Below are 72089 nucleotides of genomic sequence, written 5' to 3'. Positions count from 1 at the left end.
CCTCTTTACATTTCGCAGACTCAGGGCCTGCCATGGCTTCCGCATAACTATTAGGTTCATCCAGACCTACTAGTGTCTCATCACTAATAAGTGTCTCACCTTCCGCAGTAATATGAAAACCATAGTAGTGCTCTGGTGCATTCCTAACTCTCGTGGAACGCCTCAGAGTTACAAATTCGTCAATTGGCTCGATAGGAGTTTCCTCCTCAAGTTGAGGGCTAGGGTTTGAAGTTCTTTCACCACTTGACTCTTGAAGTTCTTCAAGGTCAATTTGCCTCCCACTGTCTCCTTGGCTTATAAATTCTCTCTCACGAAACACTCCTCTTCTTGCTACAAAGACCACATTATCACTAGGTCTGTAGAAGATGTAACCAAAGGATCCTTGTGGGTAGTCGATGAAAATACACCTCTCGCTTCGGGGTTCAAGCTTATCATGAGTCTCGCGTCTCACGAAAGCTTCACAACCCCAAATCTTGATGTGGTCTAGATTGGGTACTTTACCAGTCCACATCTCGTGAGGAGTTTTGGCAACTTTCTTTGTAGAGACTAGATTAAGGATATGGGCGGCAGTCTCTAAGGCATACACCCAAAATGAGATTGGTAGCGAAGTTCGACTCAACATGGAACTAACCATATCCAACAAGGTTCGATTACGCCTCTCTGCTACACCATTTAGGTGTGGTGTCCTGGGAGGTGTCAATTGTGAGACAATCCCACATTCCCTAAGATAGTATAGGAACTCTAAACTAAGATACTCACCACCTCGATCGGATCGAAGCATCTTTATGTTCCTGCCTAATTGATTCTCGACTTCCTGTTTAAATTCCTTAAACCTTTCGAAAGACTCTGACTTATGCATGATTAAGTAGACATATCCATATCTACTGTAATCATCAGTAAAAAGTCAAATAATAACGATTAGTATCCCTTGTGGCATGTTTGAATGGTCCACACACATCCGTGTGTACAAGGTCTAACAAACCTTCACGCCTTTCACAAGAACCAGTGAATGGTGACTCTGTCATTTTTCCAAGTAAGCATGATTCACAATTATCATCTGACTTTAGGTAAAATGACTCCAAGACTCCATCCTTTTGGAGTTGGCATATGCATTTCTTGCTTATATGTCCAAGACAACAATGCCATATTGATGCTTTATCCAAGTTATTACTATTAATAGAATCAATACACATCACATTATTTCCTAAGTTATCTACAACAGACACAGCTTCATACACACCATCACAAGGTAATGCTGTAAAATAAAGAACATTATTAAAAAAAGCATTAATAGAACCAACTTCATTATTAAGTGAAAAAGTGAAACCTTATTTATACAATGCATGAAGGGAAATAATATTTCATGGCATTGGCGAGTAACAACATTTACTCAAATCTAAATTAAACCCAATACTTAGCGACAAAGTATAAACTCCAATCTTGGTGACAGGTGTAACTTTTGTATTCCCCATGATTAAGTTTATTCTTCCTTGTTAAGTTCAACAAATATGAATACCACAACCGGTATCAAGGAACCAAGAGTTAGAATTGGGTGAGTTATTAGAAATGATAGTGTAAATACCTGCATGGTTGGGTTTAACTTTCCCATCCTTCACATCTTGCTGGTACTTTGGGTAGTTTCACTTCCAATGTTCCTTTTCATGACAATAGAAGCATTCAGCCTCTTTTGGGTCAAAAGAAGGAGTGATGAAACCTTTCTTGGTTCCACTTGAGGAAGAGCCATCAAGGGTCCTAGCCTTGGTACCCTTCGAAAAACTCTTTCTCTTCTTCCCTTGTCCTTTCCCGATTGCCAAGACAGCGGCAGAGTTGGTAGCAGTAGGAGTAGTAACAACCGCCTTACCCTTAAGACCACTTTTCGCGGTCTTTAAGAGTCCTTGAAGTTTGCAGATAGTGTCCTCTTCCTTGTTCATGTGGTATGTCATGCGGAATTGATCATAACATGAAGGTAAGGAGTGCAAAATGATATCTATTGCAAGCTCCTCAGGGAAGTTCACATTAAGCTTCAGCAAACGGTCCACAAATCTTTGCATTTACTGCATGTGGCCTGTGATGGGTTCACCATCCTTCATGCGAGTTGTTATCACGGAGGAGATGATTTCATACCTTTCTTGTCTTGCACTTTGATGGTATCTTTCCATCAAATCTTGATGCATTTCAAAAGGGTAGAAATCTTCATAGGATTTTTGGAGATCCGTAGTCATGGTGGCGATTATGATGCATGCCACTTTGGTGGCATCCCTTTCATGAGCCCTAAAGTCAGCGATCTCTCGAGGAGTAGCAACTGTCTCATCAATCTCCTTAAGCTCCTTATCGAGGACATATTCCTTGTCCTCGTAGTGAGTAATCATCCTGATGTTTCTGATCCATTCATTAATGTTGGATCCATCAAAAGTGACTTTCCCACATAAGTTCATAAGGGTAAAGGAGCCATAAGGATTAGAGCTAGAAGCAGCATTGTTTGAAGAAATCTAAAGAAGGAAAAATTTAGTTTAGAAATCGAGATAGACCTTAATAAAACACCCAAATGTAGTATTAAGGCTAGGACCCAATCGCAATATATTATACTTAGAAGAGGTATGCTGTAATCTAAGTAATAACATATTTGAAAGGTAGGTGAATGAGGATTCACCAATTTCCACCAAAAACGAAATATTAAATATGATGTTTTAAGTTGGTACTTAGAAATTCCTAGAATCTTTTTGAGATTCAATGAACTTTTCAAAGGCATGTTTCAATCTCGAGTGTGCCCTCCAAGTTTTGTGACTGGGATACCGTGGATCACAAAACGAGGTGTGAAGTAACCATGCAAATCACTTGATACCCTTAATGTTTACCCCTCAATCGATGTGTCGGTAAGCCATACATGCTCCACTGATACTATGATAAACATTAAGTAACCCTTTACCTACCTTGTTAAGTTCATGTTAGTGTGCCGGTTAACCACACATGCTCCACTAACAACTTAGACAAAGTGTAAAGTGTAATTTCATGGATTAGCACCTTATTCACATTTTCGTAAAGTAACTAAGATTGGGAATTTAATAAAACATTTAGTTAGTTTGTAATTATCATTATACTTCTAATGAGAATTTATAAGTCCTTTTCCTACCCGTTCGGCTAACGACCCTCCACCAGTCAAGCAAGCGGTGGGTGAGAGTGGACACCCATTAACTTGCCATTTTATAGCCAACAACCTTATACACACCTTATAGATTGACTTCGTTAATGAGGTGTACTAGCGGTAAGACGACTTTGATCTTATACATATACATATACATATATATATATATATATATATATATATATATATATATATATATATATTATTAACTTATAATATTATAAGTATTAGGGTTGAATTTTAACTTTTAAAATTCTAAGGGTTGGAACTAAAGTTTTAATATGACTTTACTTGTTCCAAAACATGAGGGCAAGTTTTGTAACTTATGAGTTAATTAGAGTATTAAAAATGAAGACTCTTCATTTTTATAACCCATGTGTTCTTTTAATGGTTTTAAAGCAAAGTGACTTTTGGTTTTCCATAACTTTAGGACAAGTTATGGACTCCATTAAAACACATAATGATCAGGAATTTATCTACCACATAGGTTACAAACAATTCCTATGATCATCTAAACATCATATGATCAAGAACATGAACATGAACACTTTCATGAATCAAAAATTACACTTAAAACTTTGTAATTTTGATAACTTATTGTTGTAAATGGATTAACATGAACTTTACACCAACTAAAATAAGTTTTCAAGTAACAAAAATGTTTAGGGTAATGTTCCTAGTCCATTTCCAACAACTAAAGTCGAAAAACTGCATTCCGAGCCTCCTACTCGCCGAGTGCATGAACCTACTCGGTGAGTAGGTTGAAGATTCACATGAACTCGGCGAGTCCCCCATGGACTCGGCGAGTTCATCAGCCAGATTGCACAAAATCGACTTTTTTCAACTATTTAGCACAAATAACAAACAAACAAACCTGGCTCTGATACCACTGATGGGTTTTGAGCATTCTAACACTTCATAAGTGTACATGCAACCCTAATAACCTTGGATCTATGTTTGTCTAATAATCATGCAAAGTTGTTTTTCCAAGGTTATGAACCTATCTAGCATACATGGGGAACAATTTTTCTTTGTATAAAAGATAGAACAACATACCTTGTTGATAAAAGTGTTCCTTGATACCTTGTGAGCCTAGCACCTCAAGTGTGATGCCTCAAATGCTTCACACAACACCAAATGCAAAGTATAAACTTGATAGAATACTCCAACACACTAAAAATCAGCCAAGCCCTCTTGTTTCTCTATGTGTAGCCGATTTTGGGGAGAGACGTGGTCCTTATATAGTGTGTTGCATTAGGTAAAACCCTAATGTAACATGACTCTTCATTTCTCAATCCATGGGTTAACTCCATGGAGCATCCATGGAGCATCCTATGGGTGGAACCCAACTTGATAATCCTTGGAGCCTTTTAGCCCACTATATAAGATATGGAAGATTTACATAATTTACCCATATATTTAATTAGTTATCTTGTTGATCACTTAATTAATTCTAAATTAATTCTTGATCAAAACTAATTAAATAATATTATTAATATATTAGAACATATAATATATTAATAAACCATACGCGTTATTTCTCTCATTTAGTATATACAATTGCATGGTGCCATGCAACCCAAATGGACCATGCCGGGTCGGGTCATGTACATACCAGAAATAGTTATGGACTTAGACACCTTATCCAACATAAAGAACTTTTAAAATGGAGCTCGTATGAAGAAGATGCGATTTTCTAAAGTTTTCTGACAAGCGCCACAGCCAGGTGGGTTGCACGGCGCATACTTCTAAAGTGTGGGGTGTGGACCACCATATTTGTTACACATGGTAGAAAATAGGAGGTGAAACATCTCAAGTGTGTGTGGAATACACACCAGGTGCAACACACAACTGTGCAATAAATAGCCTTTGGCTGCCCATTTATTTCCTCACTCCCAATCTGTAACAACCCGAAATTGTCCATCGCTGAAAACCCATTCTACCTGTAAAAATTCGTCGTTTATCAATTCGTTCCGATTTCGTTTTGGGATAAATGATTTAAACTTATAAGTTTATTATAATCTAGTGAGTGTCCAAACCCCTTAGGAACTCATGAAATTAGCCCAAAATGTTTATTTCAGAAATTATAGAAACGTCCCCGCCGGGTTACAGAAACTTAATCGGATGCGACCAAAAGCCTCGTTTAATGCCGGTATCGGGTAGAATTCCACTATGTCCAAGTTTTGAGACCTATTTAAACGTGTTCAAACTTTCATTTGAAGCTTTTTCTTCCTCTCTCTACTCTCTGTCTAACCTCTCTCCTCAAACCAAGTTTAAGGGTCCAAAATCATCAAATTTAAGCTTCAAATCACCAAGGTAACTACCCTAACTCCTAGTATAACATCTTAGGCCTTCAAATTCGTGTTCAAATCATGAAATAGGACCATATTCATGACTTTACGGCCCTAGAATAGTCCTAGGCCGTGAACTCACATAATTTGGGTTTTAGAGCCCAAAAACCCTTCCAATCGACCTTTGGAGCTTAGATATGGCTTAATGACTTAATGGAATGGACTTAGAATGCCTTAAACATGGATTCTGAAGAGTAAAATTGAGTTAACTGCCCAAGAGCATGCTTAGGCCATAAACTCATATAAATGGGGTTTTTATGCCCTTAAACCGTTCCAAAACTCCATTGAAGCTTAGATATGAATTGTAGAATATTGGATTTGGCCTTGGAGCACCTTGAACATTAATTTAGAGGAGTAAAGATGAGTTTACTGCCCAAGAACATGATTGGGCCGTAAACTCATTATCATGGGGAGTAAACTCCTTTTAGTGTGTTAAAATGCCATTTACACACACCATAAGCCTTGGGATAAATTCTAGAAGTGACCAGAAACAAGATTTGGACCATAAAACATATTAAATCCCCCATCTAAGGAGTTCACGGCCATGAGGGGGTTCATGGGCCGTAAACTCCAAAATCCATGCTAAAAGTCCCCAAAAATCCATTCAAGGCTTGGGAAAAATCATTGGAATCACATGTGATTGTTTAAGGACCAATACATTAAGGATTCTATGTGTGGGGGAGTTTACAGTCGTAAACTCCAAGTTTACTGCCGTAAACTCCAATATATGGTCCCTAAGTGAGTTTTAATTCCCTCCAAAGCCTAAAACCCAAGCCTAGCATTAATCCCAAATGTTTTGAAGCCATTTTGCACCCAAAAACACCATCTATGAGTTCACGGCCGTGAAATCATATGGATGAGGTGCTAAGGGGGCGAAAAATCCTCTATGAGTTTACTCTTGAAGAGTAAACTCCATATCCAAGGCTTATGTGACTTCAAACGCCACCCGGGTCCTTCCAAACACTTGTAAGGGAGTGTTTCCGCAACTGGAAGTGTTGTTTCTATAAATTAATTAATTAAAGTCCTAATTAGATACAAATATGTATGTATTCATAATTCATAGGAACCTTTTGCGTTTGCAATCCCAGGACTGAAATTTAGGATCCAATCAGACACGTTTCTCGTCCGGTGAGTTCATACACCTACCCTTTTTCAATGGTTTTTCATATACTGGTATATATAAAGTTATTAGGTAAACTATTTCTTATTCAGCTTATCTCCGTTTCACTTAGTATATATTGCCAGATAATTTCATTGTATATAATTGTTTTCACTGTATTATGTTTCATATCGTCTAGTATGTTTGATATCGTTTAAGAATTTCGTGAATACTTAGTAGTTGTTTGTGAGATTTGTCATTACCCTTTTTGGGTTATTAGTAAATCCTCCCTGGAAGTGTAACCAGAGTCTCCAGGAGGGAGAGCGTGGAATTTGTGAATAGATCTATTCGGGACTAACAATCCCACACCTTAACTGCTAGCTACAGTTAGGCGGGCACGCCTGGGGTGACAAATTTTGGATATCGTCTGACGTCTGACAAGCGTCAAGGAGGTCTCATTGTCGTATCAGCATGGTTACCCGACTCACAATATGTATTAATATAAGTTTATTCATGGTATCACTTTGGGTTTAGTTTTGGATTTGATTCGATTTCATATCTACTTCCTGTTTATAGTTTTTATATCTAGTACGGGAGGTTAGTCCCATGGTTTTCAGTCTATTGATCTTATATCTAGTACGGGATGATAGTCCCATGATTTCAATATATATCTCGTACGGGATGGTAATCCCATGGTTTTCAACTTATATCTAGTACGGGATGATAGTCCCATGATTTCAATCTATATCTTGTACGAGATGATAATCCCATGGTTTTGAATTTGTATCTAGTCCGGGATGGTAGTCCCATGGTATGCAATCTATATTTTCATGTATATCAAATTATCTTGTATCTAGTACAGGATGTTAGTCCCATGGTTTTCAAACTACTTTCCATCTACATTTCACGTATATCAAAGTATCATATATCTAATTCAGGATAGTAATCCCATTTTTTCTCAATATATAGTTTTGTGTATTAAACTATACTCTGTGATAATCAATAGGTCTTGCATTTAGGAAAATATGGGATTTTCCTGGGGTTACATATAACTTGTAATTGAACTGGTAATGAAGGATAACTAAACTGTTTTTACATAAGAAAATATGGGATTTTCTTGGATAATAAACCTTTTCGGAAAACTAAAGGAAACTGGTACATTTTTTAGAAAACAAACATCTTATGAACTCACCAGCTTTATGCTGATTTACAAACTGCTTGTATTCTCAGGTCCGTATTAGACAGGTACCCGGAGATCTTTTTTGGTGAAGACGGAGTGCATAGAAGTCTCGTCTCGTTTTGTTCATATATATATATATATATATATATATATATATATATATATATATATATATATATATATATATATATATATATTATGTATTACACTTGTACAATTTACTTTTGAAACAAATGTAAACTTTCAAATATATGTAATGTAATGGTTGTTTACTTTGATTACTATGTGCATTGGATTTGATACTCAATGTGGAGTCAACCCCAGAAATGTTTACGCCTTTGGTTTTTGGGGTGTGACAGATTGGTATCAGAGCCCTTGTTTATAGTGAACGGAGTATACCAAACCCTACATGGTATAAAACTATAAGCACTAAAGGGCCTAAGTGCTCTGAACTAAAAGTATCCTTCAAAATACAAGTATTTTCAAAAGTATACAAGTATACCGAACCGTCGAGATCCGTAACTACAAGTAGAACAAAACATAAGTAAATGGGTGTTGTACGCTGCGGTTAAACCTGGGTAGTTATGTAGTCGTGTCTAGGGTCAATATAGCCTGGCCAACTATATTCATTCGAGACACGGCCAACATGTGCTTGGGAGTGACAGTGGTACACAACATACCTAAAACTTACCCAATACCCCCAACAACGAGTCGTCATTGCAGTGAATCATGAGATACTATGGGAGTATTTCTCGAGTCAATCCCTTGTAGAAAAATCCTCGTATATGTTTTGTTCCTTGATCATTCCTCTAGCGATAAAATAATATGTCTTGATAACTCTTTCCTGCTTTATCGCTTAATATGATGCTATATCTGTCTTGATGAGATATCCCCTGTTCCATATCTCTTGATTCAATTCAGAGGACTGATGATCCTCTCTTTCCTGATCTTTTTAGATCATGATGCCTCCAAGGAAGAGACCCAGCTCGAAGAACACCAACAACCCTCCACCGCCACCTCCTCCTGAAATCGACCCCGTAGTATTTCAGGCAGCTGTTACCGCCGCGGTGGCAGCTGCAATGTCCCAATTGAACACCGATGGTTCCGGTGGTTCGGGAGGTGATACCCAAACCCAAAACCAAGAGAACAGTCAAGGAAACCGAAAAGAAGGTTCCTATAAAGACTTCATGAACGCGAAACCCACATCCTTTGATGGCACTGGAGGTGTCATTTCCCTCACCCGATGGTTCGAGAAAATCGAATCAATCTTTGAGATAGGTGCCCATTCGGAGTCTGACAATGTAAAGTTTGCCGCCTGCACCTTCCTTGACAAAGCCCTGACTTGGTGGAACGGCCGAGTCAAATCCTTAACTCTACCTGTAACAAATGCTATGGGTTGGGAAGCTATGAAGGAGATTTTGCTCGCAGAGTATTGCCCTCGGGGTGAAATTCAGAAGCTAGAACACGAACTCTGGAACCTTAAGATGAAGGGTTCCGATATAGCTGCTTATACTTCAAGATTCGTTGACCTGGCATTACTCTGCCCGGGAATGGTTACCCTAGAGAGTAAAAAGATTGAGAGGTTCATCTGGGGGTTGACCCAGCCAACAAAAGGGAATGTCTTGGCTGCGAAGCCAGACACCTATGACAGCGCTAAATGTCTTGCGCAAACCCTGATCGATCACGAAGACAACTCTGATGAGGAGGCTACCACTCCCGAGCCAGTCACAAGTGGAGGTGGAAGTAAAAAGAAATTATGGAACAAGCGGAAGGCCCAAAGTACGCAAGGTTCCTCTAAGAAACAGCAAACAGTAGCAGTCCATGCTGCTACTACCCCTATTGTTGTTTTAGTTGTCGGATCCACGGTCCAAACTCCCACCAGTGGATACACTGGTACCCTTCCTTGGTCCAGCAAGTGCTGCTACCATCACCGTATTCCTTGTCCATGTCGCGAAAGAATATGTGACAATTGTGGCAAGAAGGGCCGCCTTGCTCGAACCTGCAGAAAACCAGCCAAATCAACAACCCAATCACTCGGAACGGGAATCAGTCTAACCTGCTACGGTTGTGGCGAAGTAGGGCACTTTAAAAGAAATTTCCCCAAAGCAGCAACAACTGGAAACACCAGAAGAATCCTAGCCATAGGACGAGAGGAGACAACCGCTGATCCTACTGTCGCCACAGGTATACTCCTCTTTGACAACTCTTATACATGCATCTCTTTTCGATTCTAGTACCAGAAGGGAAACTTGTTATCTATCTATTCGAATACCTTTCGAAACTTAATCTTTCGTTTGTAATCAAAATTGAGTACCGTCGAGACGGCTATCCTGTGAGATAGAGAACACTAACTTCGTACCTATAGATTGTATTCTCAGTCCGGAGGATTATTCTGTTCCACTCGATTTAATGGGAAACTTTTCACGAAATACTTTGATTCTATGTTTGACATCTAATGACCGAGTCTCATTCATGTCGTTATTCTTGGTTTCAAAAGGGTCGCCCGTCTAGATCTTTCCCCCGTTCCGACTCTCGTGATCTTCGGCATCAAACCTTCGCATAATTCCGTGCATCAAAACTCGAAAAGTTTTCCTGATATGAATTTCTATGCATCCCTCGTTCCTGTGATCATTGGGAAACGGGAAGTCTGCAGCTCTTTTCCCTAAATTTCTTTCCCGAAGGATTCCCGAGAATTCCTTCCGAACGCCTAGTCTAGTCTCGCACCGGCCTAATTCCTAGAAGTACCTCATCACCAAACCTCAGCGAGAGTAACATGTCCAACACGGTGACCAAGAATTGATATGATCAATATGGGTTAGTAGTGGTACCTTTCGGTCAAATCATTTTCCTTGATCATGTAGCTAGGCAAAGCAGTCATACCTGTGAACCTTTCCAACAACTAAGGCGATAGGGAATTAGTCGACACCAGAGATACCCATAGAAACCCGTCGATTCTTGGGTCCCATTGATTATTATCGCATACATATCCAGAAATTTCTTCTAGAACCATCAGACCCTTAGCTATTCGACTCCACGAAGATGTGCCATCCTGTTGGAGCGTGTGTCCTATTGAAGGCTTACTACCAGAAAAGCATGATATGCTTTGGGAAGTGTAAAAATACTTCCCTCATGATACATCAGACCCTTCGTGATCCTTGTAGAATCGATTTCGTAACCTTCAAATTTCGGCTACCCTCAGCACTTAGTAGCATCCATCTGGTACTTCACGTCTCTGTTCTTAAGAAGTATCTACCCAACAAAACCCTATTGATTCCTTTGAGGAGACCGAAATCATCAAGGGTCGGAACCCCCATGGGAGAATCAATTGAGATCATGGATTGAGAGAGTCAATGTACAAAACAAAGACGCATCCCGATAGTGAGGGTTGGATGCAACGCCAAGTGGAGACCCGATTCCACTTGGGAGCGTGAAGATCCGAGGAAACAAATCCATTCGTATCTCATTCCAATTCATGATATATATCTGAATCTTTAAATTTCGGGACGAAATTCCCTCTAACGTGACGATAATGTAAACAACCCGAAATTGTCCATTGCTGAAAACCCATTCTACCCGTAAAAATTCGTCGTTTATCAATTCGTTCCGATTTCGTTTTGGGCGAAATTATTTAAACTCATATGTTTATTATAATCTAATGAGTGTCCAAACCCCTTAGCAACTCATGAAATTAGCCCAAAATGTTTATTTCAGAAATTATAGAAACGTCTCCGCCGGGTTACGGAAAGTTAATCGGGTGCGACCAAAAGCCCCGTTTAATGCCGGTATCGGGTAGAATTCCACCTTGTCCAAGTTTTGAGAACTATTTAAACGTGTTCAAACTTTCATTTGAAGCTTTTTCTTCCTCTCTCTACTCTCTGTCTAACCTCTCTCCTCAAACCAAGTTTAAGGGTCCAAAATCATCAAATTTAAGCTTCAAATCACCAAGGTAACTACCCTAACTCCTAGTATAACATCTTAGGCCTTCAAATTCATGTTCAAATCATGAAATAGGACCATATTCATGACTTTACGGCCCTAGAACAGTCCTAGGCCGTGAACTCACATAATTTGGGTTTTAGAGCCCAAAAACCATTCCGATCGACCTTTGGAGCTTAGATATGGCTTAATGACTTAATGGAATGGACTTAGAATGCATTAAGCATGGATTTTGAAGAGTAAACATGAGTTTACTTCCCAAGAGCACGCTTGGGCTGTAAACTCATATAAATGGGTATTTATGCCCTTAAACCCTTCCAAAACTCCATTGAAGCTTATATATGAATTGTAGAATATTGGATTTGGCCTTGGAACACCTTGAACATTAATTTAGAGGAGTAAAAATAAGTTTACTGCCCAAGAACATGAATTGGCCGTAAACTCATTATCATGGGGAGTAAACTCCTTTTAGTGTGTTAAAATGCCATTTACACACACTATAAGCCTTGGGATAAATTCTAGAAGTGACCATAAACAAGATCTGGACCTTAAAACATATTAAATCCCCCATCTAAGGTGTTCATGGCCATGAGGGGGTTCATGGGCCGTAAACTCCAAAATCCATGCTAAAAGTCCCCAAAAATCCATTCAAGGCTTAGGAAAAATCATTGGAATCACATGTGATTCTTTAAGGACCAATACATTAAGAATTCTATGTGTGGGGGAGTTTACAGTCGTAAACTCCAAGTTTACTGTCGTAAACTCCAATATATGGTCCCTAAGTGAGTTTTAATTCCCTCCAAAGCCTAAAACCCAAGCCTAGCATTAATCCCAAATGTTGTGAAGCCATTTTGCACCCAAAAACACCATCTATGAGTTCACGGCTGTGAACTTATATGGATGAGGTGTTAATGGGCCGAAAAATCCTCTATGAGTTTACTCTTGAAGAGTAAACTCCATATCCAAGCCTTATGTGACTTCAAACGCCACCCGGGTCCTTCCAAACACTTGTAAGGGAGTGTTTCCGCAACTGGAAGTGTTGTTTCTATAAATTAATTAATTAAAGTCCTAATTAGATACAAATATGTATGTATTCATAATTCATAGGAACCTTTTGCATTTGCAATCCTAGGACTGACGTTTAGGATCCAATCAGACACATTTCTCGTCCAGTGAGTTCATACCCCTACCCTTTTTCAATGGTTTTTCAATGTTTTCAGGGGGAATACAACCAAATTACAAATTTTTTCAAAACATAACATGGATGTATTTCAATAAATATCTGGAAAACTTATAAATATCTTTACCCCTTATGTATTATGCTGAGCATAAGGGCTGATTTATCAACTACAACTGTATAAATTTCAGTTAAGGAAATAATCTAACTAATCAAATTATTATAAGAATAATTTGGGGTTCTTTAGTTCTCGTTTAATCATATACTGATATATATATAATGTTATTAGATAAACTATGTCCTATTCAGTTTATCTCCGTTTCACTTAGTATATATTGCCAGATAATTTCATTATATATAATTGTTTTCACTGTATTATGTTTCATATCGTCTAGTATGTTTGATATCGTTTAAGAATTCCGTGAATACTTAGTACTAGCTTGTGACAAGAGTCTCCAGGAGGGAGAGCATGGAATTTGTAACTAGATCTATTCGGGACTGACAGCCCCACACCTTAACTGCTAGCTATAGTTAGGCAGGCACGCCTGGGGTGACAAATTCTGGATATCGTCCGACGTTTGACAAGCGTCAAGGAGGTCTCATTATCGTATCAACATGGTTACCCGACTCACAATATGTATTAATATAAGTTTATTCATGGTATCGCTTTGGGTTTAATTTTGGATTTGATTCGATTTCATATCTACTTTCTGTTTATAGTTTTTATATCTAGTACGGGAGGTTAGTCCCATGGTTTTCAATCTATTGATCTTATATCTAGTATGGGATGATAGTCCCATGATTTCAATATATATCTTGTATGGGATGGTAATCCCATGGTTTTCAGCTTATATCTAGTACGGGATGATAGTCCCATGATTTCAATCTATATCTTGTACGGGATGATAAACCTATGGTTTTGAATTTGTATGTAGATCGGGATGGCTGTCCCATGGTATGCAATCGATATTTTCATGTATATCAAACTATCTTGTATCTAGTACGAGATGTTAGTCCCATGGTTTTCAAACTACTTTCCATCTACATTTCACGTATATCAAAGTATCATATATCTAATTCGGGATAATAATCCCATGATTCTCTATATATAGTTTTGTGTATTAAACTATACTCTGTGATAATCAATCGGTCTTTCATTTAGGAAAATATGGCATTTTCCTGGGGTTACATATAACGCGTAATTGAACTGGTAATGAAGGATAACTAAACTGTTTTTACAAAAGAAAATATGGGATTTTCTTGGATAATAAACCTTTTCGGAAAACTAAAGGAAACTGGTACATTTTTCATAAAACAAACATCTTATGAACTCACCAGCTTTATGCTGATTTTCAAGCTGCTTGTATTCTCAGGTCCGCATTAGACAGGTACCCGAAGATCTATTTTGGTGAAGATGGAGTGCGTATAAGTCTCGTCTCGTTTTGTTCATATATATATTATGTATTACACTTGTACAATTTACTTTTGAAACAAATGTAAACTTTCAAATATATGTAATGTAATGGTTGTTTACTTTGATTACTATGTGCATTGGATTTGATACTCAACGTGGAGTCAACCCCGGAAATGTTTCCGCCTTTGGTTTTCAGGGTGTGACACAATCCTCCTCTCTATCTAAAATTTTGTTGATTTTTGCCCATTTCCCATAGTTTTAAATTAGTAGTATCTATCAAGTAGAAGCCCTCCACTGTCATATAGTTGGGGAATAGAAGCACCCTAATTAAAATTTTGCCCACATAATTCCCAACATTTCGCTAAATCGTCTGTAAATTAAACTACACTCTATGGTTTTGAGTGTAATTTATATTTATGGTAAAAATTTGTTATTATGAACCTATAAATAAGATTTATCACTAACTATATGTCATTATATTGACCGATCTACTTAAAGAGTGATGTCTAGGCTGGATTTGGTGAGGTGTTTTGTGACATCCCCCTTTTCACCTCCAGAAAAAAGACCGATTTGTTTATGCTTTATTTTAAAAATTAGAGTATCTTTTAAAGAAATATATTGTGGAATATGCTCCTATAAAAACATGATAAATACGTTATCAAAGCATTTATGAAGAAATGTATTTTTTTTCATTTTAAGAACATTGGGTTGTAATCGTCAATACAGAAACATAAGCGTAAAAAAACTTACATTCATTTAAACTAGTGATCTGCATCTCTTTTTAAATCTCTCAGTGTAAAGTAGCTTCATATCAACACTTGTGATACAAATAAAATTGAGTGGGTCAGGTTGATAAACCTGGTGAGTACATAGGGTTTTCAACCCACAATAATATAGTTATCATCTTTAAACATCAAAGAGGCAACCGGATTACCCATCCCCCTTATCTTCTTTACTCTTAAGGATCTACCCTAAGAATCAGCTATTCTCATTACTTCATTCCTAAGGATTGTCCTAAGCATAGGCATGAAGTCCATCGTTTACAATAACACATTTGTCAATGTTATCTATTAAGCACAACTGCCAATATTACCATTTAGGCACAACTATAAAAATTATGACATTTTCTATGAGACGCACCAGCCGATATTATTCTTTAAGCGCAGCTGCCAGGGTTGTGATATTATCTATTAAGTGCAGCTGATAATACAATCATTAGAGAGCGACCGCTAGGATGTTTAGAATACATCGTAGATCAAAATCATCTACAGGTTGTGGCACAGCTACCAATGCTCATCTATAGGGTTCTAAGTCCATTGCTGCCAAAGTTCACCTATAGGGCACTATGTCCATACTGCCAATGTTCCTCTATATCAGCTTTCATCCCCCATAAATTATGTAGCCATGTTTTACCCAACATATTTTGTAGATATAAAATACATATACGGTTTAAAACATTTAAAACATGTATAAAATCAATCATCCGGGATAGATAGCAAGTATACAGCTGATATGCACACATAGCACGTAATTTATATAAAATACTTCATATCTATGTGTAAGATGAAAGTAATTATGCACTCACTTGTTAAAGTGACGACTTGAAATTCGAGCAGCGCTTCGCTTCTTAACAATATGATTTCCTTCAACGAAACCTAGTATTATTACCACTAGATTTTAGTTTAATATTTATTGTGACTAATTATTAGTCTAGATTTTTCATTAACTCAAAGTCTACTTCATGATCTATCAAGTAAGGATCAGCCAGACAGGACAATTGGGAGGCAGGACCATTTCGACATATAGCTTTTCTGAAATCTACCAACCAAATTCAATGTGACCATCCTAGACACCTTTCCCGTATGTAGTTCAATCAGTATAATGACTTTGAATCATTTTTTGGATTATTGTCTAAGCCCGTAACAATATTTGGTAAGTACTTGACCCGGTTGTGCATGGTCCTTTTGGGTTGCCTTCACCAAGACAACTTGACTGGAGAAATAATAGAAAAAGAGGTAATTATGGTTTATTAATATATTATAAGAATAATATATTATAAGAATAATATATTAAAAGAGAAATCATATTTGTTTAATTAATATTGGTCAATAATTAATTAAGAATTAATTTTGTGATCTGATATAATTAATTAAACTAGAGGGGATGAATTCTAATTATGTGATAGTTTCAAATTAGGGCATTGGTTGCCACAAGGATAGGTTAGACAAATTTAAGGTGATAAGGCATTAGAATTCGTCCATGATAAGGATTCAAGGCTTATCTTATGGGTTGCTTGGTGGGCAAGCAACAAGATAAGGATAAGGACTGAAACCTTAATCAATACACCTATATAAACACCCCTTGGCACATGAAATTCGTCCATGCCTTCCCAAGGGTTCCTAGGGCCGAATTTCATACCTCTCCTCTCTCTCTCTCTCTCTCTCTCTTTTGCATCTCCATTTGGTCTTGGTGTTTGCGAGCCATTAGAGGTACTACACTTGTGGTAATTGCTTTCAAAGACAAGAAGATTCAAGATTTAAGTTTTTATTACAATATAATAACAAGAGGTATGTATTTTATCTTTCTTTGTGAATTTCGAAATTCTTAGAAGCCTTTTAGGGTTCTTCAATGTGTTCATAATGGTGTATAAGTAATAGTGATAACATAGATCCAACTCTAGTGTTGCATGCACATATAGGATTGTTTGTATAAAACCCATCAGTGGTATCAAAGCCATTGGTTTTTATTTTCAGTTAGCATTATACAAATGTATGAACTTGACAAATTAGGGTTTATGGCCAATAAACCCTAGGAGACTTAAATTTTCAAAATTAGGGTTCTTCAACCCTGATTTGCGAAATTGGTTAGGGTTTCCCAAACCCATTCCTTAGTCTCCAAGATTTCGAAATTGGTTAGGGTTTCCCAAACCCTTTCCTTAGCCACCAAGTTTTCGAATTCTAGGGTCATCCAACCCTTGAATTTCGAAATATTCGTCCTTCCCCAAGATTAGATCCTAAATTTTAGGGATTTGGATTGTTGTCATATCTTGTAATTATCTTTTAAGTGTTTAAATTTGGTAATTAAAGATTTTGAATTATCCCATCCCATAATTTCGAATTTTAGCGAATTTAAGGGATTAGGTTAAACTAATTGCTTAATTTAATAGATATCCTCCAAGATTTAATGAGTCAAATTAATTGTTTCATTTTGGATAATTATTAAATCAATTTTTTTAATATTTAAGATTTTAAAAAATTAAAAGTTCGATTTTTTCAAAAATTTTAAATATAATTAAAACCTAATTGTTTTGGAAAGTTTTGAAAACTTGCCCTCATGTTTTGGAATTTAAATTGTTTGATTAAAAGTTTAATTTTGAAAGTCTAAATTCTAAAATCCTAATTTTTAAAAGTTCAAATTACACCTTTATGGTTTTATTAAATTAATTAAGTGTATAATTAAAGGAGAGTTAATAAATCCATAATAGTATGGTTTATATTTAATTAAATTAAAAGTGTAATTTATAAAATTAAACCACCTAGTATTTTAAAAGTGTAAAATACACCCTTATACTATGTATAACATTAAAAGTCTAATATTATATATAAATTAAATGCTAGTCTTACCATTAGTAGGCCTCATTCACGAAGCCGATCTATAAGGGGGGTATAAGGTTATGGCCTATAAAATGTCCGTTTAATGGGTGTCACTTCTCACCCACTGCTTCCTTGATTGGTGGAGGGTCGTTATTCGAACGGGTAGGATATGGCAAACCCTCTCCTCATTAAAAGTATAATGAAAAATAAAGTAGCTAAATGTTTTACAAAATTCCCAATCTTACTTACTTTAGGTAAAAGTGAGTTGATGCAATTTCATGAGATTACACTTTGTACCCTTGCTGAGACGTTAGTGGAGCGTGTGTGGTTAACCGGCACACTAATTGGGTTCTATGCAAAGGTGGCAAAGGGTGACTCGATGTTTGACATAGTTTGATGGAGCGTGTGTGGTTAACCGACACATCGAATATGTAGCTGTAACATTGGGGGCACCATGTATATTTGCATGGTTATTCACACTCTGTTGTGTGATCCTCGGCATCCTAGTCACAAATCGAGGGGCATACCGAGACTTAAACATGCCATTGAAAAGTTCAATGAATCTCAAAAGATCTAGGAGTTTTCAATACATTTAAAACTTAAATTCCTTTTGTTTTTCATCGTGGAAAATTAGTGAATCGTCATTCACTTACCTTCAAATGTTCTCCAAGACTGGATTACGGCATCCCTCTTCCAAATTTGAAGAATGTTGTGTTGGATCCTAGCCTTAATGTCTCATTTGGGTGTTTCATTAAGGATTCAATCAACTAACTTGAAATTTCTCATGTTTTGTAGATGTCTGATTCTAACCATGGTGTTCTGAATCCCAAGGAAAAGGTGTTCCTGTTGAAAGTGAAAGCTTGTTGCGAAGTGAAAGATCAATGTGGACTAGCTTGATTTAACTTCCTCCTCCTCCTCCTGTTGTTCTCCCTAACCCACAAGAATGAAGATTTGAAAGGTTCAAGATCACTGAAACCCTATTGGCAATGAAACATGAAGATAGTAAGCCCATGTGTAACAACCCGAAATTTCCATTCTGAACAAACGATATCAAGCCAATAGAACTTAGAACAGTTAAAGTGAAATTCCAGACTTTGGGTATAAGTTTAAGTATTTCAGAATTAGCACTTAAGGAGATATCAGGAGAGTGGATGCACTAGGGTTTTGTGCAACACTGTTATTCCAATACTTTATGATATTAGAGTTCATTCCGGAAATAAAAATATTTTCTGCCAAAAAACCCAGGACTATATATAGAAATCTGAACCATATTCATTCATTAGTTACATTTCCAACTAGAGAAAAGTCAAATTCTCTCTCATGGATTTTCGGTTTTTTATCTGAAATTGTGAGTACTTCTATCTAGTTGTATTATATAGCTTAGATTGTGTTTAATAACATAAAAATCGGATCAAAACCCCAAGATTGGGGAGTTTACCACCCAAGAACACTTGGAGAGTAAACTCCTTTATAAGGGCCAATGTGTGCCCAATGTCCCTCAAAGCCTTGGAAATGAACCTAGAAGCTACCATTACATGTTTTAGATCACAAAACAATTAAGAATCAAGGCTAGAAGTGAGTTCACGGCCAAGGAAGTTCTCGGGCCATGAACTCCATTTTTAGGTGCCAAAATGCCCTAAAAGCCTTCCTTAAGCCAAGAGACTAATTTAGACATGTACCTAGATGAGCTTAGGACTAGCAAACACACTTAGAACACCAAGAGTAAGGTGTTCACGGCCCAAGAAGTCCCAGGGCCGTGAACTCCAAACAATGGTGCCAAAAGATGCTATAAACTCTTCTAAAGCTTTGTACACTAGCATAGTTTAGTTCCTAGTTAAATTAAGGACTTGAAAAAACCACAAACACCCTCCCAAGGGAGATTACGGCCGTAATCTCCGTGGGATATGGTCCATGGGCCTTGAACTCCTCAAAGAAGTTAAAAGGAATCCCAAACACTTGTTTAAGCCTTGAAGCACTTCACCACTTAAGTTGTAAAAATGTTCGGCTTCATTTAGTGAACCAATAGAGAGTTTAAGGCCAGGAGTTTACTCCCCTGGGCCGTAAACTCCAACACATATGGTCTTTTGACCATAAACATCTGTATGAGGTCTTGCACTCCTTTGTTGCAACCCATTAGCGTCCTAGCACTTGACCAAAGTGTTTTTCATCGCATTAGGATGTTTATACATGTTTAATTAGTGTTATATTCACTAATTGTTTATATACATATGTCTTCATATGTAATTAGGATCATTGTGTGTGTCTAAAGTCTTCACTTGACACCAAGCACTTGTCTGATCCCTCCTTACGATACAATCTGATCAATTCCAATAACTTACAACAGGTGAGTTCATACCCCTTAATCAATGTTTTAACTATTTTTAAATGTTTTATGGGGGGATACAAGTAGAATTATGCTAATTATTATATCAATCACATGTGATTAATAAGCAGCATTCAAATGATTGGCTACTCACTAGACGTTTTACCAAACAGTTTCCTTCAAATGTTTTTCATAAACACTTTATGTGTTTAAAACTCCTTATTAAACTGTACATTTTACTCTATATATTACATTTCAAACTTATTTACAATTGTGTTTCAAACAAATGCTTCTTTATACTAAACTGTTTTATCATACCCATGCCTTCAAAACTGTTTTATAGATTGACATCAAGTCGATCTTTTGTTAGAAAATGATTATGTTCAAAGGTTTTACTAAACTTATTTTACGCTTTTATATTATAAATTGCATGCCTACATATGTATAGTTATATAAGAATTGTTGAAAGGACTTAGGAAGGCTATCCACCCTATTTCCTTTTCCTCGATTTGGATGTGGTCTGGTGGGATATCGGGTACCCGTCCGAAGGTCGGTTAAATATTAGTTATATATCTTGTGTACATATATAGTCATAAAGGTCCTTCCACTTCATCAAATGCCCTTGGGTAGCAAGGGTATACATCCATATCCATTCGTACCAATTAGATTACTAGTAAACTACCATATGGGTTGTTTAGGAAGATACTAGAACTATTACTAGAACACGATATCATACAACGAGTCAGTTCATTCATGAGTCAATACTTGCTAGATAGAGAGAACATACATTACAGCTAGTACACACAGTACATTACTATACAATTACATGAGTACGTTTACATAGATGTTCTGTTATAAACATGCTTACATACGTATAGTTATATAAGAAATGTTGAAAGGACTTTGGAAGGTTATCCACCCTATTTCCTTTTCCTCGATTTGAACGTGGTCTGGTGGGATATTGGGTACCTATCCAAAGGTCGTTTAAATATTAGTTATATATCGTGTATGCATATGTGGACATTATAGTTCCTTTCAGTTAGTTCAGTACCTTTGCGTAGCAAAGGCATACATTCATATACTTTTCCATGATTAAGCTTACATGATTACAATTACATGATCACACTTACATGAGTACACTTACATATACATAGAGCAGACGTCAATAGGTGCTATAGCATGGAACCAGTTCCGGATCTAACTATACCGATGAATCACAATGCAATTGTGATAGTTATATCGAGTATACATGATCATAGTAATGTGGATGCTCACGGCTTGCATACATGCAGGGGTCGTGGGTAGGTCCCAAAATCCCTTTGACAGGGGAGCGTATAGCCTGTGATCTAGACATCACATTATACCTTATCCCTCAAATAAGGCAGTTGAGTACCGATGTAGTTATTTATTACAAATGCTATAGTACTTAGAAGAATTACCCTAGAATTAAGGTAGTTAGTACGGTTGTAGTTCGGCACTACACCATAGTACTATTTCATTTTCCCATTACATTCATTTCGTGAACATTCACATGACGCACGGTAATGTAGAAACTATATTTTGGTTAATGATAGTCAGACTTGGGAAAATACATGCTCTTACAAGAGACACACACAAACACTAGATGCCTTTGTAGAAGGCTACATATAGATCAGTTAAGTTTTGGTAGAAGACTCCTGGTTATAATTGTAGGAATCATAGGGATTTCTAGAGTTTTTCAAACGTTTACAGTTGTTTTCCATACATTTTCAATACTTACAATTCATATACATACAAATTATTACATACAAATTCTTAGATACAAATTAAGACACTAAAATGTTGGGTTTTGAGCAATCTAACACTTCCTAAGTGTGCATGCAACCCTAATAAACCTTGGATCTATGTTTGTCTAAATACATGCAAAATAATAATTTTCCAAGGTTTATAACCTATCTAACATGGCATGGGGAACATTTCAACATAAAAGAGTTAGAAGAGATTACATACCTTTGTTGTGTTGGGTTCTTAGGAGTTTGAGGGCCAAGCACCAATAGTGTGAATGCCTCAAATGGAATCACAAACACCACAAACTCTTGGAAAACTTTGAGAGAGTATACACACTCTTGTATTTTCGGCCACACACATGCACACACACACTAGAACACTAGCTTTCTCTTAGGCTATCTTAGGCTCTTTTTCATGCTCCATAAGCATGCTTATATAGTATGCATGGTTAGGGTGAAACCCTAATAACCCATGTCTTTTCCTATTCCAAGGATCCATGGGTTAAAAGCTCCATGGACTTCCACATAAGCCTAGCCCATTAACAAATGAGTATTAGCCCACACTATATAAAACAAATAGCCCATAATTTAATTAGTATTCCTTTTAATCTCTAAATTAATCCATAATTAATTTAAGACTAAAACTAATTAAATAACGTAACTTCATATTAATATATTATAACTCATAATATATTAATAAACATATGTGTATAACTCTCATAAAATTATCCATAATAGTTTGGATGAGATGCAACCCAAATGGACCATGCCGGTCGGGTCAAGTATATACCAAATAAGTTATGGACTTAGACACCTTATCCAACAGACTCCCACTTGGATAAGTCTAATAACTATATTTGCCTATAACTTCAGGAACCAACCAACAATCGTAGCTCTCGAAAACTCCCTCGAACAATGAAGACTCTGTCGAACTATGAAGCGCCATTTTAGATAAGTGATCACATAATCCTCTGTTCTCATGATATCAGCCGGACAAACACATGGAACTATGTCTTGCTTATTGTCTAGCAGTTGCTTCTCGATTATCCGATTTGTTTGACGAAGAACTTCACTGAACACATCGGTTTAGTTCTGACCAGGCCTGGTATATGGGTCAACACAAAAACATCGAGGGGCCCGGATATCGCTTCTATTTCTAGAAGGAACAGATAAACTTCGACTGATATGCTTGTTCCACTACTTGTTGAATTGTACACAAAGGCACGTTTTATAACATCAAGTTACTGATGCGTTTACGTGCAATCAATGCACAACCAACTCATAGGTAACAACTCATATCTCTAGGTTTAAAGATTTATATGATGTTATCGTCTCACGATCACTCGAGATAAATTCCATGAAGTGATACAAGTGAGCGTGGGTTTATACCAATACTCATAACTTATGAGTACTCATGAATGTTGCAGCAACCATTGCCATGCCTAAACACCTTTAAGGCATCTACAAACCCAATTCATGACAATCTTGATTCATACCTACTTCCGACGTATGATCGATTGTGGAGGTTTGAACAAATTAATTATTCTGGAAGTCAAAACATGCAAAACTGAAACAATAGTAAATAATTGACAATGATAGTAACACTTTACTCATAAATAAATCACAAATTTTATTCATCATCAAACGTCGATTACATTTTACAAGTTTCAGGAAAACTATCTAATCTGTAAAACTAATATCGTCCCTCAGCCCGATGCGTCTCGCATGCTGAAAATGCTTAACCCTCGTCAGCCCCTTCGTAAGGGGATCTGCAGGATTCTCATCTGACGATATCCTCCTTGTCACAAGGAGTCCTTCCTCAATCTTGTGCCTTATGAAGTGATATTTTCTGTCAATGTGTCGGGATCTGCCATGTTCTCTTGGTTCCTTGGCTAAGATAACCGCAGCATTGTTGTCACAGAAAATCTCTATAGGTTCCTTAATAGCTGGTACAACTCCAAGGTCTCCGATGAAGTTCTTTAGCCATATCGCCTCCTTCGCTGCTTCACTCGCTGCTATATACTCTGATTCACAAGTCGAATCAGCCACCGTCTCCTGCTTGGAACTCTTCCAAGAAATTGCCCCTCCATTTAAGGTAAAGATCCAGCCCGACTGAGAGCGGAAATTATCCCTATCAGTCTGAAAACCAGCATCACTATACCCTAATATTCTCAAGTCATCACTGCCACCAAGGGTAAGGACCCAATCCTTAGTCCTCCGCAGGTACTTGAGAATGTTCTTTACCGCGGTCCAATGAGCCTTGCCAGGGTTCCCCTGATACCTGCTGACCATGCTCAAAGCAAATGCCACATCAGGACGGGTACAAGTCATAGCATACATGATCGAGCCAACTGCGGAAGCATATGGTAATTGGCTCATCTCAGCTATCTCAGCCTCTGTACTCGGACTCTGAGTCTTACTCAGTTTGGTATTGCTTTGGATCGGTAAATCTCCTTTCTTGGAATTCTCCATGTTGAACCTTTTCAACACCTTATCCAAGTAGATACTCTGACTAAGTCCAATTAGTCTTCTACTCCTTTCTCTTAATATCCTTATCCCTAGGATATAGGTAGCCTCCCCTAGGTCCTTCATAGCAAAGCACTTCCCAAGCCAGGACTTAACCTCCTGCAAGGTTGGGATGTCATTTCCTATGAGTAGTATGTCATCCACATACAGTACCAAGAAGCTAACTATACTCCCACTAGCTCTGACATACACGCAAGACTCATCTTCGCTTCTCAAGAAGCCAAACTCTTTTACCTTCTCATCAAAACAAAGATTCCAGCTACGAGATGCTTGTTTTAATCCATAAATGGATTTCTTAAGCTTGCATACTAAATTAGGGTACTCTGCATTGACAAAACCCTCTGGCTGATTCATGTACACATCCTCAGCCAACTTTCCATTAAGGAAAGCGGTTTTGACATCCATTTGCCATATTTCATAATCATGAAATGCTGCAATGGCTAACATAACCCTAATAGACTTAATCTTGGCCACCGGCGAGAAGGTTTCATCATAATCAATACCTTGAGTTTGAGTAAAACCCTTCGCAACCAGTCGAGCCTTATAAGTATGCACTTTTCCTTCCATGTCGGTCTTCTTTTTGAAGATCCATTTGCACCCGACTGTTTTACGGCCTGGTACATTGTCAACCAAGTTCCAAACTTGATTGTCATACATGGACTGTATCTCGCTGTCCATAGCCTCCTTCCATTTAGCAGACTCCGGGCCTGCCATGGCTTCCTTAACACTGCTAGGTTCATCCAAATTTACTAGTGTACTATCACTAATAAACGTATCACCTTCCGTAGTAATATGAAAACCATAATAAAACGAAGGTGTGTTCCTAACCCGTGTGGAACGTCTCGGAGGTACAGACTCGTCAGCTGGATCAACAGGAGTTTCTACCTCAGGTTGATTGCTAGTGTCTGAGGTTCCTTCACCAATTGATTCTTGAATTTCTTCAAGATCAATCTGCCTCCCACTGTCTCCTTGGCTTATAAATTCTTTCTCGCGAAAGATCCCTCTTCGTGCTACAAAGACCACATTCTCACTGGGTCTGTAGAAAAGGTAACCGAAGGATTTCTGTGGGTAGCCGATGAAAATACACCTTTCACTTCGGGGTTCAAGCTTATCATGAGTTTCACGCCTCACGAAGGCTTCGCAACCCCAAATTTTGATGTGGTCCAAATTGGGAACCTTCCCAGTCCACATCTCATGAGGTGTTTTGGTAACCTTCTTTGTAGGGACTAGATTAAGGATATGGGCGGCAGTCTCTAAGGCATACCCCCAAAAAGAGATTGGTAACGAAACTCGACTCATCATAGAGCGAACCATGTCCAACAAGGTACGATTACGCCTCTCAGCTACACCATTCAGCTGTGGTGTCCTGGGAGGAGTCAATTGTGAGACAATCCCACACTCCTTAAGATAGTCAAGGAACTCGGTACTAAGATACTCACCACCTCGATCGGATCGAAGCATCTTAATGTTCCTGCCCAATTGATTTTCTACTTCCTGTTTGAATTCCTTAAACCTTTCAATGGTTTCGGACTTGTGTTTGATCAAGTAGACATACCCATATCTACTATAATCATCAATAAAAGTCACATAATACCGATTAGCGTCCCTTGTGGCGGTTTTGAATGGCCCACATACATCAGTATGTATTAGGTCCAACAAACCTTCACCCCTCTCACAAGTTCCAGTGAAGGGTGATTTTGTCATTTTTCCAAGTAGACAAGATTCACAACTATCATCTGATTTGAGGTCAAATGATTCCAAGACTCCACTCTTTTGGAGTTGGTCTATGCGTTTCTTGTTTACATGTCCAAGACGACAATGCCACAATGATGCTTTATCTAGGCTAGTAGAAGAATCAATATACAACACATTATTTCCTAAGTTGTCTACAATCGACACAGTTTCATACACGCCATCACAAGGTAATGCTTTAAAATAAAACACATTATTAAAGAAAGCATTAATACCACCACATTCATTATCAAACGAAATGGTAAAACCTTGTTTGTACAAAGCATGAAAAGAAATAATATTCCTCGCCATTTCAGACGAGTATACACATTTATTCAAATCTAATTTTAACCCATTATTAAGCAACAAAGTATAAACTCCAATCTTGGAAACAGGTGAAGCCTTCCTATTCCCCATGATTAAGTTTATCTTCCCGTGCTCCACATCCTCACTTCTTCTTAGGCCCTACAAATCAGAACATATGTGAATACCACATCCTGTATCAAGCACCCAAGAGTTAGAATATGTTGAGTAATTAGACAATATAGTGTAAATACCTGCATAGGTGGGTTTCACTTTCCCATCCTTTAGATCCTGCAAGTACTTAGGGCAGTTTCGCTTCCAGTGTGCCTTTTCATGGCAATAAAAGCATTCAGCATCCTTTGGAATGGCAGAAGGAGTGACAGAACCGTTCTTAGTCTTGGATGAGGAGCCTTCAAGAGACTTTCCCTTGGTACCCTTCGAAGGGTGCTTCCTCTTTTTCCCTTTGCCTTGCCCAATAGCTAAAACAGGGGTAGAAGTTGGAGTAGGAGTAGTAGAGGTAACAACCGCTTTACCCTTAAGACCGGTTTCAGCGGTCTTCAAGAGTCCTTGAAGCTTGCTGAGGGTAACTTCCTCCTTGTTCATATGATATGTCATTCGAAAATGATCATAACAAGAAGGCAAGGAGTGCAAAATGATGTCAATTGCTAACTCCTCGGGGATGTTAACATTCAGCTTCAGCAAACGGTCCACATACCTTTGCATCTTTTGCATGTGGCCCGTGACGGATTCACCGTCCTTCATGCGGGTAGTTATTATGGAGGAGATTATTTCATACCGCTCCTGACGAGCACTCTGATGGTACCTTTCCATCAAGTCTTGGTGCATCTCAAAAGGGTAGAAATCTTCATATGACTTTTGCAGCTCGGCTGTCATCGTGGCCATCATGATACATGCCACCTTAGTAGCATCTCTCTCATGAGTCCTGAATTCAGCGATCTCCTCAGGAGTAGCAGTAGACTCATCAAGTTCTTTTAACTCCTTATCGAGGACATATTCCTTGTCCTCGTAACGAGTAACCATCCTGATGTTCCTAATCCAATCCATGAAGTTGGAACCATCAAAGATGACCCTCCCACAAAGATTCATGAGAGAGAAAGAACCAGTTGGGTTAGAGCCTGAAGCATTAGTGTTGGAAGACATCTGAAAGAAGAAAGTAAGTTTAGATTAGATATTTAGGATCCTTAATAAGACACCCAAATGTAATATTAAGGCTAGGATCCAATCACAATATATTACACTTAGAAGAGGGATGCCGTAATCTAAGTAATAATATATTTGAAAGGTAGGCGAATGACGATTCACCAATTTCCACCATGAAAACGAAATGATTAATTAGGTTTAATTGGATTTGAAATTCCTAGATTCTTTTGAGATTCATTGAACTTTTCAATGGCATGTTTCAATCTCGATTGTGCCCTTCAAGTTTTGTGACTGGGATGCCGAGGATCACAAAACAAGGTGTGAATAACCATGCTAAGTCACTTGGTACTCCTAATATTATCACCTAATCAATGTGCCGGTTAACCACACACGCTCCATTGATCTATGACAACATTAAGTTACCCTTCGTGATCCTTACTAGTCTAATTAGTGTGCCGGTTAACCACACACGCTCCACTAACGACTTGGTAAGGTACAAAGTGTGAATTCCATGGATTAGCACCATGTTCACATTTTCCTAAAATAACTAAGATTGGGAATTAAAAGAGTTTAGTTATTTTATAATATTCATTATACTTTTAATGAGGATTTAAAGTCGTTGTTCTACCCGTTCGGCTAACGACCCTCCACCGATCAAGCAAGCGGTGGGTGAGAGTATACACCCATTAAGTCACCATTTTATAGGCAACAACCTTATACCCACCTTATAGACCGGCTTCGTGAATGAGGCCTACTAACGGTAAAACGACTTATTCTTATACATATATATAATAATTAACCATTAATGTTATAAATAGTATAAGGGTTGAATTTTAACTATTAAAACTCTAAGGTTTGGAATTAAAGTTTATTAAAGTGTGTGAAACTTTACAAATTCCAAAATTGAGGACAAGTTTTGTAACTTTGCAAAACTCTTCATTTCATAACTTATGAATTAAAGGTTCATAAAAATGAAGACTCTTCATTTTCATGTAACTTATGTGTTTTAAGTGTGTGTTAAATGAAAGTGACCTTTGGTAATCCATAACTTGAGGACAAATTATGGACTCCATTAAAACACATAAATGATTAAGAATTAATTCTAAACAATTCAGCAAATAATTCCTATCATTTTCTAAATTCATAAGAACATGAACATGATCATCAAAAATTCAAGAATTATATGAACACATAAAATCATGGATTTTTGATATATGCTATTGTAAATGGATTAGAAAAACCATTACACCAACTAAAATAAGTTTTACGACACCAAAACAATTTAGGGTAATGTTTCCAGTCCATTTCCAGCAGCAAAAGTCGAGATTCTGCATTCTTTCGATCCTACTCGCCGAGTGCACGAACGGACTCGTCGAGTAGGTTGAAGTTTGCCTTGGACTCGGCGAGTCCCCCCAATGGACTCGGCGAGTCTAGCATGCAGACAGCAACGATTTCGACTTTTTTCACTATTTTGCATCAAGTATCAAACAAGCAAGCCTAGGCTCTGATACCACTGTTGGGTTTTGAGCAATCTAACACTTCCTAAGTGTGCATGCAACCCTAATAAACCTTGGATCTATGTTTGTCTAAATACATGCAAAATAATAATTTTCCAAGGTTTATAACCTATCTAACATGGCATGGGAAACATTTCAACATAAAAGAGTTAGAAGAGATTACATACCTTTGTTGTGTTGGGTTCTTAGGAGTTTGAGGGCCAAGCACCAATAGTGTGAATGCCTCAAATGGAATCACAAACACCACAAACTCTTGGAAAACTTTGAGAGAGTATACACACTCTTGTATTTTCGGCCACACACATGCACACACACACTAGAACACTAGCTTTCTCTTAGGCTATCTTAGGCTCTTTTTCATGCTCCATAAGCATGCTTATATAGTATGCATGGTTAGGGTGAAACCCTAATAACCCATGTCTTTTCCTATTCCAAGGATCCATGGGTTAAAAGCTCCATGGATCATCCATGGACTTCCACATAAGCCTAGCCCATTAACAAATGAGTATTAGCCCACACTATATAAAACAAATAGCCCATAATTTAATTAGTATTCCTTTTAATCTCTAAATTAATCCATAATTAATTTAAGACTAAAACTAATTAAATAACGTAACTTCATATTAATATATTATAACTCATAATATATTAATAAACATATGTGTATAACTCTCATAAAATTATCCATAATAGTTTGGATGAGATGCAACCCAAATGGACCATGCCGGTCGGGTCAAGTATATACCAAATAAGTTATGGACTTAGACACCTTATCCAACATAAAATACTTATGATCTCACCAGCTTCAAAGCTGATACTCGCTTTCAAAATTACTTGTATCCTCACGTCATCAATAGACAGGTACCGATGCAAGGTTTAGAGAAGATGGATCTTTTTAAAGACTCATCTTTCATTTTGATTTATGATTTAGTGTCTATTATAATTTGACAGAACACACTTGTATAAAATTATATTATTAATGCAATGGATGATGTTGCTTCTTGTTTACTACTTTTCATTGTTGTGATATCATACATAACATCCTCCGCCCCAGCACGTTTCCGCTGTTCTTGGTTTTGGCGTGTGACACCGTGTGTGCTCACGTCCTAGGGATGAAATCACACATTTATAGGTTGATTACGTTGGGTGCATCTTTTCCCAATAATTTTGTTGTGGACTGGGTTCTTCAGTCACTCCTTGAATCATATGATAAGTTCAAAAGAGAGTATTATATGATGGATCTTGACTCCACCCTCATTGACTTAACTTACGTGCTTATTGCTGCTGAATCAGAAATGATTTGGCGAAGTAATGGAGCATATTTGTCTGGTAATTCAACCAACCATGCTTTCGTGGACATTCCAGAAGAACCCACGTCTTTCTGCTGCCAAGAGAAGGGGCATTGGATACAAATCTGCCCAGAGGACTTGAGGTATAAAATCCACTATCTAACTCCATTAAATTCCTATTCTATATGCATAATGTGATAAGATTACATTTAAATGTTTTGCATGATTAAAGAAAAGAGTGGAAGCTTGATGGAAGAGCACGATGAGTCTGATCACGAAGAAATGGATTACGATCGCATGGATTCGAAGATCAGATTTTGAGCTTAGGAAGTTATGATAGATTTGTTAGGAGTATTTGATTACATAGTTTTTCAATCAAATTTTGCATTGTAAGGAAATGTTTTCCACTGCTATTATGAATAAAATAAATTTTGGTTTTATCTTATTTTTTCTTACAATGGTGTATATGAAAAATTGATGTTTGTGTACCTCTATTATTAGCAATAATGAATTTGATTCTTAATTATGTTATTTGTGGATATGTCGAGATTTTACCAAAGAGGGAGAGTCTCTCATTGCCCAAGTTTCAATTGGACAGAAACTTGGAATCATACAACTTGGTTGCGTGATGAATGAAAACTTTCATATTTGGAAAATAGACTAATTCTTTGACAACGTGTCAAGTGAAGGACTAAGAGAGCTTGTACACAATGTTGTGCACTAGTCAAGTCCACCACAAATAACAACAATATTTTTTCGTCATGATTTACTAAAAGCTTAGTAAATATGGTTATGCTTACAAGATTAAGTATATTCTGAATATTGAAAGGTCTCAATAATAGCAGAACAAATAAGAACAATCAATTAGGTAGAAAGATAAGAGGTTTCTCCAATCTAAGAAGAAGGGAGAGTACTTTTGTATCATGTTTTATGATCGTATTAAGAACCATATTACAATTCATCTTCTCAGAACACCTTAGTGCACTAGTATGGCTAAGAAGAGGAGTCGGGAATTGTCAAAATGGATTAAGTCAATAAGATGAATCATATTTCGTTCCAAGATCAAGTCTTAGAGTCAAGATTGTGACATGAGTGATAGAATCTTAAGTATGAATGCTCTTATTTTTCACACTTTGGTGAGTTGTGATGTCTAGGATAAGACAAAGACCAACTAGTACCAAATTGTGTGAAGGTTTTGTCTTAATAAAGATGCACACTAACTCTTGAATATTTGTTTTGTCAAGGAATGTTTCTTGACAAGAGAATCTTATATGTCAAGAGGACAGTGGAAGTCTAAATGATCTTGAATAGGTTCAAGGACTAATCAAGAATAAACCTGTTATTAAACACTAGCACACGACTTGAGGTTTCTAACCGATCGTGTTGACATATTTTGTTTCTGTGCCATTCTAGTTTGGTCAACTATGCATGTCAGTTCTATGAGTTCTCAATGGATTGCACAGGGGCAAGGAACCTTGTTTAATGGAAAGTACATTGAATTGTAGGGGTGAGCTGCTTAATAACTTTGAAGCAATGGTGGGACCCTTGATGGAAAGAAATTAAGAATAAGAAAGTTCGGTCCATATGAGTTTGGTTTTGTCGCAAACTTGGTTTTGAAAAATTTACATGGAAAGGAACACATACGCTATAAAAGCTAAGTGTCATAAGGTTTCCCTCCTTCATGAAAATGGTTGTGAGGAAATGCTTTCACTAAGAGAGATTTTAGAAGATAAAAGTTGTGAAAAAAAATGTATTCTCAAATTCAATTATGGTTACGGCATACCTTTCCATAGTTTGAATTATGAGATTCGACAATTAGTCTGAATATTTGGTACTTGATAACATAAGTTCTGAATTTGTCTAGACACACATGTGAGCCTTTTAAGGAAAAGGTGCATAAGTTTAAGAAGTTTAGATAAAGGATTATCAAAGCATCTGAAATTAGAAATATGAACTTAAGGAATTCAATAAGCATTGTTTTCTGGAAATTCAGCTGTTTTCTGAATACATGTCAAAGCTAGTGGGAGCATAAGTGTTATGCTAGGTAGGAAATAATCATCATGTTAGTGGGAGCATGATTATTATGGTAAGTATTGCAAGTTAGCAATATTAATTATAGGAAAAAAGGGTTATACTTTGCAAAGTCGTAAGGGTTGAAAAGTTGTTTTGCTATAATTAAGGGAGAGTATTGTACTTCGATTCAAAATATAAAGTTTAGATTGTTTTTAATAAATTTAGTCAAAGGATACATAGTGTATTCTCAATTTTCGATTACGATTACAGCATGCCTCTTCATAGTTCGAATTGTGAGAACGTGATACATAAAATATTATGGCAGAAGATTGATAACGTATCATATCTTTACGTAAGACATTATGCATCATGTCCTTTCGCTTCGGGTATAGGAACAATTGCATATGTTATAACATTTGACCGTTCTTAAATTTTCCAAATGCCAAGGGCATTAAGAGCGAAAAGGGACTAGAACCAGTCTTGACTGAAATAATTAAACAACTATCAAAGGACGGTCCAAAATTCACTGAGGATTGGTCGTTTATGAGTAGCTGGAAGTATAGTAATGAATGGACCATATCGACATTATTATGAGTAGATAAGATTCTAGTTAGAATGAGTTGTCATATGACAAATATGGAAATGTTTCCATAATTAGGAATTGTAAATTAAGAACATATGTCTAGATAAGAAAATTTTATGCAAAAGGATGTTCAAAGGAATGTACATTGAGTGAGAGACATCACATCTATAGAATTTTTTTGTAACAACTTTGATAGAGTACCTTGTGATTTCACTGACCGAGTCTTTGTGATTTTTGTGTCATGATTTCACAAAAGGATCATTGCATAAAATATTAGAATTTGACATATTCTAATTTGTGGCAAGAATTTGGTATTCTTATACTAATTATAAGGATTGGGGATTGGTAAATGATTTTTATTTGAAAAGTTTGTTGATTGATCTATTTCACAAAGTATTGACCATAGGAAACCAAAGTGTGCATGCTTGGAGCATGGGACAAATGTGGTTATGATTCGAGTTATAAAGTTGATCATCTAAAACATTAAATAATGAATAATGAGTAATCAATATGGTGATTAAATAAAAGTGTTTTGTTTATACTCACAAGTTTGGGGTCATATAGGATTATGTATTATCATTGTGTTTCGCTTTGCATGTTTTGACTTCCAGAATAATTGGGTTATTCGAACCTCCAGAATCGGTCATACGTTGGAAGTAGGTATGAATGAAGACTGTCATGAATTGGTTTGTATATTTTCTAAAGTGTATTAGACATATCAAAGGTTTGTTGCAACGTTCATGAGTGCTTATGAATATGATTTTGAGCATTGGATTAAACCCACACTCACTTGGAACGCTTCATGAATTTTATCACGAGCGATTGGTGAGATGATAATATCTTGTATTCTTGAAACCGAGATGTGTGAGTTGTATCTTGAGAATCGGTTACACATTGATAATATGTAAATGCACCAGTAACTTGTTGTTATAAAACATATTGTTGTGTGTGATTTGGTGAGTGAGTGCAAGCAAGCATTGAGTCGAAGTTTATCCGTTCCTTTAACCCAAAGTGGGATAAAAGCGATATCTATGGGCCCCTCGATGATTCAGTGATAACAAACGTAAATGCTCGGCCGGGCTACGGCTAATTTTATTTGTTGAATTAGTCGGTCGTCGTAAATCGGTAATCGGGAAACAACACATAGACTGAGAGAATAATTTCACGTCTATACGATATCTAGAATGGAGGAATATATGCTCCCTTATCTAAAGGACAGGTTATTGTTAAGATCAGAGTTTGACAGCGTCTTTGACAGCTACGATTGGCAATTGGCTTGTACTTGCATTTACGGTTACTAAACTTATCCAAGTGGGAGACTGTTGGATTAGTGTCTAAGCCTGTAACCATATTTGGTAAGTACTTGACCCGGTTGTGCATGGTCCTTTTGGGTTGCCTTCACCAAAGTAACTTGACTTGAGAAATAATAGAGAAAGAGGTAATTATGGTTTATTAATATGTTATAAGAATAATATATTAAAAGAGAAATCATATTTGTTTAATTAATATTGGTCAATAATTAATTAAGAATTAATTTTTTGATCAAATGTAATTAATTAAACTAGAGGGCCTGAATTGTAATTATGTGATAGTTTCAAATTAGGGCATTGGTTGCCCCAAGGATAGGTTGGACGAATTTAAGGAGATAAGGCCTTAGAATTCGTGCATGATAAGGATTCAAGGCTTATCTTATGGGTTGCTTGGTGGGCAAGCAACAAGATAAGAAAAAGAACTGAAACCTTAAACCCTACACCTATATAAATACCTCTTGGCACATGAAATTCGTCCATGCCCTCCCAAGGGTTCCTAGGTCCGAATTTCATACCTTTCCTCTCTCTCTCTCTTGCATCTCCATTTGCTCTTGGTGTTTGTGAGCCATTAGAGGTACTACACTTGTGGTACTTGCGTTCAAAGACAAGAAGATTCAAGATTTAAATTCTTATTACAATATAATAACAAGAGGTATGTATTTCATCTTTCTTTGTGAATTTCGAAATTTTTAGAAGCCTTTTAGGGTTCTTCAATGTGTTCATAATATTGTATAACTAATAGTGATAACATAGATCCAACTCTAGGGTTGCATGCACACATAGGATTGTTTGTATAAAACCCATCATCATTGATAAACTTTATTTATAGGTTCATAATAACGATATTTTAAGCTATATTTATGGTAGGGTAGCATAACTTACTTAGCTTGGAGTCGGGCTGTGCAGGGGCACAACTTCGTCGCTGAATCTTTCTATGAAAGATTCTTGCAGCAATTCATCGCTCACCTTACTATACTAAAAACTAAAAAAAGGAGGTCGAATCACGAGGGACTGAAAAGCTCAGGGGATAAGAAGAAAAAGACTCTTGAATCAAGAGAATGGTACAAAAAATATGAGAGCTTAGATGGTCTTATTTATAACAATTGACTTTTCAAAAACCACCATCTACATTTACTTAAACGACTAAACACCCCTTTATAATACTATTTAAAAAAGATTTAATGATATTTGTACTAAACTAATGTCGAAAGTACTCAACATTAGTCTTATAATGATCGCATCGTCGATACCTTTCTAATCATATATACATATGTATGTATATATATATATATATATATATATATATATATATATATGTAGATGTATATATGATTTACACCTTATTTTAATACGTAAATGTGCTATTAAATATTATAACTCGTTCATACGAACTCTATTTTTGACGTTCTGTATATGCATGCAATACTATTTACGAGTACTACAACTTTCATTTAGACATTGTAAGCTAATTCTCACTCTATCTCAGATTTTCAAAACCGTATCGAATTTATCACGCTAGAATTGTAGGGAAGAAGTTTCATTCATATCTTTATCATATGAACTCTATTATCAACATTCTTTATATAAAAATGTTGGTATTTATGAGTACTACAACTTTCATTTAGAATTTGTCGGCTAATTCTCATTCTATCTTGATTTTACAAATTTGTATCGAATTTGTTGCGCTTGAAGAGTAGGGACTAAGTTTCATCCATATCTTTCGCATACGAGCTCCATTTTCGATTGTCTTTTATCATTGAGCACCTATTAACAAGATCTTAAATTCTCATTTAGATTGTTTTGGTTAAAAACCAACCAATCTAAAATTCAAATTTCGGATTGTGCAATGTTGTGCTTAGTATTAGAAAAACATAACTTCCTCATATGAAGTCAGATCTGGACGTTCTTTTTATGCATACTCTCGGTTTAACATATACTACGACTTTCGATTAGATTTATATGGCTAGAGAGTATTTTATATCAAAACATCGACGGGTCATAACTTCTTTGTTATAACTCGGATTTCAGCGTTCATTATATCTACAAAATCCTTGTGACATATACTATAACTTGGTCAAGATTATTTATTCTAAATAATATTATATCAAAAAAGTTATTTTTGATACTTATTGTATTTAAATTGACTAACCCGAATCTGCAGGAGTTATAAATATCTTCCCCTTAGGATGATTACATCCCAGAATCATCAACGAAACATGGATTGTATAATGACTCCACATGTTAGCTTTTCATCCTAGGTAATAATTGTAACTCCTATGTTCCTTCTGTTGGGTTTTGAGCATTCTAACACTCTTAAGTGTACATGCAACCCTAAATACCTTGGATCTATGTTTTCTCTATTATACATGCAAATATGAACATCCAAGGTATTATCCTAATCTAGCATACCAAACAATGAATATAACAAGATATAATACATACCTCTTCCATGTAGAAAGTCTTCATGAAGCTTGAGCGCCAAGTGCCTCAAGTGTGACACCTCAAATGGTTCACACAACACCAAATACACATGCAATAACTTCAGAGAAATCTACACTTCATGAAAATTGGCTAGCCCTTCTATTACACACACTAGTGGCCGATTTTGGTGAATAATATGATGCTTATATAGTGTGTTCGAATTAGGGTTGCACCATGTAAACCCTAATTGTCATGAACTTTCATTTCCATGACCCATGGGTTATGTAACCTCCATGGAGCATCCATGGAGCATCCTATGGGTTTAACCCAACTTGATTATCCATGGAGCTTTGGCCCATTATATAATTTATGGATGATTTGCACAATCAACCTATATATTTGATTAATCTTCTTTCGATCACATAATTAATTCTAAATTAATTCTTGATCAATACTAATTAAATATTATTATTCTTATTATTAATATACTAGAACTTATAATATATTAAGAACCATAAGTGTCTTATTTCTCTCATTTAGTCTATCCAAGTGCATGATGCCATGTAACCCAAATGGACCATGTCGGGTCGGGTCAAGTGTTACCAATTATAGTTATGGACATAGACATTAATCCAACAGACTACCACTTGGATAAGCCTAAAACTATTATTGCGTATGACTTCAACAACCGACTGGAAATCGTAGCTCTCAAAAGCTTCTGTCGAACTCTGACCTTGTAGATGAACTCTGACCTTTGTCAATGACTTGTCCATTAGATAAGGGATCATATATTTCTCCATTCTAGATATCATATGGACTGAGACATGGATTATAAATCATTTTCTCTGTCCATTTGTTGTTTCCCGATTTCCGATTTATGATGACTGACTAATTGAACAAATCAAATCAGTCCTGGCCAGGCCGAGCAATTCCATTTGTTATCATCAAATAATCGAGGGGCCCATAGATATCGCTTTTATCCCGAAGGTAAAAGGAATGGATAAACTTTGACTCATATGGCTTGTTCTACTACTTGTTGAATCATACAAAAAGACAAGTTTTATAACATCGAGTTAGCAATGCCTTGTCGTGCAATCAATGTATAACCAACTCATAGTAACAACTCATATCTCTAGGTTTGAAGAATATAAGGTATTATCGTCACATGATCACTTGTGATAAAGTCCATGAAGTGATTCCAATGAGCGCGGGTTGAATCCAATACTCAGAACTTATGAGCACTCATGAGTATTGTAGCCCTTTGTCCAACATCTTAGACCTCTACAAGCCAACCCATGACAGTCTTGATTGATATCTACTTCCAACATATGAACGACTGTGGATGGTTTGAATAACTTAGTCATTCTGGAAGAATAACCTAGTTTATTCTGGAAGTCAAAACATGCAAAATGAAACACAAGAATAATTGAATCCAATATGGTCTCAGAACTTATGAATATAAATAAAACACCTTTTATTTATCACCATATGATTACACATTATTCATTCTATACTGTTTCTGCTATCAACTTTATTCTTGAATTTAAAACAATAGTTGTCTCACGCTCCAAGCATGTACACTATGTTTTTCTAAACACTAGTCATGCCATACACCAAGTATGCATACTATGGTTGTCTATGATCTTCACTTTGTGAATTAGATAAATTGAACATAACTCCAATGATCCTCTTTCATAGTCCCAAATCCTTACTGCAAATGCAAGAATTCAAAATTCATGACATTTACTTAAATCTGTAATGATCATGCACAAAATCACAAAGACTTGACAACAATAACTACAGAGTATTCCAAAGGAGATCAACTCCTTGGAAACATCCTTCCTGCATTAAGTTTCCTAAATTTACACAGATTGAATAATTTCTAACTTTGAAACATTTCCATATTCCAATTTGACTATCACTTCTGAACAAGAGTTGCCTCTTTACAGATTTTGTCAATATGGTCCTTCCAGAATTAACACTATACTTCCAACTGTCCTTGAGTAACCAATCTTTGGTAAACCTTAGATTGTTCTCGACAATTGTTTAATCCTTTTAGTCATATCTAATTCTAGACCTTTTCCCTTCATAATGCCCCAGGCATTTGGAAAATTTTAGAAACGATGAATATAGAAAATGTAATTGATCCTATATCTGAAGCGTATCGGACAGGATTCATGATGTCTCACCTAAAGACTAAACCAGTCTTTTGCTACAATATTTCCATTTCTATTTGCCAAGTTCTCATAATTCAGATTATGAAAAGGGATGCCGTAATCATAATCGAATTTTAGAACGCAAATAATGGACCCATATGTAGAATTTTATTATGTTGAGCCATTCCAACATAACATTCGTATATATATTCTTGACTAAATACGATTAAAACCTCAATCTAAGTTTTTAGATTTGAGATGAAGTATAATTTCCTCTCCCTTAATTATAGCAAAAACTTTTTCCCAGTTGAAACTTTTTTTTCTATAATTAATATTGCCAACTTGCAACCTTTATCATAATTATCATGCTCCCACTAACATGATGATTATTAACATAACACTTATGCTCCTACTAGCTTTGACATATACTCAGAAATCAGATGACTTTCTTACCAAAGCTTAGACTTCTGATACTAGATTGTTTTGATAAAACTTTATCAAAACCATACACCTTCCCTTAGATATCACACTTGTGTGTCTAAACAATTATGAATAGGGATTCCGCAATCATAATAGTTAGACCTTTTTGCCACTTCTCACAAGTCCTGGTTAGTGTGCCGGTAAACCACACACGCTCCACTAACGAGTTTGAGAATGCAAATATTACAATTGCTATATAGCTAAAATCTACTTAGTGAAAGTGTTTCCTCACCATCATTTCCATGAATCGGAGAGAAAACTTATGACACTTAGATTTACTTCCATTGCTTCCAAGTTGTTGTGCAACAAATTGAGAACTCTAAGAACTCATATGCAAAGCCAAATTTAACTAGAATGGGCACATAATATGTCAACACAGTAGGTTATAAATCTCAAGTCGTGTGCTAGTGATGAACTTCAGGTTTTATGCTTGATTAGTTCTTGAGAATTTCAAGACCTTTAAGTCTCCCACTGTCCTCTTGACATATAAGACTTTCTTGTCAGATATTCAAGAGATAGTGTGGATTCTAATCAAGACAAACACTTCACACAATTAGCCTACGTTGGTCTTTGTTTTATCCAAAACATCACAACTTACCAATTTCAAATGTACAAGAGTAGAAGACTTTTAATCTTACATTTGAAAAGTGTTTTTAAACCTTCTTTAAGACATGTCACTCAAATTACAATCTTCGAGTGTGACTCTAAGACTTGTATTGGAACGAAGTATGACTCATCTTCTTGATTTAACCATTTCAACAATTCAAGATCCATCTCTTAGTCACAAGAATGCACTAAGAATTCCGTAGAGAACTAATTGTGCAATGGTTTCTTAATAATTATGATGATCACAAAAACTGATACTAAAGTACTCTCCTATCTTTTAAGATTTGAGAAACTTTTATCTTTCTGCCTAAGTTGATTCTTCTTATTTTCTCTGCCTTACATTGGAACCTTTTCCAATGTCTTAGAATTACACTTAAGCTTGTAAGTATAATCATATTTACTGAGCTTTAGTAAACTATGAAGAATAGTCTTATCGATCTTTTGTGGTGGACTTAGTCAGTGCACAAGAATGTGTACTCGATCCCTTAGTCCATTACTTGACTCACACATCCATGTGAACAAGTCATTAGTGTGAATTTTCCAATACTTGAAAGTTCTCATTCATCATACTATACAACTTGCATGATTCCAAGTTCCGGTCCAATTGGAACTTGGGTGATGAGAATCTTCCCTTATTTGGTAAATTTAGACATTACCACAAATGAAAGAATCAATTTCATATTTCCACTCTTGTTATTAATGGAATCCTATAAGCAACAAAAATTTTCATAGATGCCATTGTAAGGATATTTTAAAATAAATAAAATCAGAAATTTTCCTTTTATTTTAAAAACTTTGCGGAAAAACTTATCCTTACAATCCATATGAAAACTTGTTGTTGTCTATTCCTAGGCAAAAATATCATAACTCCTAAGAAGTAGCTCAAGAATCCAATCTTCAAACTATGTGATTGAAATCCATCTACGCGATCAGATTCAACATATTCTTTCTTTAAGTTTCTTTACTTTTCTTTGATTCTTAAAACACCAACATGTGACCTAGTCACATCATGTATCAAGAATCTCAGAATAGAAACTTAGCAGAGTTAGATAGTGGATTTTACCTGAAATAAGGTCAAACTTATTGACTTTACCATCCTTAGGTAAAATTGGCAGCTTTGCAACTAATGCCCCTTCCTTTGGCAATATAAACATATGGACTCTTTGATAATGGTACATGGGACTATCACAGACTTAGCATATCTCTTTACCATTTGGTCAACTGAATTGACTATGGCCGATCCCTTTCCATTGGGAAGAGAGAGCCTTACAGGATATCCAATGTCATCATTGTCAATGTCCATAAAGTTTTAGGAAGTTGATCTTATCAAATGGATAAGATCATTAAGGGTCTTGTCTTAGTCTGTTTCCTAGGACTCCCAAAGGAACTCACTATGAGACTTAGAAAGTAGTTGAGCCACCAACATTCTCAAGACTTTGACACCCAACTCTCCCGTCTTGTCAATATGTGACTACATTTCCAAGACGTGATCACACCTAGACCTTGCCTTGCCAATAGGGCTTGAGTGACCTTAAACTTTTCAAGAACTTGTGGGTTAGGGAGAATAATTAGAGGAGGTGAAGGAAGTATGATTTCCATGGGACATTGTAACAACTCGAAGTTTCATATCACTTCTTGTACCACAACTTGTAATCCAATTCGATCAACCAAACGTCATTGTCAAATTCGTTTCCAATTTCGCTATTTTATTTAGTCATTAGTTTATATCGACCTAAAATGACTTAATGGGTGTCTTAATACATTTAGAAGTCATTTTAACACCCAAATTTAGTGATAGGAATAATTCTAGAATCGACCGTATCGAGTCACGACAATTTGGTCGGGTATGACCAAAAGCCTTGTCTAACGCCGGTATCGGGTAGAATTCCTCCGTGTCCAAAACTTAAACACTATATAAACGTGTTTAAGCCTTCATTTGAAGCCTTTGGCCAATTTCTCATTAAGCCCTCACAACCTCTCTCCTCAAGCTAGAAGTAAGGTCCAAATCTCAAATCCAAGGCTTCAAATCTTTAAGGTAACCTCCCTAGTATGTTATTCAACATCTTTAGCCTTCAATTGGATGAATTAATTGAGTTTTGGGACCAAGAACATGAGTTTACGGCCAAGGAGCAAGCTTGGGCTGTAAACTCCATTAAATGGGGGTTTTTAAGCCAAATTACCCTTCCAAATCAAAGTTGGGACATAGATATGACTATAAGCCTTGCAAATCTAGACTTAAATCAATTAAAACATGAATCATGAGGGACAAAAGAGAGTTTACGGCCAAGGTATGTTCTTGGGCCGTAAACTCCTCTTTAATGGGGATTTAGTGCCTTTAAATATGTCCAAATGCTCTGAAACTTAACCAATAGCCTTGTGGTAAATCCTAGATTCATCTAAAAATGATTTGGAGACCTTAAACACAACATATACCCTACATAAGTGAGTTTACGGCCAAAGAACTCCTCCTAAGCCGTAAACTCCTCTAAGTGTGACTAATGATGTCTTAAACCACTCTAAAAGCTTGGAAAAAATTCTAGAATTGCATGTGAGTGCTTTAAACATCAAAAACTAATTTTTCAAGAGCATAAGGGAGAGTTTACGGCCATAGAACATGCCTCTAGGCCGTAAACTCCTAAAATTTTGTTAAATGGTAACCTAAATTCATAACAATGCTTGGAAAATTAACTAGAATCACATGTGATTGTCCTTTGTAGCCCAACTTAGTCATTCTTGGCCATGGGTGAGTTTACGGCCGTAAACTCTAAGAGTATGGCCGTAAACTCCCTTTTAAATGATGTAAATTCATTCCAAGTGTTCCAAGGCATTTTAGATAATCCATTCTAGGAATCCCCATGTCCATTTAAGCCCTTAGACCATCAAAATCACACCAACATGAGTTTACGGCCGTAAACTCATGTGTGGGTGTGTTTTGTGGTTGTAAAACTCATTTAAATGTTTACTTATGGAGAGTAAACTCAAGTCCCAAGTCCCCAGTGCCATTACACGTCCGAAGATATCACCCGGGTCACTCCAAACGCTCGTTTTGAGGTGTTTAACCTCGTTGTAGTGTAATGTTCCATATGATTAGTGAATGTATCCCTAATTGTATATATATGTAAATTATTTCATTTTACATAGGGACATCGCGAGTAAACAATCCCCGAATCAACGTCTAGTATCCAAAACCGACACATTCCTGAGTCCGGTGAGTTCATACCCCTACCCTTTTTCACTGTTTTTCACTGTTTTCAGGGGGGAACACAAGCAAAGTACAAGGGTTTTCTTGTACTCAAAACTTATTTTCATGTATGTTTTTCACATTTCATATGCTTTTAATATTGATTACACAACTGATAACTAGTAGAATATACAGATCACTTAAACATTTATTTGTGAAATGTGTTTTATAAACTGTCATGTTTTATATATTTCACAAATGGTTTCCACACTTTATCAGTTAAAAGTATGACATTATAACACATGAACAATATAATTTGTACACTGTCTTGTCCTCGGTAACATTCCACAGAGATACGTGAATGGAGGATTTTCCTATTATTACTTGTAAATTTGTTATTCCGTATGATTAGAGACACGTCCTCGACGAACACTCCACATAGATACGCGAGTGGAGGACTATACCCATAACCAGAATCTATGGGATTTAGAGAGCGTGACTTGAGTGTATAGATCTATACGGGGCTGACTACCCCACACCTGGCTGCTAGCTACTGCCGAACCGAAATGGTTCAAGGGTGACGAAAGTCATAAGGATTGTGGACTACTTATTGCCACAAGGCTGTGGACTACTTATTGCCACAGGTTCAATCTTTAGTATGGTTATGGAACTCGCAATTAGGATAACAGAGATTTACTTATAGTAATAATGAATCACTTACTACATTTTTCAGATAACCAGGATTCAATTTACATCTTTTACATCTTTTACATTTTTTTTTACATAAGATAACCAACATTCAGGAAGGTATGGGACCTTCCTGGGGAAACTTTGTACATAACCAGGTTTAACAGAATACATCTTTCACATTGAAAACCAACATATAGGAAAGCATGGGGCATTCCTGGGTAACATATACATAACCAGTAAAGTGTAACCAACTGTATAACATTACATCTTTTACAATAACTAACAATTCAGGAAAGTATAGGACTTTCCTGGGATTACACTGGTACATAAAAGGAAACATAAACATTCTTACAAAACAAAACTACTTATGAACTCACCAGCGTCATGCTGATTTTCAAACTGCTTGTGTTCTCAGGTCAACAATAGTACAGGTACCCGAAGACTTACTTGGTTCAGGATTGTGTGCGTGCAAGGCTTGTTTGTTTTGTTTATAACTATATTATATATCACAACTGTATAAACTGTGTCTTTTGAAACAAATTGTAAAACTTTTAATATGTAATGTAATGTTTGTTTCACTTTACTTACTATGTACATTGGATTTGATACTCAACGTGGAGTCAACCCCGGAAATGTTTCCGCCTGCGGTTTTCGGGGTGTGACAGATTGTTATCAGAGCCCTTGTTTATAGTAAATAAAGTATACCAAACCTTACATGGTATAAAACTATAAACACTAAAGGACCTAAGTGCTTTGAAATAAAAGTATCTTCAGACTACAAGTATTTTCAAAAATATACAAGTATACCGAACCGTCGAGATTCGTATCTATAATTAGGACAAAACATAAGTAAATGGTTGTTGTGTATTGCAGTTAAACCTGGGCAGTTATGTAGTCGTGTCTAGGGTAAATATAGCCTGGCCAACTATATTCATTCGAGACACGAACAACATGTGCTTGGGAGTGACTGTGGTATGCGGCATGCCTAAAACTTACCCTAATACCACAAACATCGAGCCAGTATCGTAGCAAACTAGGAAATACTATGGGAGTATTTCTCGAATCCTCGTACATGTATAGACCCCCGATCATTCCGTTAGCGATAGTTTACTTGCTTCAATAACTCTTTCCTACTTTATCGCTTAATTGGAATTAATATCTGTCATATCTCTCGATTCAGAGGACTTATCATCCTCTCTCTTTATTGATCTTATTAGATCAAGATGCCTCCCAGGATGAGACCCAGCTCCAACAACCCTCCGCCACCTCCTCCTGAAATCGATCCCGTGCTATTTCAAACAGCTGTTACCGCCGCGGTGGCAGCTGCCGTGTCCCAGCTAAATACCGGTGGTTCAGGTGGTAGTAATCAAAATCAAGATGGTAATCAGGAACGCCGTAAGGGGGGTTCCTATAAGGACTTCATGAATGCGAAGCCTTCTTTCTTCAATGGCACTGGTGGTGTCTGTGACAACCCTATTTTTCCCAAAAAGCATTGTAAACACTCGAAAGCTAAAAAGCAACGAAATTAACCTCGAAAATAAAGTGTTCAAGTATCTAAGTTGGGATACATCAAATATTAGATATCATGCCAAGGTTTCCAAGAACATAAAGAACGCTCAAAACCGTGTTATATTGAAGAAATTATAACCACTTATATATTTACGACACGACGTTAAAACATTATTTGACGTAAAAAGTAGAATCTCAATAAAAATGCATTTTAAGCCTTAAGTATCTAAACAAAAGTCGTAGATCTCGTTGAAAGGTGAACGTGCATAAAAAGATCGCCCAAATTGGACCTCGTATGAAGAAGTTACGAAATTTCAAAGTTTCGTAACTGTAGTAGAGGGCTAAAAACTCGGATTGAAGATCGAGTGTTACTTAGCTATCGCCACCTAAACGGAAGTTGAAGATCTCCTCAGTGGTAATAAGACAATAAAAAGACAAACGAAAACCGGTGTCGAATAAAGAACCTATGAATTTTTAACGAACTTTAGGAGGCCCGACCTATTAAAAATATATCATTAAAAATAAAGTCAAAACTATCCGACGGAGTCTAAATGAAAGTTGTAGAGCATAATCTCACCTACGCGTGGATATAAAGAACTCGAAAAACGGAGCTCGTACGCGAAAGTTACGGAATTTAGAAGTCGGAAGCAGGGATTACGCCCCGCGTACTCTGGGAGTACGCCCCGCGTACTAGACCCAGAGTTGAGTCCCATCGGCCCGCCCAAGCTACGCTTAGCTAGACCCGAGTCGTAAGCCATGACGCCATTTTACGCCCCGCGTACTCCGGAAGTACGCGCCGCGTACGAGGGTTTCCAGCCCTATAAATAGAAGGCATGAGCTCGAGTCTTTGCACACCTTCACCATTTCTCAGCCATTCTCCCAGCTCCAGAGACCATTTTCTCACCTCAGTTTCCGCACTCGAGCCCCCGACGAAAGATTTACGCTGCAGAGATCCCCGAAGAGCCCGACGACTCAACCGTCCGCGGTCGAAGTTCTGCTCAACCCTAGCCTCTCTCTTCAAACTTAACGAGTGAGTTCATACCCCTACTTTTCAATTCTTTTCATGTTTTTAGGGGGGGAATACAAGTACATTATAAGTCGAAATATCGTTTTTATAAACATCTTTATGCTTAGAAGGCTATTATATCACCAAGTTATTCTTACTAAATGAAAACATACTTTTGAGAAGCTATAACGAGCATAGCTAACAAGTTATTCATACATTTTACATATACATCTTGACAAATGAAATACTTTCAAATGAAGTAAAGTCTATATCATCGTAAATCTGTTTATACCAAGTAATGTGAGACAGCTTCACGTACGTTCGAGTATGCATTATTAAGTCATGTATTATATACCATAATCCCTTGTAGGGGGAGCGTGATACTTGTGTATAGATCTATACGGGATTGACAATCCCACACCTAAGATGTTAGCTACAGCTAGGCCGGCAGGCCTGGGGTGACAAATGTCATAACAGTTCCAACGCCTGAAGAACGTTGTTACAGGCCATCAGTGTCAATAGCATGGTTATAAAACTCACATAAAAGTATAAAAACAAGTCAGATTTACGAGATTCATATATGCATTTCAGTTTTCCATTTTATCGTTAACACAAATTTTATCACTATTATTCAAGTATGGAAAACACAAACGCACTCCAACACGGGAAACTTTTCAAATCATTTATAGAAAATATTGGATTTTCTGAAAACCTCGTTCATCGATTTACTATAAAAAAAAGGACATACTTTTCAATGCAAAACGCTTATGAACTCACCAACTTAATTGTTGACACTTTTTCAAAACCACTTGTATTTCTCAGGGAATCAGTAATACAGGTAACCACCAGCTTTTGGAGAAAGGAACACTAAGGATGTTTTATTATTGAACATTTATCATCTCATTGTAATATTCTTTTGCTATTATGTATAACGCAACAACATACGTTTTCATTATATATGTGATGGTTGTGTTACTTTCTTTACAATATTCAATGGTTGTGATACTACGTGAAGTCATCCACCCCCGAATGTTTCCGCCATTCTGGTTTGGGGGTGTGACAGATTGGTATCAGAGCATTGTTTATAGTGAACTAAGTATATCGAACCACATACGATATACAAACTATAAATGCAAAGGGGACCAAAAACCCTCTGATGAAACATTTTCATGAACAAAATACTTTCTTTTAAAGATATACATTTTTAAAAGCATGCATTAATCTCGTATCATAACAAGTTTTACTAAAAAGTATTAAGGCAAGTTACGACACTACGATTGAGCCTCGGGGTATGTAATCAGGTCGAAAATAAATATAGCCTGATCAACTATATTTATCCTGGATTTGACCAACGTACGTCGAGGAATGGTCATAGTGGACAACAAGCCAAGAACTTACCAAATACAAATTAATTTAGTTTCGCCAAATTGAAATATTATAGGAGTATTATTAAAAATAATTGTACAAATTATAGTTAAAAAATGTAAGTCGTTAAATAGAATTTTCTTTTCTTATAAAGTTCTCATACATCTATCCTAGTACAGACAAATGGCCGGATTCCATTTACCAGGAGATCCCTACTACCCAAACCAAGGCAACGACGGTTGGATAGAAGAAGACCCGGAGGAAATCGAAGAAGAGCTCGAGGAAGAACCCGAAGGGGTTATCGAGGAAGAATTCGAAGTCGAAGTCGGAGAGGAGTTCGAAGTCGACGAAGAGATCGTGGAGATTTCTAGCGGGACAGACTCCGAGCCAGAAGTGTATGATCCTCCCATCCCTCATCCTCCCGAAATCAGACCATATCAACCGGGACCCATTCCCATGTGGGGAAGTCACCGCTACTACTGGAGCCGCCAACAAGGTGTACGCCCTCCTTTCGGCATGTGCCGAGATTTTTACAATGTCAGTGGGGGAAGCTCAGCTGATCGAGCACTTCCTGTTATTGTGAACGCTATAGCTACCCAGAACTACGAGATGGACAGGCAAGCAGCCAGAGTTCGCGAGGTCAATGCTGCTACCCAAGGTAACGCCGCTGACATCCGCCGTTTGGAAGGACTACATGAGAATACCCAAATCTACACGGGAACACTTCAAAACCAAATGATAACGGCTCTGGCAGAAATAAGAGTGATGAAGGAACAACAAGCAGATCTCGAGAGGCGACTGATGGGAGTCAAACGGTCGGATACCGAGTCTAGCTCCAAACGCCGCAAGTAGAGCTTGTTCGATGCCCAACAATTTTGTTATAGATTAGGATTTCGGATAAAAGTTTTTCCTTTATTTCCCTTGTTTTCCCTGTTGTATCCGTAATCGGAGATCTGTAGGAGGATCAAATTTTCCCGAACAAGATATGCAATGTAACACACCTCAGGTGTGACCTATATGTATAAATATGAAGTATTTCTTATGATATACCTCTCAAAAAAAAATTTCGAGTTTTAAATTTCTATGCCTACCTTGAAACCATAAACTAAAGTCAAAACAAATTACAAAATACAACTAACACACGATTATGAAAACATTAGAAACTTATAGTATTCATTCTTATTTTTCCCTACCAGAACATGCCTCCTCGTAGATCAACACGCAGAAACTCAACTTCAACACCACCTCCACCACCTCCTCCAATTATGGACACCGTTATGTTCCAGACTGTTGTAACCGCTGCTGTAACTGCAGCAATGGCACAAATGAGCAACAACGGATCGGGGGGAGGAACAAACAGTTTTACAAATGGCCAAGGTCAAAGCCGTTCAGGGGTATGCACTTACAAAGACTTCACCAACGGAAAACCTATTCCCTTTTACGGGACTGGGGGAGTATTGGCTCTATCTTAATGGATAGAGAAAACGGAAGCTGTATTCGAAATCTGTGCATGTCCTGAAGAAAGCAAAGTAAAGTTTGCCGCTTTTACTTTCTCTGAACGCGCCCTGACATGGTGGAACGGCCATGTCCAGACACTAACCCTGGTGGTGGCAAATTCCATGGGTTAGGAAAACCTGAAAAGAATGCTCCTTTGAGAAAACTGCCCAAGAGGCGAGATTTAGAAGCTTGAACAGGAACTGTGGAACCTCTCGATGGTAGGTTCGGATATAGCAGGTTACACCAACAGGTTCAGTGACTTAATAACACTTTGCCCAGGAATGTTAACCCTGGAGAGCCAAAAGGTCGAGAGATACATCTGGGGACTATCACCCCAACTCCGAGGAAGTATGCTAGCTTCCAGACCCTTGACTTTCGCCAGCGCCAAGGAACTAGGGCAATCTCTTGTTGATCATGGTGTCTGTCAAGGAGTCGCGACTATTATGGCTGAACCAACAAAAGGGAACAGCAACAATGAAATCAATGCCAACAACAACAACAAGAAAAAACTTTGGAACAAAAGGAAGGGACAAACTTCGCAAGAATCTTCAAAGAAGCAAATGGTTGCGGTTCATGCTGCTACTACCCCCACCACAACTCCTGCTACCTCTGCCCCAACAAAACCATATGCGGGGATTCTGCCCCAGTGCAGCAAGTGCAACTACCATCACCATGGTATTTGTCGCGAGATGCACTGCAAGAACTGTGACAGGAAAGGGCACACAGCCCGTTTCTGTAAAGCACCGGCACGACCAATCACTCAAGTTTCTGGCACTAGAGTAAGTCGGACGTGTTATGGGTGCAGAGAGACTGGACACTTCAGGAGGGATTGTCCCAAGGAAAGGAATATTGGCGGTGTGGGGAGAGTGCTGGCAGTAGGACAGAGAGAAGCAATAGCGGACCCCACGGTGGTTACGGGTACGTTCCTACTCAACAACACTTATGCATGCATACTTTTTGACTGCGGTGCGGAGAGAAGTTTTGTGAGTCATAAATTCAAACACCTACTTAATCAAAAACCCCAACCACTCAATAAAATATTCACTGTAGAAATGGCAAACGGTAAAACAGAACACGCAAACGATTTGTACGTAGGGTGCACACTAAATTTAAACGAGCGTTTGTTTCGAGTCGATCTTATGCCCATTTCCATAAGAAGTTTCGATGTCATCATTGGTATGGACTGGTTGAGCCTTCACCATGCCGATATCCTTTGCCACGAAAGGGCTATTCGCCTAAATCTGCCAAACGGCGAAACTCTTGTCATTTACGGCGACAAACCTAGTTCAAATTTGCAAATCATTTCCTGTATTAAAGCACAAAAATATCTTCGTAAGGAATATCATGCTTTTCTAGCCCACGTAGTAGATAAGAAACAAGAATCGAAAAACATTAAAGACATTCCGGAAGTCTGCAATTTCCCAGACATCTTCCCAGAAGAACTTCCAGGAATCCCACCGGAACGTCAAGTCGAGTTCAGAATCGACTTAATCTCCGGAGCTACCCCTGTAGCAAAGTCACCGTACCGTTTAGCCCCAGCCGAGATGCAGGAACTATCCAGTCAATTAAACGAACTGCTGAGCAAGGGATTCATCAGACCGAGCTTCTCACCATGGGGAGTGCCAGTCCTATTCGTGAAAAAGAAGGACGGATCCTTTCGCATGTGCATCGATTATCGGGAACTAAACAAACTCACGATCAAGAACCGATATCCCTTACCGCGCATAGACGATCTATTCGACCAACTTCAGGGAGCAAGCTACTTCTCAAAGATCGATCTAAGATCTGGTTATCACCAACTGCGAGTACTGGAGGGAGACATCCCCAAAACGGCTTTCCGAACACGTTATGGTCACTACGAATTTGTAGTAATGCCCTTCGGATTGACGAATGCTCCAGCAGTGTTCATGGATTTGATGAACCGAGTATGTCGTCCCTTCCTGGATAAATTTGTGATCGTATTCATAGATGATATACTCATCTATTCAAGAAGCCAGGAAGAACACAACAAACATCTCCGCCAAGTACTGGAAACATTAAGGGCAGAGAAACTTTACGCAAAATTTTCCAAATGTGAATTTTGGATTCGGGAAGTGGATTTCCTAGGACATGTTGTAAGCAAAGAAGGAATACACGTGGACCCCTCCAAGATAAAGGCAATAGATAATTGGACTACTCCAAGAACCCCTACAGAAATCCGGCAATTTTTGGGACTCGCCGGGTATTACCGAAGGTTCATACCGAACTTTTCAAAGATTGCAAAGCCACTTACCACCCTAACCCAGAAGAATGTGACCTTCGACTGGGGAGAAAAACAAGACAGCGCATTTCAGACACTAAAGCGAGCCTTATGTAGTGCGCCCATCCTAACCTTGCCAGAAGGAACGGAGGACTTCGTGGTCTATTGTGATGCATCAAACCAAGGACTTGGGTGTGTCTTAATGCAAAGAGGGAAGGTCATCGCCTACGCCTCAAGACAACTAAAGACGCACGAAGTGAACTACACAACGCACGACCTTGAGCTAGGAGCAGTCGTCTTCGCTCTGAAGATATGGAGACACTACCTCTACGGCACAAAATGTACAATCTTCACCGATCATAAAAGCCTCCAACATATCCTCAACCAGAAGGAACTCAACATGAGACAGAGGCGATGGGTAGAACTACTTAGTGATTATGAATGCGAAATTCGATATCACCCCGGAAAGGCTAATGTAGTGGCTGATGCACTCAGTCAGAAGGAGTACTCAGGTGGCCCAGTGAAATCCCTAACTATGACGATCCAATCACACCTGTTCACGCAAATCAAGGAAGCCCAAATAGAAGCCTTGAAATCCGAAAATGTGACAGGAGAAGCCCTAAGGGGAATGGATAAGAACCTTGAGACCAAGAACAACGGAATTCGTTATTTCATGGATCGAATTTGGATACCAAAGTTTGGTGGATTCAGAGAAATCGTTATGGACGAAGCCCATAAAACACGATACTCCATACATCCCGGCTCCGATAAGATGTATCTCGACCTCAAGAAGTTGTACTGGTGGCAAAACATGAAAGTCGAAATTGCTACCTAGGTAAGCAAATGCCTGACATGTGCCAAAGTCAAGGTAGAATACCAGAAGCCCTCGGGTTTATTACAACAACCAGAAATACCCGAATGGAAGTGGGAGCGGATAACCATGGATTTCATAACAAAATTACCCAAGACAACAAGCGGACTCGACACCATTTGGGTAATTGTCGACAGGTTAACTAAGTCAGCACATTTCCTACCGATCAAAGAGACGGATAAAATGGAGAAGTTAACAAGGACATACCTCAGAGAAATTGTACGACTGCATGGTGTGCCGATATCCATTATCTCGGAACGAGATAGTAGATTCACCTCAAGGTTCTGGCAGTCGCTACAAAAAGCTTTGGGGACAAGACTAGACATGAGTACCGCTTATCACCCACAAACCGACGGCCAGAGCGGGAGAACTATACAAACCCTAGAAGACATGCTGAGAGCTTGCGTAATCGATTTTGGCAAAGCATGGGACACACATCTACCATTGGTCGAGTTCTCGTACAATAATAGCTACCACAACAGTATCAAGGCTGCCCCGTTCGAAGCCCTCTATGGCCGCAAATGCAGGTCACCTTTGTGCTGGGCCGTAGTGGGGGACACGCAACTAGCAAAAGGACAAGCAACCGACAACATGCTCACTGGACCAGAAATAATAAGGGAGACTACGGAGAAGATTGTTCAAATCCGAGAACGTCTAAAAGCATCAAGGGATAGACAAAAGAGTTACGTAGATAAGAGACGCAAACCCTTGGAATTCCAAGTTGGAGACCATGTCCTACTCAAAGTCTCGCCTTGGAAAGGTTTAATACGCTTAAGAAAACGTGGAAAACTGAACCCTAGATACATCGGACCATTCGAGATCCTTGCCAGGATCGGTCCAGTGGCCTACAAATTTAGACTAGCTCAAGAGCTCCACAACGTACACCCTACCTTTCACGTATCAAATCTAAAGAAGTGCTTATCCGATGAGACCCTTGTCGTCCCTCTAGACGAAATTCCAATAAATGAAAACCTCCAATTTGTGGAGGAACCATTAGAGATCATGGATCGGGAAATCAAAAGGACTAAACAAAGCCGCATACCCATTGTAAAGGTCCGCTGGAACGCCAAGCGAGGACCTGAATACACCTGGGAACGCGAGGATCAGATGAAACAAAAGTACCCGCATCTTTTTCCTAAAACTATAAACTCTATCTTAGATTAAATTTCGGGACGAAATTCCCTTAACAGGGGGATGATGTGACAACCCTATTTTTCCCAAAAAGCATTGTAAACACTCGAAAGCTAAAAAGCAACGAAATTAACCTCGAAAATAAAGTGTTCAAGTATCTAAGTTGGGATACATCAAATATTAGATATCATGCCAAGGTTTCCAAGAACATAAAGAACGCTCAAAACCGGGTTATATTGAAGAAATTATAACCACTTATATATTTGACGTAAAAAGTAGAATCTCAATAAAAATGCATTTTAAGCCTTAAGTATCTAAACAAAAGTCGTAGATCTCGTTGAAAGGTGAACGTGCATAAAAAGATCGCCCAAATTGGACCTCGTATGAAGAAGTTACGAAATTTCAAAGTTTCGTAACTGTAGTAGAGGACTAAAAACTCGGATTGAAGATCGAGTGTTATTTAGCTATCGCCACCTAAACGGAAGTTGAAGATCTCCTCAGTGGTAATAAAACAATAAAAAGACAAACGAAAACCAGTGTCGAATAAAGAACCTATGAATTTTTAAAGAACTTTAGGAGGCCCGGCCTATTAAAAATATATCATTAAAAATAAAGTCAAAACTAGCCGATGGAGTCTAAATGAAAGTTGTAGAGCATAATCTCACCTACGCGTGGATATAAAGAACGCGAAAAACGGAGCTCGTACGCGAAAGTTACGGAATTTAGAAGTCGGAACCAGGGATTACGCCCCGCGTACTAGACCCAGAGCCGAGTCCCATCGGCCCGCCCAAGCTACGCTTGGCTAGACCCAGGAGTCCCATCGACCCGCCCAAGCTACGCTTAGCTAGACCCGAGTCGTAAGCCATGACGCCATTTTACGCCCCGCGTAATCCGGAAGTACGCGACGCGTACGAGGGTTTCCAGCCCTATAAATAGAAGGCATGAGCTCGAGTCTTTGCACACCTTCACCATTTCTCAGCCATTCTCCCAGCTCTAGAGACCATTTTCTCACCTCGGTTTCTGCACTCGAGCCCCCGACGAAAGATTTACGCTGCAGAGATCCCCGAAGAGCTCGACGACGCAACCATCCGCGGTCGAAGTTCTGCTCAACCCTAGCCTCTCTCTTCAAACTTAACGAGTGAGTTCATACCCTTACTTTTCAATTCTTTTCATGTTTTTAGGGGGGGAATACAAGTACATTATAAGTCGAAATATCGTTTTTATAAACATCTTTATGCTTAGAAGGCTATTATATCACCAAGTTATTCTTACTAAATGAAAACATACTTTTGAGAAGCTATAACGAGCATAGCTAACAAGTTATTCATACATTTTACATATACATCTTGACAAATGAAATACTTTCAAATGAGGTAAAGTCTTTATCATCGTAAATCTGTTTATACCAAGTAATGTGAGACAGCTTCACGTACGTTCGAGTATGCATTATTAAGTCCTGTATTATATACCATAATCCCTTGTAGGGGGAGCATGATACTTGTGTATAGATCTATACGGGATTGACAATCCCACACCTAAGTTGTTAGCTACAGCTAGGCCGGCAGGCCTGGGGTGACAAATGTCATAACAGTTCCAACGCCTGAAGAACGTTGTTACAGGCCATCAGTGTCAATAGCATGGTTATAAAACTCACATAAAAGTATAAAAAACAAGTCAGATTTACGAGATTCATATATGAATTTCAGTTTTCCATTTTATCGTTAACACAAATTTTATCACTATTATTCAAGTATGGAAAACACAAACGCACTCCAACACGGGAAACTTTTCAAATCATTTATAGAAAATATTGGATTTTCTGAAAACCTCGTTCATCGATTTACTATAAAAAAAAAGGACATACTTTTCAATGCAAAACGCTTATGAACTCACCAACTTAATTGTTGACAATTTTTCAAAACCACTTGTATTTCTCAGGGAATCAGTAATACAGGTAACCACCAGCTTTTGGAGAAAGGAACACTAAGGATGTTTTATTATTGAACATTTATCATCTCATTGTAATATTCTTTTGCTATTATGTATAACGCAACAACATACGTTTTCATTATATATGTGATGGTTGTGTTACTTTCTTTACTATATTCAATGGTTGTGATACTACGTGAAGTCATCCACCCTCGAATGTTTCCGCCATTCTGGTTTGGGGGTGTGACAGTGTCATTTCCTTATCCCGATGGTTCGAGAGAATCGAATCCATCTTCGAAATTTGTGCCTATGATGAGTCCGATAAGGTCAAGTTCGCAGCTTGTACCTTCCTTGATAAAGCATTGACTTGGTGGAATGGCCGAGTCAAATCCTTATCTCTCCCTGTTGCCAATGCCATGGGCTGGGTGGCTATGAAAGAACTCCTCCTTGCTGAATATTGTCCCCGAGGTGAAATCCAAAAGCTAGAGCACAAGCTCTGGAACCTGAAAATGAAAGGTTCCGACATTGCTGCCAATACTTCCCGATTTGATGATCTTGCCCTTCTTTGCCCTGTTCTAGTCACCCCTGAAAGCAAAAAGATCGAGAGGTTTATTTGGGGGTTAACCAATCCGACAAAAGGTCATGTCTTAGCTGCTCGCCCAGATACTTATGATAGTGCTAAGACTTTAGCACAAGCTATAATTCACCACAGTGATGATGTTGAGGAAGCCACCACTGCTATCCCTGAGTCAACCAAAAGCAGTGGTGAGAAAAGGAAATTCTGGAAAAAGAAGAAGGGTCAATCTTCCCAAGGCTCCTCCAAAAGACAACAAACGGTAGCAGTTCATGCTGCTACTACCCCCGTGACTGTTGCTTCCGTTGTGGGATCCACAGCACCAACACCTACCAGCCGATATGCTGGTAACCTCCCTCTTTGTGAAAAGTGCAAATATCACCACAACCCTGGTCCCTGTCGAGAACTATCATGTACCAATTGTGGTAAGAAGGGGCACACTGTTCGATACTGCAAGGCTCCGACTCAATCAGCAAATCAATCCTCTGGAACAGGCGTTGGTCAAGCCTGTTATAACTGTGGTGAAGCCGGGCACTTTAAAAGGAATTGCCCCAAGAAGACTGCTCCTGGCAACACCGGAAGTGTCCTTGCTATGGGACGGGAAGAAGCAGTCGCCGATCCCAATGTTGTCTCGGGTACGTTTCTCCTCGACAACTCGTATGCTAATATTCTTTTCGATTCGGGTGCTGAAAGAAGTTTTATTAGTCATGCATTCAAACATAACCTAAAACATGATTCCCAACCACTAACTGAAATATTTACCGTCGAAATGGCAAACGGAGAGAAAGAAAGTGCGAGTGAGGTATTCGTAGATTTCACCCTTACCTTAAACGACCATTCATTTCCTATAGATCTTATGCCCGTATCCATAAAGAGCTTTGATGTCATCATTGGCATGGCTTGGTTGAGTCCCAATCATGCAGATATCCTCTGCTTCGAAAAAGCCATCCGTTTTAATCTTCCTTCGGGTCAAACTCTAGTGATCTATGGCGATAAACTCGGTTCCAACCTTCGTATCATTTCCTGCATCAAAGCTCAGAAACTCCTGCGAAAGGAGTGTGTTGCATTCCTGGCCCATGTAATCAACGAGAATCAAGAAGTTAAAAACCTCGCGAGCATCCCCGAGGTCTGCAATTTTCCTGATGTGTTTCCCGAAGAGCTTCCAGGAATCCCTCCCGAGCGACAGGTCGAGTTCCGTATAGACCTAATTCTTGGGGCTACTCCTGTAGCGAAGTCTCTGTATCGCTTAGCTCCAGCAGAGATACAGGAGCTATCCAGTCAACTTAACGAGTTGCTTAGCAAAGGATTCATTAGACCGAGTTCCTCACCCTGGGGAGCCCCGGTTTTGTTTCTCAAGAAGAAGGATGGATCCTTTCGTATGTGTATTGATTATCATGAACTAAACAAGTTGACTGTCAAAAACCGATATCCTCTTCCGCGAATAGATGACCTTTTCGATCAACTCCAGGGAGCCAGTTACTTCTCTAAAATAGACCTTCGGTCAGGGTACCATCAATTGCGATTTCATGAAAGTGATGTGCCCAAAACAGCTTTCAGGACTCGATATGGACACTACGAGTTCGTAGTGATGCCCTTTGGTTTAACCAACGCACCGACAATGTTCATGGATCTGATGAACCGGGTGTGTCGTCCTTATTTGGATAAGTTTGTTATAGTATTCATTGATGACATACTCGTCTATTCCCGAAGTGAAGAAGACCACAAACAACACTTAAGGCTAATGTTGGAAACCCTACGATCCGAGAAGCTATACGCGAAGTTTTCAAAATGTGAGTTCTGGATACGGAAGGTAACTTTCCTTGGTCACGTGGTAAGTGAGGAGGGTATTCATGTCGATCCTTCCAAGATTAGGGCAATAGAGAATTGGTCAGCACCGAAGACACCCACAGAAATCCGACAATTCTTGGGTCTCGCTGGCTATTACCGAAGGTTCATCCAAAACTTTTCCAAAATCGCCAAACCTCTAACCACTCTAACACAGAAAGGTGTACCCTTTTATTGGGGTGATAAACAAGAAACCGCATTTCAGACGTTGAAGAAAGCTTTGTGCAGCGCACCTGTCCTGTCCCTACCCGAAGGGATAGAGGACTTTGTTGTCTACTGCGATGCGTCTACTCAAGGTTTAGGCTGTGTGCTTATGCAGAGAGGAAAAGTAATTGCTTATGCCTCTAGACAGTTGAAAACACACGAGGTCAACTATACCACACACGACTTGGAGCTAGGAGCCGTAGTTTTTGCATTGAAGATTTGGAGGCATTACCTTTACGGAACCAAGTGCACTATCTTCACCGACCATAAGAGCCTACAACATATCTTCGACCAAAAAGACTTGAACATGAGACAAAGGCGATGGGTAGAACTACTCAGTGATTATGAGTGTGAAATCCGTTACCATCCCGGCAAGGCCAATGTGGTAGCAGATGCCCTTAGCCGAAAGGAGAGTACAAGCAACAAGGTGAAGAGCCTGTCGATAACCATCCATTCCAACCTACCCATGCAAATTCGAGAAGCTCAGTTAGAAGCCCTGAAACCCGAGAACATAACAACTGAAGCTTTGAGAGGAATGGAAAAGAAACTTGAGATCAGAAATGACGGAGTCCATTGTTTCATGGATTGAATCTGGATACCCAATTCCAGAGGATTTAGAGAGTTAGTCATGGAAGAGGCACACAGAACCAGATACTCTGTCCACCCGGGCTCTGACAAGATGTACCTAGATCTCAAGAAACAATATTGGTGGCCAAATATGAAGGCTGAGATAGCTTCATTTGTGGGCAAGTGTTTGACTTGCGCCAAGGTAAAAGTTGAACATCAGAAACCCTCGGGTCTGCTCCAGCAACCTGAGATGCCTGAATGGAAATGGGAGATGATCACCTTGGATTTCATCACCAAACTACCCAAGTGCTCGAGTGGGTATAATACCATTTGGGTGATTGTCGATCGTTTGACAAAATCAGCTCACTTCATTCCAATCAAAGAATCATACAAGATGGAAAGACTCGCACGAATATATATTCAAGAGGTAGTCTGACTGCACGGCGTACCTACATCCATTATCTCTGATCGAGATAGCAGGTTTACTTCCCAATTTTGGCAGTCTCTCCAGAAAGCCCTTGGAACCCAACTGGACATGAGCACGGCATACCATCCTCAGACCGATGGACAAAGCGAGAGAACAATCCAAACCCTGGAAGACATGCTTAGGGCATGTGTCATTGACTTTGGAAAGTCATGGGACGCACATCTACCTTTGATCGAATTCTCGTACAACAACAGTTACCACACCAGCATTAGGGCTGCCCCGTTCGAAGCCCTATACGGTCGAAAGTGCAGATCCCCTATGTGTTGGGCCGAAGTGGGAGATACACAGTTAGCCAAGAGTCGAGTCCCCAACAGTGCACTTACCGGTCCTGAAATCATCCGTGAAACCACTGAGAAGATTATCCAAATCCGTGAACGACTAAAGGCCTCGCGCGGTCGTCAGAAGAGTTACGCTGATAATCGTCGGAAACCACTAGAGTTTCAGGTTGGAGACTGTGTTCTGTTGAAGGTCTCGCCCTGGAAAGGCACTATACGCTTCGGTAAACGTGGGAAACTTAATCCGAGGTACATTGGACCTTTTGAAATCATCGCCAGAGTTGGTCCGGTAGCCTATAAGCTTCATCTACCTCACGAACTTAGTAACATCCATCCCATCTTTCATGTTTCAAACCTCAAGAAGTGCCTATCCGATGAAACCCTAGTGATTCCATTAGACGAAATTGAGATCGATGAAAACCTCAACTTCGTGGAGGAACCGATTGAAATTATGGATCGAGAAGTTAAACATACGAAACAGAGTCGCATCCCATTGGTGAAGGTTCGCTGGAATGCCAAGCGACCGGAGTTCACTTGGGAGCGAGAAGACACAATGAAACAGAAGTATCCACAACTCTTTCTAGATCCATGATTTGTATTTTCTTTTATTTCTTGTCTTGAATTTCGGGACGAAATTCCCTCTAACGGGGGGATAATGTAACAACTCGAAGTTTCATATCACTTCTTGTACCACAACTTGTAATCCAATTCGATCAACCAAACGTCATTTTGAAATTCGTTTCCAATCTCGCTATTTTATTTAGTCATTAGTTTATATCGACATAAAATGACTTAATGGGTGTCTTAATACATTTAGAAGTCATTTTAACACCCAACTTTAGTGATCGGAATAATTCTAGAATCGACCGTATCGAGTCACGACAATTTGGTCGGGTATGACCAAAAGCCTCGTCTAACGCCGGTATCGGGTAGAATTCCTCCGTGTACAAAACTTAAACACTATATAAACGTGTTTAAGCCTTCATTTGAAGCCTTTGTCCAATTTCTCATTAAGCCCTCACAACCTCTCTCCTCAAGCTCGAAGTAAGGTCTAAATCTCAAATCCAAGGCTTCAAATCTTTAAGGTAACCTCCCTAGTATGTTATTCAACATCATTAGCCTTCAATTGGATGAATTAATTGAGTTTTGGGACCAAGAACATGAGTTTACGGCCAAGGAGCAAGCTTGGGCAGTAAACTCCATTAAATGGGGTTTTTAAGCCAAATCACCCTTCCAAATCAAAGTTGGGACTTAGATATGACTATAAGCCTTGCAAATCTAGACTTAAATCAATTAAAACATGAATTATGAGGGACAAAAGAGAGTTTACGGCCAAGGTATGTTCTTGGGCTGTAAACTCCTCTTTAATGGGGATTTAGTGCCTTTAAATATGTCCAAATGCTCTGAAACTTAACCAATGGCCTTGTGGTAAATCCTAGATTCATCTAAAAATGATTTGCAGACCTTAAACACAACATATACCCTACATAAGTGAGTTTACGGCCAAAGAACTTCTCCTAGGCCGTAAACTCCTCTAAGTGTGACTAATGATGTCTTAAACCACTCTAAAAGCTTGGAAAAAATTCTAGAATTGCATGTGAGTGCTTTAAACATCAAAAACTAATTTTTCAAGAGCATAAGGAGAGTTTACGGCCATAGAACATGCCTCTAGGCCGTAAACTCCTAAAATTTTGTTAAATGGTAACCTAAATTCATAACAATGCTTGGAAAATTAACTAGAATCACATGTGATTGTCCTTTGTAGCCCAAATTAATCATTCTTGGCCATGGGTGAGTTTACGGCCGTAAACTCTAAGAGTATGGCTGTAAACTCCCTTTTAAATGATGTAAATTCATTCCAAGTGTTCCAAGGCATTTTAGATAATCCATTCTAGCAATCCCCATGTCCATTTAAGCCCTTAGACCACCAAAATCACACCAACATGAGTTTACGGCCGTAAACTCATGTGTGGGTGGGTTTTGTGGTTGTAAACTCATTTAAATGTTTACTTATGGAGAGTAAACTCAAGTCCCAAGTCCCTAGTGCCATTACACGTCCGAAGATATCACCCGGGTCACTCCAAACGCTCGTTTTGAGGTGTTTAACCTCGTTGTAGTGTAATGTTCCATATGATTAGTGAATGTATCCCTAATTGTATATATATGGACATTATTTCATTTTACATAGGGACATCGCGAGTAAACAATCCCCGAATCAACGTCTAGTATCCAAAACCGACACATTCCCGAGTCCGGTGAGTTGATACCCCTACTCTTTTTCACTGTTTTTCACTGTTTTCAGGGGGAACACAAGCAAAGTACAAGGGTTTTCTTGTACTCGAAACTTATTTTCATGTGTGTTTTTCACATTTCATATGCTTTTAATATTGATTACACAACTGATAACTAGTAGAATATACAGATCACTTAAACATTTATTTGTGAAATGTGTTTTATAAACTGTCATGTTTTATATATTTCACAAATGGTTTCCAAACTTTATCAGTTAAAAGTATGACATTATAACACATGAACAATATAATTCGTACACTGTCTTGTCCTCGGAAACATTCCACAGAGATACATGAATGGAGGATTTTCCTATTATTACTTGTAAATTTATTATTCCGTATGATTGGAGACACGTACTCGGCGAACACTCCATAGAGATACGCGAGTGGAGGACTACACCCATAACCAGAATCTCTGGGATTTAGAGAGCGTGACTTGAGTGTATAGATCTATACGGGGCTGACTACCCCACACCTGGCTGCTAGCTACAGCCGAACCGAAATGGTTCAAGGGTGACGAAAGTCATAAGGATTGTGGACTACTTATTGCCACAAGGCTATGGACTACTTATTGCCACAGGTTCAGTCTTTAGTATGGTTATGGAACTCGCAATTAGGATAACAGCGATTTACTTATAGTAATAATGAATCAGTTACTACATTTTTCAGATAACCAGGATTCAGTTTACATCTTTTACATTTTTTTGTTACATAAGGTATGGGACCTTCCTGGGGAAACTTTGTACATAACCAGGTTTAACAGAATACATCTTTCACATTGAAAACCAACATACAGGAAAGCATGGGGCATTCCTGGGTAACATATACATAACCAGTAATGTGTAACCAACTGTATAACATTACATCTTTTACAATAACTAACAATTCAGGAAAGTATAGGACTTTCCTGGGATTACACTGGTACATAAAAGGAAACATAAACATTCTTACAAAACAAAACTACTTATGAACTCACCAGCGTCATGCTGATTTTCAAACTGCTTGTGTTCTCAGGTCAACAATAGTACAGGTACCCGAAGACTTACTTGGTTCAGGATTGTGTGCGTGCAAGGCTTGTTTGTTTTGTTTATAACTATATTATGTATCACAACTGTATAAACTGTGTCTTTTGAAACAAATTGTAAAACTTTTAATATGTAATGTAATGTTTGTTTCACTTTACTTACTATGTACATTGGATTTGATACTTAACGTGGAGTCAACCCCGGAAATGTTTCCGCCTTCGGTTTTCGGGGTGTGACAGACATCATCTTCATTTAGGAAAGCTTGTTTCAAGAGATTTAGGAAGATCATAAATGTCTAAACCAGACATCTTTTGGGAGATATTCTAGATAGTTGATCTAAAGTCCTTAATATAACACCCAATATGAAATATTAAGGCTAGGACCCAACAAACTATTTTATAACATAGAAGAGGAATGATGTAATCCAAGCTATGAAATATTTGAAGGTAGGCGAATGACGATTCACAAATTTCCACCAAGATAAACGAAATGTATAATTAGGTTTTAATTGGATTTGAAACTCCTAGATCTTTGAGATTCATTGAACTGTTCAATGGTATGTTTCAATCTCGAGTGTGCCCTTCAGGTTTTGTGACTGGGATGCCGAGGATCCCAAAACAAGGTGTGAAGTAACCATGCAAATTACTTGGTACCCTTAAGTGTTTACCCCTCAATCGATGTGCTGGGTAACCACACACGCTCCATCGATACTATGATAAACATTAAGTTACCCTTTTCCTACCTTGTTAAATACGAGTTAGTGTGCCGGTTAACTACACACGCTCCACTAACCGACTTAAATGGTTTAGTTACTTAGTATTTATCATTAGTACTTTCAATGATAAATACTAAGTGGTTTAGTTACTTAGTATTTATCATTAGTATTTATCATTAGTATTTATCATTCGACTGCAAAGTGTAATTTCATGGATTAGCACCTCATTCACATTTTCCTAAATGGTTTAGTTACTTAGTATTTATCATTAATACTTTCAATGAAGGGAGAATTATAGTCCTCGTCCTACCCATTCGGCTAATGACCCTCCACCAGTCAAGGAAGCGGTGGGTGAGAGTGGACACCCATTAAACTGCCATCTTATAGGCAGTAACCTTATACCCCCTTATAGACCGACTTCGTGAATGAGGCCTAGTAACGGTAAGACTGACTGTACTCTTATACACACACACACACACATATATATATATATATATATATATATATATATATATATATATGTATATATATGTATATATATATATATAGATATTATTAACTTATAATATTATAAAGTATAACGGTTGAATTTTAACTTTCTAATATTCTATGGGCTAACTTGGAATTAAAGTATTCATTAGTGAAAACTTTTAAAATTCCAAAACTTGTGGACAAGTTTTGAAACTATACAAAACTAATTAATTCCATATCTTATGTGTTTAAAGTAGTTTTATTCCAAAAACTCTTCAAGTTCCACAACTTGAGGACAAGTTATGGAAGACTTTAAACTAATAAAAAAAATTAACTTTTCTTTATTTTATAACTTATGGAATTAGTTAAGGTTACACCTTTTTATTTATTTATTATTTAATGAAGAGACTCTTGGTCCTCCATAACTTGAGGACAAGTTATGGAGTCACAAAACCATTTAATTAGAACTAGACTCTACATTTTTGTAACCTTTGCCAACTTTTATGAGTTTTATGATTCTTAAATGTGACTTTTCATATAAATTGAGAACAAGTTACAAAAAACACTTTGGATACAACTCTTAGATTAAAATGGATTGAAAACAACAATTTCACTCAACATTTCTATTAATCTAAGCAACTCATAAGAACAAGATAATTCAAATCAAACTTTTTCATGTAATTAGTCTAAACCTTAAACTAATACAAAACATGAATCTATTGACAATTATCTTTGAAATTGGATTAGCATGAACATTACCACATCAAAAACAAGTTTATAAGTCCAAAAACATCTTAGGGTAATGTTCCTAGTCCAATTCCAGCCAAAAAAGTTGAATTTATGCTTTCTGGGGTTCCAACTCGTCGAGTGCACGAACAAAATTGGCGAGTTGGATGCATTTTGCCTTGGACTCGGCGAGTCTGCTGTGCAGACAGCATCAAAAATCGATTTTTCAGCTACTTTTGGAAGTATAACAAGAAAACAGGCTTAGGCTCTGATACCACTGTTGGGTTTTGAGCATTCTAACACTCCTAAGTGTACATGCAACCCTAAATATCTTGGATCTATTTTTTCTCTATTATACATGCAAATATGAACATCCAAGGTATTATCCTAATCTAGCATACAAAACAATGAATATAACAAGATAGAATACATACCTCTTCCATGTAGAAATTCTTCATGAAGCTTAAGTGCCAAGTGTCTCAAGTGTGACACCTCAAATAGTTCACACAACACCAAATACACATGGAATAACTTGAGAGAAATCTACACTTCATGAAAATCGGCTAGCCCTTCTATTACACACACTAGTGGCCGATTTTGGTGAATAATATGATTCTTATATAGTGTGTTACAATTAGGGTTGCACCATGTAAACCCTAATTGTCATGACCTTTCATTTCCATGACCCATGAGTTATGTATCCTCCATGGAGCATCCATGGAGCATCCTACGGGTTTAACCCAACTTGATTATCCATGGAGCTTTGGCCCACTATATAAGTTATGGATGATTTGCACAATCAACCCATATATTTAATTAGTCTTCTTTTGATCACATAATTAATTCTAAATTAATTCTTGATCAATACTAATTAAGTATTATTATTCTTATTATTAATATACTAGCACTTATAATATATTAATAACCATAAGTGTCCTATTTCTCTCATTTAGTCTATCCAAGTGCATGATGCCAAGCAACCCAAATGGACCATGTCAGGTCGGGTCAAGTCTTAACAATTATAGTTATGGACTTAGACATAAATCCAACACTTTTGAATGAGTATCTAACTCTTGGACTTCTAGACTGCAGGTGGTGCTCGATCTTGCACCCACTTTCTATCTCACATTGCACTTTAAATCGTGACCTTCAAGTCACAATCTTGATCCTTATTGGATACTCATGCTCCATTGGAAATAGTCTTTACTTTGATTACCGTAACAAACTAATGGGACAAGTTCCAATGACATCTCGTCGTATGATGCAACGCTTAGACTCAGGTCTTTTAGAGTCAAATTCTAGAACGAAGTATACCTTCATTCGTGTTCTAATGTGATACAATAACATTCTAGCATGTATCACTTCTAGGTACAGGCTTTTAACCTTAACAACAGTTGCAACACTTCTATTGATCGCTTTGATTATCATTCACTTCAATCTCCTGACTTAATTCAGATGCTACATCGATCATGGTTTTTTGAACCACGTAACATACTCATCTTAGTCGGAATCGATCTGATATGAACACTAGTGTCTGTTTAACAATCGTCTTCTTCGTCATTACTGAAACGATGGTAACGACAAACATGAACAAAACATAATCAATTACTAGATCCTTACTAACATTATGACTTTCCCTAATCCAAGCGAAAGTCCTATGCGACTAGTAGTATAGGCCTCTACTACCTTTCACACCTACTCATACTTGTCCTAAGTATTTTCTCGCAGTTCTCCAAGTTATTATCAAAAAAACAATTTGAAACAACCCGAAATTTTCCATCGCCGAAAACCCGTTCTACCTGTAAAAATTCGCCGTTTATCGATTCGTTCCGATTTCGTTTTGGGCTAAATTATTTAAAATTATATGTTTATTATAATCTAATGAGTGTCCAAACCCCTTAGGAAATCATGAAATTAGACCAAAATGTCTATTTCAGAAATTTTAGAAACGTCCCCGCCGAGTTACGAAAACTTAATCGGGTGCGGCCAAAAGCCCCGTTTAATGCCGGTATCGGGTAGAATTCCAATGTGTCCAAGTTTTGGGACCTATTTAAACATGCTCAAGCTTTCATTTGAAGCTTTTTCTTCATCTCTCTACTCTCTCTCTAACCTCTCTCCTCAAACTCAAGAATTAGGTCCAAAATCATCAAATTTAAGCTCCAAATTGCCAAGGTAACTACCCTAACTCCTAGTATAACATCTTAGACCTTCAAATTCGAGTTCAAATCATGGAATAGAACCATATTCATAAGTTTACGGCCCTAGAACAGTCCTAGGCTGTGAACTCACATAAAATGGGTTTTGGAGCCCAAAAACCCATCCAATCGACCTTTGGAGCTTAGATATGGCTTAATGGCTTAATGGACCGGACTTAGAACACCTTGAACTTAATTTTTGGAGAGTAAACATGAGTTTACTACCCAAGATCATGCTTGGGCCATAAAATCCATATCATGGAGAGTAAACACATATAAAAGGGGTTTTTAAGCCCTTAAACCCTTCCAAAACACCAATAAAGCTTAGATACGACTTGTACAATCATGGAATTCGACTTGGAACACATTGAACATTAATTTAGAGGAGTAAACTTGAGTTTACTGCCCAAGAAAATGCTTGGGCCATAAACTCATTAAAATGGGGAGTAAACTCCTCTAAATCTGTTAAGATGCCACTTAAGCACACCTTAAGCCTTGGGATAAATTCTAGGAGCGTCTACCATCAATTTAGGAGCGTTAAAAAGTATAAAAACACCCTTTCTAAATAGTTGACGGACATGAGGGGGTTCATGGGCCGTAAACTCCAAAAACCATGTCAAAAGTCACCTAAAAATCCATTCAAGGCTTGGGAAAAATCATTGGAATCACATGTGATTGTTTAAGGACGAAAACTTTAAGGATTGTATGTGAGGGGGAATTTACGGCCGTAAACTCCATGTTTACTGCCATGAACTCTAAGAAATGGTATTTAAGTAAGTCTAAATTCATCCTAATGCCCTAGATAAATTCCTAGCTAAATTATCCTTGTATTTTAAAGCCGTTTTGCATCCAAAAGCACCCTCCATGAGTTCACGGCCGTGAACTCATGTGGATGGGGTATTTAGGGCAGTAAAATCCTTAAGGAGTTTACTCTTGAAGAGAAAACTCGATTCCCTAGTCATACTAGTTGTTAAATGCTACCCGAGTCCTTCCAAACACTTGTAATGGGGTGTTTCCGCAACTAGAAGTGTATATTGTTAACAAATAAATTAATCAAGTCCTAATTAGATAAAAATGTGTATCATTTGATAATCCATAGGAATCTTGTGTGTTCGAGAACCCAGAACAGACGTTTAGGATTCAAACCGACGCGTTTCTCAACCGGTGAGTTCATACTCTACCCTTTTCCAAATGTTTTTCAATATTTTTCAAATGTTTCCATGGGGAATACAAACAAAAGTACAAGGAAATCTTGTACTTAAATGTATTTTCAGTTCAAATGTTTTATTTTATGTATGTTTCTAATATCGAAAATCGTGATAACTAATGGTTCGAATTGCAGGGTAAACTGTCAGACTAAAGTCAGATTTCTTTAAAAAGCGTTTTGAACTATATTACTTTTTGTAAAAGAAATCATATTAATCCTAACTAAGACGAACACGAATCCGAATACGAATGCGAATACGAATGTTGCCAATAGGATAGTACGAATACGAATACGAATACAAATATAACAAATAGTATAGTACGAATACGAATACTAATGCGAATACGAATGTAACCAATAGAATGGTACGAATATGAATACGAATACGAATACGAATATAAAAAATCGTATAGTACGAATATGAATATGAATGTAACTAATAGGATAGTACGAATACGAATACGAATACGAATATAACAAATAGTATAGTACGAATATGAATACGAATGCGAATACGAATATAACTAATAGGATAGAACGAATACGAATAGAAATAAGACTACGAGTGCGAAATAACGCCTTTGGATGACAATAATACTTCGAATATACAGTTAGTGTACGCCTTGAATGTCACCAGAGTTTTGAATTTAATACGAAAGTACGTCTCTGGACCTCTACTGAGTTTCAAATACATCCGCCTTAGAATGTCGCTAGAGATACGTAAATACAACTAATGTACTCTTTTGGAAATCACTAGAATAATCGAAAATATTGTAATGTACTTTTCTGGTGAATCCAAATATTCGAAAATACAACTAAGTTAGTAGATGATAGACATACGAATGTAGCATAACTAAGATACTAGAATACTTAACTAATATTACAAGTATGATAATTTCTAGTACTTCGAAATCTAACCTAAGAGCCAACCTCAACACATAGGAAAATATGGGATTTTCTTGGGATAACGTAACAACTAGTAACGAAATTAGAAACGAATAGACAACACATCACGTGGGAAAATACGGGATTTTCCTTGGGTAACATAACAACTCATAAACGAATAAAGTAACGAACGAATAACTAAACTATTAGGAAAATATGGGATTTTCTTGGAATGACATAACAAACCGTTTTCGAATTTGTAACAAAAGATAACTAAACTGTTTTCATAAGAAAATATGGGATTTTCTTGAGCAAAAACTTTTTTCGAAAGCAAAGGAAACTCGTTCTTTTCAAAACTAAACCGCTTATGAACTCACCAGCTTTATGCTAATTTTCAAACTGCTTGTATTCTCAGGTCAGCGTTACACAGGTAAACTGCCACCTTTTGGAGAAGACAGAGCGTTCCGAAGACTCGTCTTTGCTTTTGTTCATATGATATATGTATAGAACACTTGTATAACTTTTCTTTCAAACAGATGTAAACAATATTATGCAATGTAATGTTTTGTGTTTTCAGTTTTACTATGTGTATTGGATTTGATACTCAACGTGGAGTCAACCCCGGAAATGTTTCCGCCTTTGGTTTTCAGGGTGTGATAGATTGGTATCAGAGCCCTTGTTTATAGTGAACTGGTAGAACAAAAGTATACTCTATAAATATAAGTATTTTCTAAAGTATACAAGTATACCGAACCGTCGAAATCCGTAACTACAAGTAGAACAAAATATAAATAAATGGGTGTTGTACGGTGCGGTTAAACCTGGGCAGTTATGTAGTTGAGTCTAGGATCAATATAGCCTGGCCAACTATATTTATTCGAGACACGGCAAACATGTGCTTGGGAGTGACTGTGGTACGCAACATACCTAAAACTTACCCAATATCCCAAACAACGAGACGTCGTTGTAGCGAACCATGAAATACTATGGGAGTATTTCTCGAGCCGATCCGTTGTAGAAGTTCTCAGTCAAGCGTTGTTCCTTAATCATTTCTTTAGCGATAAATTATTTGCTTTGATAACTTCTTCCTGTTTTATCGCTTACTAGAATATCTGTCTTAATGAGATATCCTCTGTTCCGTATCTCTTGATTAAATTCAGAGGACTTATGATCCTCTCTTTCCTGGTTATTCTAGATCAAGATGCCTCCAAGGAAACGACCCAGCTCAAAGACCAACAACCCTCCGCCACCGCCACCTCCTCCTCAAATCGATCTGGAAACACTTCAAGCAGTCATTACTGCCGCAGTGTCAGCCACCCTGTCTCAATTAAACCCCAGTGGTTCAGGGGGTGGTACCCAAACCTAAAACCCGGAAGGTAATCAGGGACACCGGAAGGAGTGTTCCTATAAATACTTCATGAACGCAAAACCCACATTCTTCGATGGCACAGGGGGTGTCATTGCTCTAACTCGGTGGTTATAGAAAATCGAATCTATCTTCGAGATTTGTGCCTGTTCGGAATCCGACAAGGTAAAATTTGACGCCTATACACTCACTGATAAAGCATTGATTTGGTTGAACGGCCGAGTCAAATCCCTGAATCTACCTGTAGCGAATGCTATGGGATGGGAAGTTATGAAGGAACTTCTGCGAGCGAAATATTGCCATCGGGGTGAAATCCAAAAGCTGGAGCATGAACTCTGGAACCTGAATATGAAAGGTTCCGATATCGCCGCTTACACTTCAAGGTTTGACGACTTGGCACTTCTTTGTCCGGGGATGGTTACCCCGGAGAGCAAAAAGGTAGAAAGGTTCATCTGGGGATTAACCCAGCCAACAAAAGGGAACGTTATAACGGCGAAGCCGGATACCTATGACAGCGCCAAATATCTAGCACAAACCCTGATCGATCACAATGATGACCAAGAAGAAGCAAACACCACTCCCGAGCCATCAGAAAAGACTGGCGAGAAAAGAAAGTTTTGGAAAAAGAAGAAGAAGAGTCAGTCTTCCCTGGCACCCTCGAAGAAACAGCAGATGATGGCAGTCTACGCTGCCACTACCCCTGTTGTTGTATCTGTTGTAGGTTCCTCAGCCCAAGCACCTGTCACCAGATATGTCAGTATTCTCTCGTGGTGTGACCGATGTAGTTACCATCATCGTATCCCTGGTCCTTGGCGTGCAAAGTTTTGTAAGAGATGTGGCCAGGAAGGTCACCTCGCGCGAAGCTGCAGAACCCCAACCCAATCAATTAGTCAAGCTTCCGGAGTTGGTATCGGTCAAACATGCTACAGTTGTGGATAGGTCGGGCATTATAAACGAAACTGTCCTAAGGCAGTAACAACTGGCAACACCGGGAGAGTCCTAACTATGGGACAAGAAAGGACAGCCGCCGACCCCACTGTTGCCACAGGTATACTCCTCCTCGATGAATCTTGTACCCGTGACCCTTTTCGATTTTAATGCTGAAAGAATTTGCTAATCATTCATTCAAATATCTTTCAAAACTTAATCCTTTGTTAGTAATCGAAACATGTACCGTCGAGATGGCCAACCAGTGAGAACGAGAACATTAACGTCATACCCATAGACCGTATCCTCAAATCGGATGATTGTTCCTTTCCATTCGATCTACTGGTAAACTTTTCATGAAAAGCTTTGATGCGATCATTGGCATGTACTGACTGAGTTTCATTCATACTGTTATTCTTGTTTTCGAAAGGCTCGTCCATCTAAATCTTTCCTCTGACCCGACTCTCATGATTCTCGGCATCAAACCTAAATCCAATCTTCGCATCTTCTTGCATCAAATCTTAGGAAGTTTCCCATGCATTCCTTGTCCATGTGATATTCGGGAAACAAGAAGTCTGCAAATCTTTCCCCGATGCCTTTCCCGAAGATTCTCGAGAATTCCTTCCGAACGTCTAGTCAAGTCTCGTATCAACCTAATCCCTGGAACTACCTCGTAGCCGAGCCTCTATGAGGATGATGTGTCCAATACAACGACCAGGACCTGATATGATCACCACGAGTTCGTAGTGGCGCCCTTCGGTCAAACCATTTTCCCTGGTTATGTAGCTAAGCAAAGCAATCATACCGGTGAATCTTTCCAGCAACTAAGGCGAT

This window comes from Lactuca sativa, chromosome 3 (assembly GCF_002870075.4).
Source record: "Lactuca sativa cultivar Salinas chromosome 3, Lsat_Salinas_v11, whole genome shotgun sequence".
Lineage (NCBI taxonomy): Eukaryota > Viridiplantae > Streptophyta > Magnoliopsida > Asterales > Asteraceae > Lactuca > Lactuca sativa.
Note: the sequence above shows the minus strand (reverse complement) of the source record.